The sequence below is a fragment of the Struthio camelus genome, chromosome 5, assembly GCF_040807025.1.
Source record: "Struthio camelus isolate bStrCam1 chromosome 5, bStrCam1.hap1, whole genome shotgun sequence".
In the NCBI taxonomy this organism is placed as follows: domain Eukaryota; kingdom Metazoa; phylum Chordata; class Aves; order Struthioniformes; family Struthionidae; genus Struthio; species Struthio camelus.
This window is the reverse complement of record NC_090946.1, coordinates 62,140,866-62,212,954: the sequence shown is the minus strand read 5'-3', so window position 1 is coordinate 62,212,954 and position 72,089 is coordinate 62,140,866. Positions and strand designations below refer to the sequence as shown.

The 72,089-nt window shown below is 36.5% G+C and overlaps 1 long non-coding RNA gene across 3 annotated transcripts; it reads left to right on the top strand.

Annotated features, from left to right (window-relative positions):
* Window positions 1-20,762: 20,762 nt before the first annotated feature.
* Window positions 20,763-41,437, top strand: LOC104141255 (uncharacterized). 3 transcript variants are annotated; one of them, XR_693496.2, is made up of 5 exons: window positions 20,874-20,974; window positions 23,872-23,986; window positions 25,668-25,809; window positions 33,463-33,634; window positions 36,238-41,437. It is a non-coding gene; the product is annotated as an uncharacterized lncRNA (long non-coding RNA). The 3 variants fall into 3 exon arrangements; XR_011141599.1 differs by lacking the exon at window positions 25,668-25,809; XR_693497.2 differs by lacking the exons at window positions 23,872-23,986; window positions 25,668-25,809 and having other exon boundaries at window positions 20,763-20,974.
* Window positions 41,438-72,089: the final 30,652 nt, after the last annotated feature.

The window sequence follows — 72,089 nt, the reverse complement described above, 5'->3', positions numbered from 1 at the left end:
TGACTATGACGTCTTCTCCAGGGTTTATTTAACTAATTACATGTCGGTAAAAAAAAGATGAATGGTAGAGTAAACAACAATGATCTTTCCTGGCTTCACACTGCACTTTACACCTTTGTTTGCCTCTCATGTAGTTATGGACAGCATTGCCACCTATTTAAACCAATAACATTTTACCCTAATATGCATTCATTTTGTGGGGGTATAAATAGTAAATAAGGTGGAGAGCAGAAGAGCAAAGCTTAGATCTTAGGATCTAAGTTGCATTCTATATTAAGATCTTAGGATCTAAGTTGCATTCTATATTAAGAAAAAATAAAAATCACTGTTTGGATCAATGTTATATTTCATAGGGTATTCTGATACACACCATTTCTTCTATAATATAACATGGATGTCCATTCTGACTACTACATCATCCTGTTAGTAGGTACCATAGGTAACTTAGCAGAATCTTTGCAGAAAGTTTAACTCTGTAAAAAACACTTAGAGTCAGTTTCAGCAGCACGTCTCTGATTTTTTTTTTCCATGTAAGAGAATTCATAGTCCTGAGTTAAGCATCCCCTGCTCTCATACAATGAAGAAAAACTTGAGGACCTACAAAAAAAGATTCAGAGGCACTAGAAGATTTCTAAAGGGAAAGCTAACCTAGCGTGTTCTTAATGTAGTAAGAAATGGCTGTGGCAACTATCAATACGAAGTATACCAAGCCCTGAAGATAAACACAGATCTCTGAATCTTCAGGATATTCTGACAAGCTTTTGCATTTTTTTTAAGAGGAGCTTATTTACAGTGTGAAAGGAATTTGGAGATCAATATCTATTCTTATTTGATCTATAATGGTTGGCACAGTATGTGCTGTAAAACAATTTTACCAGCACTAAAAATAAACTATCAAAGAGAGAGCAAACATTTGCTCCCTAAAATGTTTGTTTGGTTATCCTGGTTATTGTTTTTGATAAGGATGATTGCATTTGCTGTTATTTGCTCATTTAAAAAGGTGAGATGACATAGTACAAGTTAGGGAAGAGTTTGTATTAGAATTGCCAAAAAAGTCTAATAATTTCTGAAAGAGCGGTTGTACTTATAATACATCTCCTAGATCTTGTATCATAAGCAATTAAAGAATTTAAAACAAAGATCCCTTTTAAGGATTAAGAAGCAGAGGAAAGAACATGCCAAGCATCCATTGACCTACCACATATCCACAAGCACGGCAAATTTATTCAGAGCTGAGAATAAGAAGTATGCTATTAAAAGTTGATAATGCTTTGGATCTGATTTCCTCTCTTCCCCCTATCTTTAATAGCATCCAGCCATTCAGGAGTAAAAGCTGCTCAGGGGTACCAAATTATATTTAAATGTCCCATTTTTGTGCATATTACAGGTACTTATCACATTATGCATAAAGAAAGATCTTAGCAACCATACAGTCAAAATGATTAGCGTGTGGTCAGATTGAATCTCTTAAATGTCAGACCTGGTGAGTCTTTTAAATAGCATGAATTGTTCTAGGGATTTCAAAATGCAGTCAGGTAATTTCTGTGCCCTGTTTGTGTTAATAATATCAGTTCAAATATGCACAGCTATTTTAAATATATATATAAAAATATATATCTACTTTGTATATGTAGAAAATATATACAATAGGTAGAAACAAATTAGGATGAATAATTTGAACGTGATTGGCTTCAGCTTTCCAACTGTTTGGAAATCAGAGCTTATGCTGGATTAAATAGCAGCAAATAATGTATTAGACAAAGTTACTCTTTTAAATTTGTGTTTTGAATTCTTACAGAGAATATTAATATGTTTCATAAATTGAGATACAGAACGTGTGGATATACTTAGTTTCACTTTCTTTCTAATTATTTTGTACTCATCATTGGTCTTGATTGGTAATGTAAGTCACATTATAGGGAGTGTTCTTCCTGCTGAAAACTATAATATGGACTACAAATAAGAGGCTATAAACAACAATAAAAATAATAAATTACAAGAAAAAACAAAGTATTGCAGCTTTGCAGAAGCTCTGTGAGTTTTACATTCCATAACAATACTTAAAATCTCCAAATACTCTTGAGAAAGGGAAAGTGCTTTAAAGCATGGTTGAAACTGAATCATGATGCTCATTTATCATCAGCTAGTGGAAATGAGTCAAAGGAAATTCAGCAAAAAGCAGTCTATATATACATATACAAGCTTGTTAAATATACAATATGGATAGAGTGCTTTCTGCTGCACTTCCTTTGCTCTGTCTATGCACTCCGCATAATAAGAAAATTTGGTATCCAAAATCTAAATTGCACAGCAGGATGTTTGAAAGCAAGATATAGATTTTAATTTGAAATGCATGACTTAAAGACACTCCTTTTGCAGATGTGAAAACTAAAATATAGAGAAATACATTTTCTTTGTATCTTACAGAGCAACAGTCTTAGGCACATAAAACACAGAACTCAAGCATTTCATCTTTCGATTACCAATTCTGACTATGAGTCAGAGTATATAACCTGCTTTGAATCATGACATGATCTCCATAACACAAAGCACAGTCAGTCATACTGAAGACAAATTAAGCAAGATTTTGAGGGAAAATAGTTAAAAATAAAATAGGATTACTTAGAGTTTTTAAACAGTGCAAAACTAACAATTTCTCTTTGGGTGTTCATGTGTGAAAAATGCAGTTCTATCTTTCAAGGCATTCTGTGTATCTGCATATATACTGGTTTGAGGTTGTCTGAAAAGGTTAGTTATTTTCACAGAAAATAAACTACTTACTGTCTTAAAAAGCAATGTTACTTGCCTGCTACTACAATTTTCATGAGCAAATGTGATGAGAATGAAAAAGCATTTAGTAGTGTTGTGAATGTAGAAGAAATAGGCTCTTGCAATTTGCAGGTCATATAATATGATCTACCTCTTTCAAAAGGAAAATAGACTTTCCTGCATTGCATGTCTTTCACTTTAAGATCACTAACCAGTGATGTAGGAGTCTGAGTGGCTGGATGTAAATGGGCAGGTGGACAAGAGGAAGGGAGGAAGAAAGATACACACACACACATGCATATATAATGAGACAGATACTTGCAAGAAATTCAAATCATTCAGGAGTGTGCTACAACTTTTACTGAGTAAAATCCTGAATGAATCAAATTCAAATGGAACTTAGCCATTATTACCAAAAAGGCTGACATTCTGACCGTCCAGTTTGTAGTTTTACTCTAAGGCAAAGACAGTCTAACTTTGTGTAAAGGTGTACACTTTTTCAGAAGAAACGTGCACCCCTGTTTCAAAAGCACTAATGGCAGACCATATTTTCAGGCTAAAATAAAAGAACATGTAGCACGGTTTAGGCAATTAATTTGATAACGTGTATTGATTACAATGGAGTTTTACTCTGAGGCTTAGAATTGGTTCAGTCAGTGCGTGAAATTCAGGACATATATATCAAACGGAGCAGGAAGAAAATCACAGCTGCCGAGATGAATATTTCACATCATTGCTTCAATCAGCAGTAATTTATGCACTTCTGAGTGGGAAGTATTTTCAAATATTGTTTTAAAGAAGAACAGGGGAGACTGGAGAGGAGATGCAGAGCGGGTAGAGTCCAACATTCTTCTTAATCTGGCAGCTAGCAGCAGCCAGATACGAATGCACTCTTGTTTGCAGTGCCTAACCATAGAGGTGCCAGGTCTCCAGCACGTCACAGTTTGATACCTTATCACCAAGGCAGCAAATAGCCCTGGGCACATAACTGTGGTATAAGCTGGAAGAATGATAACCTCTTCACATGAAAGACATGTAGTTTATTTCCAAATGGTGTATGCCATGGACATGCATCACTTGAGAGAGCGATTACAGGACAAACTCAAGTAAACTATACATGAAGAAGGCTGAAATGATCAAACTGCATAAAGAGAATAAGTTTCTAGTATCTTCCTGGTTTAGGATGCCGCTCTTCTATATGAAAGACAGAGATACATTACTTACTATATCAAATTAAACCGTAGTGTATCCAGGCACAAAGTAACAGGAAGACTGTGTCAGGTGGTGCTGAAATGGAAGGAGCATTATCCTCATACTAGGAGAGCATCAAAGAAATCTAAAGACATTCTGAAATAGTATTATTGCAGGCACAGTGAACTTGTGGCATCTGAAATGAGTAAGTTCACATCAAAGTTAGATTTCCCTTTATATTTCATAAACATATTTCAGAATCTATATTCAGTGATATATCAGCTTTGCACTCTCCCCTGTATATGATTTTTGGATCAGTTGGCCAATTTAACAGGCAAAAATATCTCCCAAAGACATCTTCTTACATGGTTTACCCAGTTTAACAGTCTAACTTTAGAAAGCACATCTCTCGTTCCATCAGTCTATTATAGCAAAGCTGAAGGGTGAGTTTCAGGCTGAGTCCCTTATTATACATGAAATCTGATGATCAGATAAAGTTGCTTTCTCTAAAACTGGCTTCCCTCCTTGATTAAGCAGGCTCAGGTTGATTACAACTTGATGTTCATTATTCAGACCACTTTTTTTCACAGGCTCTTAGGGAGAAAAAAAGATTCCTGTTCAAATGAAAGAAGGATTATTTAAAGATGTTTAATGTTGAGTGTTACAATGCAGTTAAATTCTATAATATTTGGAGAAACACTCTATTAGAAAATGTTTAGTTGGAAAGACAATGAATGAAAGTACAGATAAATACATGATTTTCTAGTTATCTGTTTCATATGTAGGGACACTTTGATGACTCCAAACGTAGAGGGGAAAAATAAAGCATAGGGAAAGTATATCATTTAATTTACAAAAGTTAGAACTTAAACATGAAAAAGTAAAGATAGTGGAGGAGAGCTTTATCTCTGCCATTATTCTGTGTTTGACAACTGTCAAAAGGGGGTGGTTAGGAAACAGAAAAAGACAAGGGCATCAAAATATATTTCCCATGAATGGTCTCCAAGTTTCCAAGCACCTTGGGCTCAAGATGTACTTCTCTCCCATTAACTTGTCCAGTCTTGAACCATGCAGCCTTTTACTGTCTACAATATCCTACAAGGATTTTCACAAATTAACTATTCTTTGTATGAAGAATCACTTTTTTTTTTTTTTTTTTGGCCTTTAGACCTGCTGGCTTCATCTGATGACTCACGTATCTAAACTGTTTGCCAGTGTTTACTGAGAAACAAAAATGAACTGATAGCTCTGTGAATTTGTTTAGCAAATACATCATCTTGTATCAAGATTTTCTCATGAAGTTTTAAGCATTTTCTACCTTTGCTTGGATAGGAAACATAATGAAAGCATTTAAGAGTATTCTAACAAGGTTTATGTGTCCTTGGGAGCAACATATGTTCACGTACAGTCACAGGTATATATAGTCATATATCTTAACACTATCCTCTGTGGAATAAAGTTAAAACTATTCCAAAATAACATGGCCTATGTGTCATAGTTGTATCAGTTCAATATTCAGCTCCAATCAAACTGTATACCCTGTGCTGCTGCACTATTCCCAATTCATTTTTGATTAGCCAAGTGTTCTAAATATGTGGTTTATGATGCATACATTATACAGAGCGTTTTTTTCTTCTCTGACCAGAGGGGGGTGACTCCATAAATGGCCCATTTGAGTAAGAAAAGGGAGAAGAGAAAGATCATTGGTTCTTGATTTTATATTTTTAAATTAATTCTATTTATCCGGAAAACAAATCTAGTTAAAATTTTTGATAAGCTACTTTCCTGTTAAAAACTAGATATCTCATTATGTATATGTAAAATACATAGCTCATATGAAAGATATGGTTATAAACTGTATAGTAATACAGAACATTGCAAGGTTTAAATGTTAACCAAATTCATCCTTAGTGTATTTCCCACAATATTTCCCATGACCACGCCATGACTCAAGTTAGTGGGTCATATTTATTTTGAATTAGCAGTTTAAATGATATTTCCTCAGAAAGCAAAATTCACCACTTCAATACGTGAATTTTATGTCAGCATAGCATCATTTACGCTAATATCAAACTAGTGTAATGGAGTGAAGAATTAGACTTAGATTATATATTTCCAGTCAGATCCAGAATGTAATTTCAAACTTTTTTTACTCAGTCTTAGGATTTCAGTTTTTCATTTGGATGCTGCAGTAGAAAAAGGAAAGCCATAGTTGCTGCAACTGTACTGAAGTCAAAATTGCTGGCACAATCATTATTAAAAAAAAAAAAAATTAAAATCAATGAGATCTAAATGAAACTGAAGATTACGTTGTCTTGTAAAGTTTTAATTCTTTGCCCATCTGTCTTGTACATAGTTCCTTCTCTGTGGTTGTAACACAATTCAAAAAAATGAAGCTTCCTTCTCCTATTAATCATATATCCTCTGCACTTTATGTTGTCCTAATACTTCAGCCTTTTTTTTTTTTTTTTGAGGTTGGCATACATCACTCATCACAAGTCCAGAACAGCTTAGTCACTCTTAGTCATTTAGAAAACTATTTTATTACTTATGATGTTCAAATATGAATTAGTTTGAAAATGCTTGGAGAATTAATTTGAATATTATCACTGGAAACAGGTTTGACTTCCAGTCTTAGTAACAGTGAATTCAGGAGTATGATGAACACATTTAAGTTACTAATGGATGATTACTCCTACACCTTATAAGCCTTCCTTCTCCAGCCACATAGCTAATCCTTATTCCAAGAGATCCAAGGAGTCCCAAACCCAAAGATGTTTTGATCCTGCTTCCAGTTATTGCTATTTTACAATAAAAGCATAAAATACATAATTAATCTTGAGAGTAGAAATGCTCAAAAGCAAACAAGCACTCTCGCCACTACGTTACAGTTATGCTTACTGCAGTATTATTGTAGCCTGATTAATCTTGATTTCTGATGTTTTGTTTGTTGGCATAGCTTCAACAGCAGGAAGGGAGACAAACTAGGCTACAGTAACCAATTTCTTAATAAGCACCCTTCTACCTGGCATGAGTTTGAAAAATTTTGCATGAGGAAGGAAGGAAACAATCTTCAGAATCATAATCCGAGCGCTACTATCATGAGGTGCCTCATTGTCCCTCACTGAGGCGCTACTTCTTGCCTGTATCAAAAAGTGCTTTAGAAAAAATATTAGCTTTTCTCAGTTCTTTGAGAGAGGATTTGAGGCTGTGGCTCCCAAGGAGTGGCAGGAGACTCCTGAAGCCTGTCAACTTACATCTCAAGGTATTTTGGCTGCTGGGAGAATACATTGACTCTAGGTGACTCCACACTATGTTGAATTCTATTCCAGTGTGCTCTGTACAGACAGCTAAGGTGCCTACCATATATAGTCAGATTTCTAAATGGTAACAGAGCAGCCAGATTTGGTACATATTAGTTATTAAATCCAGCCTTGTTTCCAAGAGAAACAAGAATGACATAGAGTGGAGCAGGTGCCTAGGAAATGAGCAAGAAATACACAGGTCATTGTAGGAGAGTGTTGGTGAAGGTCAGCAGCAGGTGCCAATTAAAGTGCCAAGCAAGTATCTTCTGAGCCAAGACGGAAATAGGGACAAATTACAACAGATAGGAGTCAGTGTATTTACCCAAGCTGTGCCAGTTTGCTATACATCTTTTCAGATTTGAGTCTCTTAAACACACACACACACATGTGAATATCTATCTATGTATAGGTATGTATATAATTAGATGTTAAAGTGTATAAATACACACATATCTTGAATGCATGTATTAAACATCAGACACATCTAAAAGCAAAGAGAAACACTTTTAATTAGGCAGGCCTAAACCAAATCTCCCAATGATGCTGCCCTTCTGTCTTGGGATGTAAACTTATATTTGAACTTCACAGGTCACTCATTAATTATAACAAAATTCAGAACACTATAGAGTTCTGCATATGGCAGCATTTCTGTTCTATTTTTAAAATTGGAAAATTCTCCCACATCTTCAGTATCTACTTGTACAAATATATCGAATAGGTGCCATGTCCTCTGCTAGCATGAAATTACCAGGCCAGTCTCCTAATCAGAGTGGGTTCAGATAAATGTGTGCTCTGAAACAAGGACTCCTTAAAAGTCTAAAGTCACTGAGAAAAAACATTTTCTGGGTGTCAAACTGTCAAACTGTATGTTGTTACAAGAATAATTATGTTAAAAAGCCTTGTTTTCAAACAACCATCTTCTGTTTGTTCTATACTTAAAATAGAGGGCTAGATTCTGCTGCCTTGACTACTAGCAAGGCTACCAGAGTAGATCTCTCTGAAGCTGATGGAATTACCATTATTAACAAAAATGGGAGCAGGTCCATCTTCTTTATTTAAATCTTCATTTAAAGAATGTTTTCTAGATTGATTAATAGACCTGTCAAAGAAATAACTTGCTTTAAATTGGATAAGAAACATTTTGCGTCTCTCCAGATTGTTCAGTCCTGAAAAAGAAATACAACATCCCTCCATGAACACCTGACAGTGTGCTGAGCCTCCACTGTCCAGCAGAACAGCACATGAAAGGGATCTTTGCTCTTTCCTCTTGCATTGCTGCCTGCTCTTGTCTCCAGTATGTTTTGATATTTTTCTTCTGCAAGTCAGATACTAAATCTTCAAAAAGGCTTGCATTGTTCTTGCTTTCTGGAATGCGCTGAAGGAAGCAATGTGAGCGGTGCACTCTCAACCCCCTCAATTTCCTGCTGCTCCCAGCTGCCCTGCACATTGACTGGATATGTAAATAAAGCAGGCAAACCAAGCATTACAAGGCTGTCTCTCCCCCGCTGCCTGAGGGATAATTTTGGAAATGGTACCATTGGCATTGCTGAACAATCTGTCATTTACGTGTCTTCCTTTTAAACCCCAAATTATACAGATGAAAGAACAAATAAGAATGTGTAGTAGATCATACCAGGATGCTGCAAGTCCTCAGAATGCAGTATGAGGTTATATTTATGTATGACGAAGTAAACGGAGCTCACTTCCCTTACGTCCAGGAAAAAGAAAAAACGATGGACAGATATTGATTTTTTTTTCCTGGCCCATGATCATTATTACCATTCCATAAGGGTAAACTACTTTGGAGTTGTATACTGGGGCTCATGTTTCTCCTGTCCACTTACATAATCCTAATCCAGCTGTCATGACTGTCAATAGAAGAAGAAGAAAATCTTTTCCTGGTAACATAACTAACTCAGTGAAGAAGTGGCTATTTTTTAAACAAGACCACAGATTTCTAGGATGCCAGATCTATATTTGAAAAGTCAGCCCAGATTCTATGGATTTATAATGGTCCTTTGAAGGATCTAACCTACATTTTCATGAACTCTTTACTTCTAATTTAGCTAACAAAGATTTTAGTACAGGAAAAGCTAGGTGGAATGCAATTCAACTAAACTAAGGGGCTTACCATTCCCTTCTCAGCCCATCACAAAGCTGTGACAGCACTTCACAATGTGAATTGGCTGTCTATTCTAAAATGTTATCCTGCTTTTTATAAGAGCTACCAAACCAGATTTACAAACCAAGATTTAACCAGATTTATACACTGAGGTTTAAACCACATTTTCAGGTTCCTCAAGAGTTGCTCAAGCACTGTATAGAAGAGAACATTTGATTGAAGTCAGGTGAGGGACTTGAGAACACTTTACAGTTTTGGCCTGACATGGAGGATACAGAAGATTCACATGCTTAACACCTCAGAAAGCAAATTATTACAGGCAGGAGCCACAGTGCCCTCCAACAGACTCCCAATCTAGACAGTTCAGGCTCTCAGCATGCAGTTTCCCTCCTACCCCAGCAGATAAGTCTAAATATAACTTCTGCTAATCTTTTGTTTGCAGGAGGACCAGAAAGTGCATCTCCACCCTCTTACACCACTCACTTTCTAGTGCAAACAGGAAGCATCTTCACAGGATTTACAATTTCTATTTATTTATTTCCACAAATGAAATTGTTTTGATTACAGAAACAAGGATTCATCATCTTGATGTTGCATATCGTATAACCAAAGGGATAGGTCTACAAATGTGATCTGAAAATTATACAGTAGTATCATTGATCAGATACTATTCTGTTTCTTCATTCTTTAAGTATTTTCACCTCAAAAGGAATCCAAGATGGGCAGACATGTCTGAATATCAAGCTTTCTGTTAGAACAGTTATAGCATTGTTTCTTGGATTTATGCCACTTGGTAAAAGAATAAACATGTTTGTTTTGTGGTAGTTTGTTACTTGGCAGGAGAAAGGATGCACTTCAGAGCAGGTTCCTGGTCCTGTCCTGGACATAACAAATGCGGCCACACCAAATGTCCATCTAACTTGGTATTCTGTGGCTGCTGGTGTACGTTTAGAGGATGGTTTATACAAGAAAGAATATATCTATGCTGTAAATATTTATTCCTCAGTATGCTGTTCTAGTGTCCAGTAATTTGCTGTATGGATTTTCTAAGCCAAAAGTCATAACACTGTATTTAATAATGCTTCATATTTTTCTCTTCTTTGAATTTGTTGGTCATTTTTAATTGTTGTTATATTTTAGCTTAACTTCACATTTGTAAGTGAATTTACTCCATTTTCTTTGTTTTAAACTTGATTTTTGACACTTCTCACTTCATATGTTAGAAGGCAGCAAACATTCTTTCTCTTTTCACCTTTCCTTTACCTTTAGGCTATATAAACTAAACATCTAAAGATGAAACCACACACTGTGTAACACAGAGCCTTGAAAATTCATCCATAAAATATTGTTCATGGTAATATTGATGCAATCCAAATGAATAAATTGATTTAACTTGGTTCTACAACATATTTTAACACAGTTTGGTCCTTCATTCAGAAAGCTTCATGGCAACTTCATATCTTTTTGTCTCTTGCCAAGGATCATATTTTCCTGTCCATACTGGCTCAGAGAAGCCTGGCAGAAAAAGAACGTAGGAAGTAGTGAGCTATTACAATTTTCAGGAAATTTAGCAGGATTTGAACACTTTCTACTGTGTTAAGTTTCATCATTAAAATAGCAAAAATAAACTCAACCTGCAAAAAAGAGGTGTGTTCAAGGTAAATCCTTAAAGCTGAAAGTAACTTGAAAAGCACTACATCTCTCTCTCTCTGTCTCTGCCTCTGCCTCTGCCTCTGCCTCTGTCTCTCTCTTTCTCTCTCTCTCTCACACACACACACAAACACAAGGTTACCTACTTAAATAACTCAGAATTACTAAACATAGTGAACATAGTGAACATCATTCATGTTTGGTGGGCTAATAACAACAACAACAACAATAATAATAAAAACAGTGAGGAAAAACGAAATGTCTATTCATTAAGCAAGTACAGATTCAACTTCAAGGGAAAGTAAATTAAAGTAAAATACAACAGGCTCTCCTGAACAAAGCCAGCTAGTGAAGCAAACATTTAACTAGAATTGACCTCAGACTACCAAATTATCTTTCAGGTTTAAGATCTCTTAATTATAAATTAAGTTTTCAAAAGAAAAAAAAAATAGTCAATATCATTTTAATAATTTGATAAGGCAAATCTGGTTAAACCTGAAGAATGGATCTACACTAGAGGGCTTTATATGGCCTGAAATAGCTGAAGTTAACTTTTTCTTCTTTGATTCATTCACATGACTACTCTAAAATTACTTCCAGCTCTCTGCACCATTGCCTGTAAAAACTTGTGAAATAATCTTTTCATGCTGATCCTTATCATTCTCACTTTCCTTTATGCAAAAAGGATGAATCATAATGTTGAGATTCAATCTAAAAGCACTCTTAGAGTCTCACCTTAACAAAAGAGAACTTGTTCCCTTATCAGTTGCTACGTTTACCTACTGGATGCCTTTTCAGAAGTTGCATCCATTTTCAAAGAAAATATATTCATGTAAAATTTAATATATAGGGTCAAGTACCCCTCTCCATTGACAGAAAACTCTTTTTGGAAGCAGCAGGTAACAAGATCAAAGTGTACATTAAATTGAGCTGCAGGGCTACGATGGGTTAGTTAACAGTCATCTACAACAACTGTGTGACAAGGGTAGATTGCTGAAGACCTCTGACATAGCTCCTAAAAAGCAACATGACATGAGAGGTTGTTAAATCACTGTGTTAAACCACCGTGGCTTTCTGTAGCCCATGATCCTATAGCTGTGCAGTGCCCTAAATGACTGTGATGTTACTTTCTGGATGCAATACTTAGTGCCAAGCTTCAGGTTTAATTCAGATAGTAAAAAAAGATGTGCTATCTCTGCCAATCTCAACTATGAGGATATTTCAATTTAAAGGGTCTAGCAGCCTTTCGTGAAGGTATAACCCCTCTCAGACTAATCAGATAAACCATCTGCCAGTATTTCTGCAATCAATATGCAGATTGCCTAAAACGGTCCATGTAGTTAAGAAGTAAGCAGACCTAGAAGCATATCATTGCTCAGATGCTCCTGTGGCTGCTCTGTTAAGAAGGGCATAACAACAGCTACGAAGTCTGTTGTGCCAGGTATGATAAAATGAACAATCTGTTTAGCAGATGTTATTAGGACAATATGCATTTAGGATATTGATATGATTTTCTAATGGGATGACTTTATGATTCACTGGAAAAATCCAGTTAGCTCTATTCAGAGAGCTCTAGGAAGTAGGAAGAGTTATTTTTAGTGTGACTATATTAAAGTACCAGTGTCGGATTAAGACTGATAAAGCTGTTGTCACTAATTCATACCTCAAATGATATTCTGCTCAGGAGTGCCATAACCCAACTTTCAAACAAGCTTCCTTTGATTTGGTTGGGGGGAGGAGGAAAGAAAGCAAGAGAAGAATTGAAAAGCTAAAGTACTTGAGCCTTTTTTCACTGAGTATAAAGCATAAGTGACTGTGTTTGCTTTCTTTTGTCCCAGACAATCTCATTAAATCTGGGGAGCTGAGTTCTGAAAAGTTGGAAAGATTTCATCGAAAAGGTTAAGAGCAATTGGAGATGATGGGATTTACACCTCTTTAGAAATGCTTTTTGAAAACCCATTAAATTTGTGTAAGGCTGTCTGCCCAAGCTGAACTGGGCACTTCTTTTATTGTTGTACTTAATCTTTCAAATGCCAGCTGAGTGGCTATGATTTAAAGAGACATAACACTACTTTGAACCCTTCATTTCTCACTTGGCTACGGGAAACATAAATTGACTATAGTGTCTAAACTAGAAAACTATTTCTTTATTTTTTGAAATTTTCAAATAATTATTATTCTGTGGGAGAGCTTTCTTCTTGTTTCTCTTCTATTACTTTCCTTTCTGGTAACTTGGTGCGGGCTGAGAGATACTGTTAATCTATCAATCTGAATTTGTATCTCCTTTAAACAGAAATATACTTTCACATTCAAAAACTGATGTGGGAGGTTACATAAAGCCACACTTAATCTGGCAGGCCTAACGACTGCCCTTTACTCCAAAATCAGGTAGGTGGAGCAGTAGGAGTCATCATCAAAAGCATAGGCACAAGGCAAGCCTTAAGCAGAAGGTGAGCAACTAGGCTTAAGGCAATTTCCCTGGTGGCTGAAATTGCAAATGCAGGGGCAAAGCATTGACTCATGGTGCTGTGTGTCTGCACACAAAGCAGAAAAATGCAGAAGGACAAGGAAAAAGAACTAAACAATCTAAATACAGAGGAAGAAGTCTAAGCAATAAGACCTCAGAAAGGAAAAGAAAAGAGGTTTAGATGTTTGAATAAAAACTGTTTTTGTTTTTGTTTTTTTTTTTATGATTTTGCTCATTTTTATTCATAGGTTTTAATTCTATGCAAATGGACAGAATTTTAAACAAAACCTCAGAAAGCATCAGTTTCTTCCTCCAACATAAACAGTCTTTTAAGTCCTTTGTTATGTAGTTCACATTTTACACAACAGTTCCATTTCAGGAATTTTTAAAGGTTTGTTAATATATTAATGGAAATTTTGATACAGAATTCACAACCTATCTGACTGTCACATATTCAAGCAAATAAATGAAGGGATTCTGTCATAATTCTGCCATACTTCTGTCATTTATCAATATACTTTAAAAAAATCTAAATTAAAGTATAAAGTTTTACTCGTATTATGCGAGTGCCAGATTCAGGGCTCAGAACTCTCTACTATATAAAAGATACAGCCTATCTCAATAAAGTGGAAGCAAGCCACTAGGGAAGGAAAAGCATGACCTGCACAACCAGTGCATTTACAATAATAGAGGAGCTCACAGGACAAGCATCTACGCATCACCACTGCTGCAGCTCCTATCAACAGATATGAGCAGGGTATCAAAATTCCTTTTTTTTTTTTTTTGATATCAAAATTCCTTTTTTGTGCCTTGTTTTAAAAGCCAATTATTTTCTTAGTTGTTTCACATCTGCTCAGCGAAGAACAGTGATGGTCTGAAACGTGATATTCATAATTTGTCAGGGTTAAGCGGTGGCTGCACATGGCCAGTCCCCATCCTCCTCACCCCGAGGGCACCGGGACAGCCACCGCCATGGGGCCGGGCCGTGGCTGCAGTCAGCACCGCTGCAGTGTTGCAGGGCAGCGACGGACAGCCCTGGCCCGGGCTGAAACGTGGCAAGGCTTTTGACACTGTCTCCCATCACATCCTCGTAGGTAAGCTCAGGAAGTGTGGGCTAGATGAGTGGACGGTGAGGTGGATTGAGAACTGGCTGGATGGCCGAGCTCCGAAGGTTGTGGTGAATGACGCAGAGTCAAGTTGGAGGCCTGTGGCTAGTGGTGTCCCCCAGGGGTCAGTCCTGGCTCCAGTCTTGTTCAATGTATTCATCAATGACCTGAAGGAAGGGACAGAGTGCACCCTCAGCAAGTTTGCTGATGATACTAAACTGGGGGGAGAGGCTAACACACCAGAAGGCTGTGCTGCCATTCCGAGGGACCTGGACAGGCTGGAGAGGTGGGCGGAGAGGAACCTCCTGAAGTTCAGTAAAGGCAAGTGCAGGGTCCTGCACCTGGGGAGGAATAACCCCATGCAGCAGGACAGGCTGGGGGTTGACCTGCTGGAAAGCAGCTCTGCAGAGAAGGACCTGGGAGTGCTGGTGGACAACAAGCTGAGCATGATGTGCCCAGCAGTGTGCCCTGGTGGCCAAGAAGGCCAGTGGTCTCCTGGGGTGCACTAGGCAGAGTGTTGCCAGCAGGTGGAGGGAGGTGATCCTGCCCCTCTCCTCAGCCCTGGGGAGGCCTCACCTGGAGTCCTGTGTCCAGTTCTGGGCTCCCCTGTCCAAGAGAGACATGGCACTCCTGGAGAGAGTCCAGCGGAGGACTACCAAGATGATTAGAGGGCTGGAGCACCTCTCCTCTGAAGAAAGGCTGCGAGAGCTGGGCCTGTTCAGCCTGGAGAAGAGAAGATTGAGAGGCGATCTCATCAACGTGTACAAGTATCTGAAGGGGGGGTGTCAGGAGGATGAGGCCAGCCTCTTCTCCGTGGTGCCCAGCAACAGGACAAGAGGCAACGGGCAGAAACTGAACCACAGGAAGTTCCACCTAAACTTGAGGAAAAACTTCTTTCCTGTGAGGGTGACAGAGCATTGGACCAGGTTGCCCAGAGGGGTAGTGGAGTCTCCTTCCCTGGAGATATTCAAAACCTGTCTGGATGTGATCCTGGGCAATATGCTCTAGAGGACCCTGCTTGAGCAGGGAGGTTGGACTAGATGATCTCCAGAGGTCCCTTCCAACCTCAACCATTCTGTGATTCTGTGATTCTCTGGCCTGGGGTAGGGGAGGCTGGCAGTGCCCGCAGGGCTGGACACCATCAAAGCTAAAACTTGTACAAAGTTTTCAAATATAACATCATCTAGTGTTTATCTGTTTCTGTATAGTTCTTATATAAACACTCACACTACAAATAAACCTGACCAGGTGCTACTGTTCCTTTGCCCAGGAGGCCCTGGGTTGGGCTCCTCATGGCTGCAGGCGACCGGGTTCGCAGGTCTGCGGCAGTCAGGACAGTCCCACACCTCTTGGGGGTGAGGAAAGATGTCCTTTGCCAAATATTCCGCAAGTGGTGAAAGTAATTCCGCTCGAGTTTCAAACGGTTCAAGTACCAGTAGCAGCTTCAAGGTGCTCAGCACGGGTTAAACTGCTTCAACATAGCTGATAAAAGAGCTGCTCCGTGGACTGTCTCATATGTGTTTCTTGTAACCTTTTCAAACAAGTGTCAGGAATAAATTAAGAAAAACAAGGTCTTGTGGCTAAGAAACAATTAACAGTGACCAGCATTAACACTGTCGACTCTCAAAGATTTAGCAGAGTAAAAAAAAAAAAAAAAAAAAAGAGTAAAGTGAGCGAGTAAAATGTAAAATTGCTCACTTACAAAAATGAGTATCTCCAGTCTGCTTGCTAAAGTACGTTTATGCCACATAACACAATATAGGCGCAGCATTATCCTAATGTAGCTATATGGTTCAAGCAGTGTACTAATATTTCTGGATGGCATTATTGAGTGTCTACCTCTCAGAGGTACCACAAGGATACCCGCACTGCCCAGTGACTCGGTCATCCTAACTACATGTAAATCATTAATAGTTCAGCATATTATAACATAAGGCCATCTTTCCGTTAAGTATGCAACATGTATTGTGAAATCTGCACTACAGATGGTTCTGTTCACCCTTGTTTCATGTCACCGGATATATACTGATCTCATCTATCATGTCACTGTTACCCCTCATCAGATCACAGTAACATTACACTGACTCAAGCTTATGTCAGAAAAACTCTTGAAAGCTGCATGAAGTATCATGGCGGAAAATTAAAATAAAGGTTAATGTCCTTTTTTATTGTTGACTAGTTCTCTGAAAAGACCAAAGGGAAGGTAGCCTCTGAAGCCTGATATATTTATTAATCTGAGGACCATCAAAGAGTACCAAATGCAGCAGTCAAGCCTGGCTTATCGTCATGTGAGGAGCAATTACAAGTGGCTGTAGCAGCAGTAGTTGCAGCAAAATTAGCAATTCTGCTCTCAAGTTAGCACTGATGAAATTAAGATGGTAACACACAGGGGCAAGTAAGACATGTTAAATTGAGCAATAGCATAATTGCCAAGCTCAGGACAACCTTCAGATTATTATTTTTTTCTCTAAAAATGCATTACAGAATAAGTAAAACATGCATTCAGTATACTTTATGGGGGTGTGTGTACATTGGTAGAGCAAAAACAATTCTGTGGTTTGTATCACATATATCATAGAAGTTCTTTAGAGATCAATGAAGAGTGAATTTACGCCAGTGAAAAATTTGGATGGATGGCTATACAAATTTAGCAATATCTAACCAGGAAGAAGGTAGAAAAGGAAGAAAATACTTGCTTAATATTAGCCAGAAATTTCCATCCTCCAAGTGGAAGAGTTACTTTTGTTGGTGTGGGGTTAATTCGTTTTCCATCACCTGTTTGATCTTTAGCTTCTTTACCACAAGTCAAATGAAGTGACAGTTAGACATCATAGAATTGCTCGGGTTGTTGAGGTTTTCTTTTTAGATGTGGGGGAGGCACACTCTAATTTTACTATATAACTAGACTGGCTAGCAAATTTAGTCAATAATTACACTGTGATGTCAGCGTACCATTTCTTTATGCCCCAAACACTATATTAAAGACACCTTCTGGCCTGCACAGCCTGCAGTGTCAAACAAGCAGAGAGTGGGAGATGAAAGGATTACCAATGAAAAAATGAGAACAGATAATTCAATAACTCACCAAAGGTCAATGAGCCAGAGCAACAAAGTGCATCCAAATCTCCTGGGTAGTATGTCCACAACCAGCTAGCGTCTCACAAAAATCAATACATATTGTGACCACTGTTGTATGATGACATGGCCTAGGTTTGAACCAGCAGTCCAGGAGTGTGAAGGGTGTCCTGTTCTATTATCTACTAAGGTGTTCTGCAACCTGCATTGATAAAAGAACAAAAGTAATTAACATAAATCCTGCCAATATTAGATTGCTGCACATGTAAAAAAAAGAAAAAAGGAGTCTTGTTCAATAATTTTACTGATTTGTGTGTTTATATATACATTCTATTGGTTGATGCATAAAGTTTATTGATTTGTTTGTGCTTTGGATATTCGCCTCTGTAATAAATTGGTATTTTATGAATTGAGCTGATGTATGCAAAATATATTGGTTGGTGTAGGGATCAATACTCAGAAAAATATATTCTCTGTGGACACATGGGCCATACTATTTTGATGTTTAATAAATTAGATTAGAGCATACGCACACTTGGTCATAAAATAATTTCATTTGCTAGCTGCATTTCTAAACATAGGTATAACTGTTATTAAACTTGTGATGATCTGTAAAATTCTTTGATGTATATAGCGTTATCAGTTATGTTTATCTGAAACTATAAAAATAACTAGAGTAACTACGTAGGTGGATTGACTCCATTTATCTGACAGACTACTTCTACAGAAGCACAAATCAAATTTTTTTATTGGAAATGTACTCAATCCCCAGTTCTAAAAATACAATTTAGAACTGAATATTTGGAAAAATTTTCCAGCCCAATTTTCCAGGTTTTTTCAATGTATGTACTTATTTTCAGGACCTTGAGTACATCAACAGGATCTAATTGTTGCAAACAGCCTCCTCTGGGACCCACACCTGTACATCTTCTGTCCATTGGCCCAAGCGCTGCATTTAAGTTCAGGGTCTTAGCCTCGCCCCTTTCCCTTATCTGAACTATGTTGTAAGGATGTCGTGCCTTGCCTTGCATCTTGCTGCTTTAAGGCCACATAAGTGTCTGGTGGTCAGGGGCCTGTTGGCTGAACCTGGCTGCTGTCACTGGACCTGCTCTGCTCCTCTCATTCAGGTATCGTGGGACTGCCTCCCTTGCGCATGAATCTCTGCCTCTGCCTGCTGTGCTGCCGTCACTGCCTCCCGGTTTGCCTTCCCTTGCAGAGCAGCGCACCCTTGCTGTTCCTGATACCTGTCCTTTTCCGTACCAGAAGTAAACCAAGATCTTTCCAGCAATAGAAACAAAACCCTAGAGATAAGGTGTATATACACAAAGTCTTTTCATGTGCAAGTACAATTTTGTTCTGACTCTCTCTCTCTTAATATATGTAAGCTTTGTAGGAAAAAGTCTTTTTCCGCATAGCTCTAAACTATGCTTTAAAAACGGGTCTTTTGCACAGTGACTATTAAATCAAAATGTACTGAAATAACCTGAGTAGTGTTTGATGTACTTTTTAACGTAGCTACGTGGGAGTATTTCTGGTTTGGACTGCGTTAAAAAGAACAGCAATATTTGTTCTTTCTTGGCAGGATTACTCCCCCTTTAAGAGAAAATGGAAGACGGTAAGGAAACCTATACTTAAGCCTAATCCTAATGTAAAAACTGCACTACTGAGGGAACAGGGAATATGTTGTACCATTGCATGGTAGAGAGAAAAAACACGGCTGTGAATCCTTTAGTTTTATTATTATTAAATTATGCTTTCCAAATGAATATCAAAGCGCAGCAAACTCACTCTAAAGCATATTTAGTGACAGAAACATGAACTGTGAAGCTGATCAGCAGCTGAGTGCTTCAGATGAGAAACAGGCCAAGGGTTTTTTTGGAAAGCAAAAACAGTACCAGATCTGTCAGTGGACTGGGTGTGCCTGTCATTCTTGGTTTCTTCTTGAATGATGAATAGAGGTGCAATGACACTAGTGCAGTACCCCAGACCAAAGTTATCTTGCTAATGGGTCAGTGGCAGAAAGATGAGGTGTGAAGCTGGGTTTAGAGTAAAAACGATGGAGCTTAAGAACAAGATAGAGATAACAGGTTTTTAGCCAGCTTAACACTTGAAAGTCGTAGGGGTCAGTTTTTCATCTATGGGAACTAGCAAAGTATGGTCACATCTTGTTTGTGCTTCTTTCTTTTGCTAAACTTTGTCTAGTCTGCCTGTTTTGTTTAGTTTGTAAATCATCTAGGGCAAAGACCTAGGGCAAATGAGGATAATCTAGCCAGATGTCATCTTGCCAGCTTGTTCAGTGTCCATCACACCGCATATGCAAGATATGGAAAGTAATTATAACTTTAAAACCCTAGTTCTTATTTGACTTCCCACATGGCTGCTACCAATCTGATTTTACTTATAGGGTTCAACAAGGCTTCATATCTGAAGTTATATGGCTAACAAGGGACTCACCCGTTTTCAAAAAAATGTTAATAAGGCTAGATGTGCAGGCAGGTCAGCTTATGCGGCTCTTAAAAGAAGTAGAAAAAGGGTAACAACAAAAAATATTGTTCTTGTAGGTCCTCATTTAGCAATGTGATCCAATGCACTTCAGCTATTTGCACCATTGTTCTTTAGGTGAATTTATTTGGTTAAGCACCCTGTTGAATGAACACCACAGACAAAAGTATGAACAGTGGTCTTCTATTTCACTGCGAAGCTATGATGAACAATAATAAGACTCAATCCAGCTAAAGATGTACTCTACTTAGAGCTCTCTCGAGGAACGTAGAATGTGGCTATTATAGTCTCATTAAAACAAACAAACAAAAAAAAAAAACAGAAACCCTCAAAACAGTGCTATGTATTCAAGACAATTCCATAGTTGCTTTGTTATCTAGTCAAAAAACAAACTCTACATCCCTAGTAAATTTTCAGAAGTTCAGACTAGGTCATTTTTTCTACAGATTTATCAGAAGTATCTTCTGTTTTAGGCGCGTGAGTCCTTCATCTTATGAACCATGATGCAACCTCCTAAATAAATAGCTTTCCTACTGGCAACATGGCAAAAACAAATTCTCCATCTGATTAGAAACAGGATGGGAAGTGACTCATGAAATAACTAATTACTCATGCAGAGATTTTCCTGAGATGAAAAAAATAAACTTCCTTAGCTCAAGAAAATAAGTATGAGCTTTCATTTTTGTGACACTATAACTATGTAGCTCATTTTAGAGGTATTTGTGCAAGAATAGATTCAAGCTAAACTCCGGGATGTGAAAGTGGTCAGACCGTAAGGGGGGAAGGGGTAAGTATGGATTATTCTGCTGTAGTTGTCTTTTCTAATGTATGCAAGTACATAAAAATGTTGATTATTTTTCTGTGTACTACACCTTTAATTTCAGAAGATGTAGCCACCTGCAGAAGAAGCTAGAATTTTATAAGGAAAAGCTAATTCAGCTTGTAGCTTATGTGACTGTGGTGTTTTGCTTTTTAAGATGAAAACACATAGTTGATCGCTGCCAATATAGCTATGTTTATCCAAGTAACAAGTTAATCTGCAATCCTAGATGTGAATATCCTGAAACGCAAAGCTCAGATTGATTTCTAGTGAGATTCATATTCTTCTTCTCAGATCTACTTTGAGTTTAAGCAAACATTGTCTATGGGTTAGCCTCCCTGTCAGGGAGTTAACAACCTCAAATTATGAATGAGCACTGTGCATGGTGGGATATTGACTAGTGTTCTGCAGTGATATTCTCATGTGGAAATGCCCCTGCCTACATCTGTTACTTAAGAACAGCTTCAGACCCACATCCGAGACATTTTATATTTTACAAACCATAATGCCATGAGGTCAGCATCTCGTCTGTTGTTAGGAAGTTGTCATATTTCATCTTAACAAATATGCTTCAATTTGTTCATTAGGACTTGTCTTCCTTGAACAGATTTATTCTTAGATAATATATCTAGTTTCTGTTAGCTTAAAAGTTAGCATCCAGGTTGAGGGAGGCTTCCAGCAGTTTAATCAATCACTGATATTTCAGCCTGCACCAAGACTTTGGCCTGCCCTATATCGCTAGTTAAATCTTTTCAATGTGCACATGTGAAAGTGCATAGCCGATTCATCAGAGAACAAAAATCCATATAAGTACTTGACTTATTTCAATAAGTTCTTGGACTTAGAGGGACTAGGTGTGATCAATAAGGAAAGTAACTGTTATGCTTGCCAAAGTGCAAATAAACCATATCAGACTGAGCTGCACTGGGTAGATTTTGCTTGTTCCTGTACCACAGACATCAGTGGCCCTGTAATTTTTTTCCTTAACTTGAAGCCTGTTTACCTTGGAAAGGGTGATCTAAGGCACTAAATTCCTGCTAAGGAAGAGTTAAATATTGTATAAAAAGTCAGGAATTCCAGCCACTGAAACATGTCCTTCAGATTTCCTCTGAGCTCGTTCAGGATCTTCTGTTTCCCCTGCACATGCTCCACAGTAGCAACATCATGTGGCCAGAAACAGGCTGCCAGCATTGTACCTGCCCAAGGCCAGTGGGACACTTATTTCCACCAGCAATTTAAAGTTGTAAACTGAGAAACCATACATCTGCTACTGCTTTATAACTTTTGCCCAAGCACACTGTGATGTAGGTCAAGCCAGATTTCCAAGAACTGCAGCACTACAGATAGTCACTAATGTAGTATCCTTGCATGAGAATAAGTCACTTTTTCCATACAGTACACTTATTCTGTTAGTAGATATATAACCATGAAGGTTGTGTTTAAAAAAAAAGAAAAAAAAAAAGACAACAGGACTTCCTAAGTTCTATGTAACGCTCATGCTTAACTCTTTGATTATGACCAAAAATAACAATTGTAAAATGCAATATTTTTACTAGATGAATACTTCACTCCTAACATAGATGGTTAGGAGCTAAACAAGCATTGTTGGATTTCTGTTCTTTTTCCTAAAGGGAAAGATCCATTTTAGTGGAAGGAGATCACTACAGGAAAAATAGTTATCTGCTTAAATGACTTTAGATATCAAATTGCTTTTTTCAAACTAACTCTGTTTAAGACCATAATATGTAGAGTTACTGTTTAAGAAATGATCATGCAAAAGAAACCCTCATTCCAATGCCCCGCTACTAAGCAGTCCTGGCCTCACTACCATGAGTGTACACTAGCACATGCAGATTATCCATGTATCACTATCAGATAGACACAAAGAACATTCTTTTTCATTTGCATACATTCAGGGAGTATAGAAATTCTATTAGCTGTAGCACATTGAGAACAACATTAAGCAAGGACAATCATTTCAATACCATCAAAAGATGGTCAGTCATTGCTGAGAAGTATTAGATACTGAAAAAAAATCTATCATTGCTGTCCTAGAGGTCAGTGAGAGGCAACAGACATTCTTCATGACACTAACACAGATTGTGCTCATGCAGCATGTTCATGTTTTACACTGTAATCATTACTGTAAAACATTTGACTGGGTCGTGAAACCGGACAATGTCAATTAGTGTTCTATATGCAATTCAGATGGATTATGCCCCCAAGGTAGACTGCTGGGGAGATTTAAGGGATGCATTATTGCATTACTGGACCGTAATGTATATAAACCAAATATGAGTTGCAACTCATGACATGTCTCATGGAACAGTTATTTCAATTTCCTATACAGTCTTATAGTCCTATATATAAATGTGTGCATGTTAAAAATGGCAAACAAGTGTAAGTAACAAAAAATACAAGTATATGTATATAGGCATGTCTGTATACAATTACGTTTATACACCACAGTTTCAAGTAGCAGAAAATACTAGCATGTCTTCATTTTTAATGTAGGCAGCTGCCAATATTTTTCACTTATTCTGACAAGAGTTAAAGAACAGAATACCCAGGCACTTCCAAGATAAGCCAGTATCGAAACATTAAACACAAGCATCCAAGGTTCTGCAGATGTTGTCACCTCTTCTCATAGGTAAAGCTTTTTGCTTGACCCAGCATATTTGGCTGCTACTAGCACCTGAGACTCTTCTCTGCCTTCCTGGAAAAGTCAAGTGAAACTCCTTCCCTCCTCAGGAAAGTGATCTAATGAAGGTGTCAGATGAGTATTTCCTAGCGACATCTAAAGTTTTTCTTTGCTCTTCCTTTCTTTGATTTCTTAAATGCTTTTGACGGAACTACTTCTTAAGCACTGCTGCAGGAATGGTCTGGTTCATTCATCTGTAGATGAATTCTTACGATGAAGCTTCTAAGAAGATCCATTGAGCTGTATGGAAATACAAGTAAACATGCTCACAGGAAAAGGTACAACATATTATGAAGCATGAATACTTTTGGAAATGCCATGGTTTCCTTAAAATCCCCCTTCCTTTCCAATAGTTCCTTTCTGTTTAGCCAAACAACTTTCTTAACTGGTCTTCTCAAACCCAAAATATAAGACTTCTATATCTACTGATGATGTGACACCATTATTTGTTCTCAGCTCTCTATGCAGTGACAGCAGAACAGTACTTTTTCTCTGATAAGGTTTTATATAGGCTAGAGCTAGGACTTCAGCTCCCCAAATGATGGAACTCATCTCGTGACAATGGAATTTTGCAGTATCACGTTGCATTGCACTACCATCCTGTATTTTGAAAGTCATGGGGAACCAAGATATTTATTGTAAAAATAATACTCTGAAAATAATTCAGACAAGTTAGAAGTATTTGCAGCTTGTTTCCTGTGCACTTCTCAAAGTGGATCAATGGCTCACTAATTTAAAAGTACAGTAACCTAAGATGTGGAACATAGTCACATTTTACTGTACTGAATTATTAAGAATGCAGATATATGAAAGCTTAACCAAGGACAACACTTATAAAACTCTTTTTCTAGTTTAGAAGACTTTAATGCATCCTCAGATTCTTTATGAATTCAAGCCATAGGGTTAGAATTTAATACATGCTGGACTTTGCCACTTGACTTCAAGATGTTTTCCCCTATAGAAGAATTTGAGGCCCTATATGTAATTAAGTATCTGTTGTTGCTGTAAGGAGGAAAATATGGCTGAAGTAAGAGTTTACGGTGAGAGAACTTCCCCGTAGACAGAAAACTAAGCTATATAATATCGTTTTGCTTTGCACCTATGCAGGCAATGTGGGGAACAGGTTCGAGTAATAGGTTAGGAGTACACGTTTTCTCAGGTTGTCACATCATATGGAGTTTCTACAGTGTGAATCTTCTGTAAGGAAACCCAGCAGCTGAAGCTTAATTTGGGAGTTTTCTCACAAATCTGAATTTCAAGTGTAATCGCCACAGGTATTTTGGCAAACTTGGCGTTTAACCATGGTCCAAGGTATAGAAAGCAAGCACAGACTTCTCTGAGAGCTATAAAAATTGTCTGGCAGTGAGAGACTTAATGCTGTTAATCTATTTAGCTCATCTAAAAGAAGATTGAGAGGTGATTATGTTATAGTGTGCAAGTATCTTCATGGGTACTTATTTATTGAAAACTAAAGGAATCTTTAGCCTGGGAAAGAAAAATGTAGAAAGAACCAATGGCTGGGAAATTAAAGTTAGATGGATGTAAGGTCCTGCATAACTGAAAAGGGAAGTAAATGAGGTATTTTAGAGAGCTTGTTTTATCTGTGGGTAAATCTGCTTTTAATTTGACTGCTGTTTTATGTCTTTTAAAAAGGGCAAGTAAACAAAATCAGGAACGACACATGCAGCTTGTAGAGAATTAGGTTCTCATGTCAGTAGTGTTGAAAGGGATTGAAAAGCTGCATAAGCAGTGATGCACAAAGTAAGAAAGTAAATTATGGAAGCTGGCACTGAGTAGTTAGAAAATAAATCCAGTGGGAATAGTTTGGGGGACGTTGGATTAGGTTTACAATTGAAAAACTATTTAAATGACCAGGAAGTCATCAGAAAAAATGGATTGCATAGCTAAGAATAAGCATTTTATGTGAGAAATTGGATAATAATCCTCTGAATTTACAAGGGTGAAGAGAATTGGACAGGCTCCCAGGACAAAAAGGGCCTCTTCCGAATTGTTCCAGAACAACTTCTTTTAATCCATGTGTGAATTCGTATACTTTCTCACCTCAGGAAACTGAACAAAAATCAGTTTTTTTTTTTGACACGTAAGTTTTTTTTTTTATTTATTTTTTGATAACTTGAAGCCATGTAGTTCAGTTGGAGTATCTAAATATGGAATTAAGATTTCATATCATTATTCACAGATATTTGTGTCTTGGGTAGAGACTTTGTCATTGCTTTGATTTGATCTTTTTAAATACTTTTTTGGAAGGCACAATTCAATTAATCTCTAATAATGTCTGAACCTCTATATTCCAGTAGTGCAGATGAGGTCATCAAGATTGTTTAAGATAGAATTAGGATGACAGTAAAAACTTAAGAAAATAAAAAGATGAGTGATTGAGGCTCTTCATTTGTGTGGTTTAGAAATGCAGAGTTTAAGTTTTATCACATTATATGAAAAGTTTTCTTAATTTTTCCAAATATTCCTTTATTTTGGGTGATTTTTTTTCTGTGTGTAGCTCTTCTGTATGTAGTTATGCATACTGAAATGTCTATACATCCAATTACTTAATGTAATTGGATTGAATTACTTAATTCAAATTTCAAATAAAATAAGTTTCCTTTTTTGTTACAAGAAGATGTAGCACACCTGCATGACATGCAAACTTTGCATTAGCTCGCATTGGGTTCACAATGCAACACTCAAACCTGTATGTTTTAGAGGTATTTGAAATGTAAGTATTAGCTAATCTAACGAAATCTAAACTAATGATTTTTTGGCCTCACTCTCCACAGTTTATGCACCTTTTCCCTTTCTGGTCGTGGCTCTTGATTGTGAATACTCTTAATTTCCAATTTTCAGTCACTAGTTATAAAGCAAACTACCTTTTCATTTAGCAAGCCAACTGAATCCAAACTGAGGTTTTTAAAGTTCATGTAACCTATGGTAAACACCAGCTCCAAGGTTCACGTTCATACTTCATCCAGGTTCTGCGTACACTTGAGAGTACCTGTTGTTCTATTTATTCAGATTGCTCTTGGAAAAAAGTCCTTAATGTACCAGGATGAGAGATGGATGATGCTCCTGTGGTGTGGATAGCTAAGGAATAAGAGGTGCAAGGGCACCTTAGGGTACATCTGTCCCACCGTGTGGATTCATCTGATTTCTATCAGTATATATCTCACTTTTTGTTAGTTTATAATTACATTTATGTCCATAAGCTGGAGAGAAAATAAACATTCACATCAGGTATAATTTTAGAACATGCCCAATTAATTTAAATGCTGAGCCTCGTATGTATAACTGACTTAGGTGCCTAATGGTAAGTGCCGTGAAGAAGCTTGATGTCCTCAAATACCACAGTGTTTATCCTGAATATGATACGGTAGAGTAAAATTCAAATGTAAACAGACTTTAAGTTTGCAAGTATTTGGTACGGGACGGAGCAAAGGACTGAGTCTCTGGTTCTGATCCGTGGTCCCAGAACTGGTAACACATTTTGCATTAAAATTGATAGATACAACTGGATCTAGACTTTGGACCAGCATACTGAAATACCAAACCTCCTGTAAAATGAACAAAACACTAAGCTAAGGAGTCACTACTCCTCCTGTGGTCTCTAAATCATGCAATCCTGTCTGCACAGTGGCCACGAGCCCCGGAAAAGACAACTGAAAAATCCAATGCAAGTTCCATGTCTCTTTCCCAGCTGAAAATAAAGCTGTAACTGAAGTCTTTGGGTGATTTCAGCTCGTTCTCATATAGATAAGGGGTTTTGCACCTTTTATGACCTTAATTGTCTCATAGCAAAACAGATATTATGGCAAGTTTCTGCTCATTTGAAACAATTCTGTACAGATGTTTCACAGGATAAGAAAGCTGATCAGAACACATTTGAAATTCAGGAAAAGATAAATATAAAGAATGAAACAAACAAGTGCAACTGACACTGCCTGGACCTTTAATTGATGTATTGTGCTGACAGCAATGCTGAGCATTTACATTTTTTGTTCAAAACTGTGGAAACTTTAACCCCTGGGAAGCTTAGTCATGGGAATTACTGCATAGATTTTCTCATAATACTTTTTGTTTCAAAACAATATTGAAAATGAGTGGAGTAATGCAAAACAAATAGCATCCAGCCAAGAGCTTTGCCTAGATCTTGATCTGAACCTTTCCTTGGGCTCAAACAAGCCGAGACAGTGTTTATAAAACCTTTTGTCATTTCTGTTCTGATCGCCAAAGGAAATGTGATCACGCTGTGTCTCTTTCTCCTCCTCTGTGTCTGTCAGCTCCTACCTCTCTCCAACAAAGTTTAAATCTGTTGGCCAAATTCAGACTACTTTGACAGAGGTAAAGAGGCCTCAAACATTTCACATAAGTTCATGCATAAATAGAAAACACAGTAGACAGATTTGACTTGCTTTGTCATTAGATTTTTTTTAGTAAATTTATACTAGTGAATATTCTAACTATGGAATAAACTTCAGCTGGAGCTTGCACCATAGCAGATGCCAGAGCAATCTAAGAAGATACCAGACATCAGCAGTTCTGCTGCTTACAGTGCTAGCAATTAGATTTCTGGTTCCTACACAGGTAGGAAATCTCTTCCTACGATTTTATCTTTTTTATTCCAATTCCATCACCATACCACTGGGAAAATGATGTGAAATAATTCTTTTCATCTACTGCATAGTTCTAATACTCTATGAAGTCCTTTCTTCAGCACCATATCCTAGTCCTCAAAGTTTGTTTCACAACTTTGTTCAGCCATCTCTCATCCTTTTTCTTTTTCTGTCCATGAGCACGAATTAAATATGCTTTCCCTAAACAAATTCTATTCACTTGCTTCAATTTCTATTGTATCCTTAATTACACTGTAGTCTCAACAACTGGGACTAAAGCTTTTTGAAACAGTTGATCCTCCCTTGGGTATTCAGGTTTCTTCAATCCTGATTTAAAATTGAAAACACTCCAGGATATGACCACTTTTTACACATTCCCAAGCCCACAAGGCTCTAAGCAAATAATAATTAATATTAAACACAAATGTACAAGAAGGGCTATAAATTTAGTGCATGAAAGATTTGTTAGATCTTAATGATATAAATTTAGTTCTTTACAAGGCTATTTGTCTTGAAGCTATAGTAAATACAACCAGGCACATTATGGCTTCAAGATAAATAATATTTTGTGCCTGTATATATAATATATAAAAATATGTTTTCTAGGAATATATTCCTGTGCACAGAAATCCCTTGTGTCAAGTAAGTGCCAAAATTAACAGTACAAACAAATAACTGTATAGATAGATATCTGTTTATTGAAGGAAAAGGAAAAAAAAATCAAATCTTGCTCCAATGGCCAAATTATGTGACTGGAAAGGCATTTTTCCTTTTTGTCTAATTTGGCTGGAGGTCTCAGCTCTTCATTGTAGCTCCTTCTTGCTATCTATTTCTTACATTTCTGTGGATTTTATGATACTGTCGATGGCAGGGTGTGAGGGAGAAAGATTAGATAAAGAACTGTACCCCATGCCTTTTTTTTTCCTCACTGCAAGGTTTAATACCAGGAACATCATAACTACTTGTAATGGTAACATCACTTTTTTTTCTTTTCTTTGAGGGAGGGTGAAGGGTTTTTATACATGCTGATTTCTGCAATTTCTCCCTCCATCGGATCTCCCAGAATTCCAGCTGAGAGCCATCAGTCAGCCAGCGGCACCATGCTCAGGCTCACCGGCTGAGCGCAATGGTACACAAGCAAAAACCCAACTTTGTCTGCTTAAAAAAATAATTCATCTCTAACCCCTGTTGTGCAGACAATGCAGCTGTCCAGAAGATAATGCCATTTCACGTTTGTACAGAATCCTTCATCAAAAACACTTCAAAGTCCTTTTCAAACATAACAAAATTAAGGCCTGCCACATCTTATCTTACAAAGATGGGGAAACTGAGGCAATTGAGCCTAACCAGTCACTCAACATTTTCAGTCTTTTTGTTCTGTGCAAGGGAACTGAAGCTGCTTTCTTCCTTTGTTTCTTTACTATTTTATGAGAAGGATGCTTTACTAACAGTTCTCAGTAATAATTTATACTTTCAAGCCCTGTGAGACCCAGACCCCAACTTTTACCAGCTCTGTGGAAAAAGTCTTTCCTATGCCTTCAGTTTTCGTAGAGAAACTCCACTGAATGTCACTTTTCAGATCTATTCCTGTTGCCATTTTAGTCAGCAGAATATTTTCACTGTTTTATGTAAGGGTTGGATAACTTGTATCCATTTTTGAAGCCTGTCTACTTTCTTCTCTGTATGTCAATGTACACAGCTCAAGTTAAAAATACACAGCACAGCACACAATCAAGAAAGATACAAATGATGTAAAATCATATTAAAAGCAAATCAATTTTACCAGATCATGGCACGTATATATAAAATCTTCAGTTTTTTTAGCTTTTCTCCAAGTCCAATTTTCTCACTTCAGTTGGGAATGGGAGCAGCTAACAGGGCATCTGAGGCATAAGAGGGGGACTGTGGACGTGGGGTGAGATTCTGGCCCTAGTGTAGTCAAAACTCCACAATTACAAGGTTGCAGTGTGGTAAATGTTTTATGGTATAGTGTACTTCAGTCAAAAACTGGAAGTTTCAGTGTAAGACATGCAACTTCTATCTACAATTAAATTTCCCAGTAGAATTACTGATGACTATGAGATTAACTTTAGACTGTCTCCAAAGAAATAGAGATAAATGGCCAGATTCTACTCTCAGTTGGAAAAATAAATATAAATATAGATATAGATCACCATTACCAACATCAGAGGAGACCTTTCAGTTAAAAAAGGTTCTACTTCAGACTTTCAATTGCTCACCCATCACTAGTTACAGGTATTTTACTCAAGAACTGAAACGTATTATTATATCATATATCTATTGTTTTAGGCTGCTCAGCTTTAAGGAAAAGCTATAAAAATTAGACCTTCCTGGTCACGAGGCTTATTTCCTAATCTATTGTTTATAGCTAGCCAGGAAATCACTTGGTACTAGTCACTGTAAACGCCATAGGCAATTGTGTCAGCTTTATCACTTCCTGAGCTAATGCTTGTAGGAAGTAGACATGAAAACAATAAAATTTTCAGTTAAGGTTCATTTACCATTAAAAAAAAAAGCTAATGAAAGTTTAACACTTAATGGCCGCCTCAGTCTAATTAGCAGACTGGAAATCAGCAATAAGGGACATTTGGCAGTCAGAGGTACTGACCTATACCTTATAGTATTTTGTAGTGCATTACTGGAAAGATGTACAAAAATAATCACCCCAAGTTCCAACTTTGAAAGCTTATCTCTTATTCCCAATGACATATTTTAATATGATAGCCAGATTTTCATTCTTAAGCTTTGAAACAAAGGAACTATAGACCATCAAAATACAGCTTCAAATATCATCCAAAAATAAAGATACATATTCATAAATTATGCTTTTCCACTTTATGAAAAATAAATCCAAATCCTACCCTGATCTCCACATTTCAAGGTAGATGAACTACAAAATCTGACAAAAAATTGTTAGCAGCAAATTTGAATGTGAATGTAAATGACAAAGATGTATGAGTGAATCTAGAATTTAAAATAGCAAAAATATCATAGAAGCAGAACGGTTACTACTTCCGCACTTTCCAGATGATAATTCTAGGCAGCTATCTAAACAAACCGTGATTAGAGCAAAGACTAAGCTCCTGAAAGAAGGACAGATTCAATACGGAATCACCCTCTGAAAACTCATATTCTTTGTGTTATCCATGTTTTATTTTAACCTCAAAAAGCACATATGTATGTGCTTGTACTTTGAGAGATTTATGCTTGATACTAACAGGAAACTAGAAATTATTCCTTGAAGCAGTTCCTTGACAGATTTGGAAGAAAGAACCAATCTACTTTGGAACGAAATATCTACATCATCAGGAAGTACGTATGACTCAGTTTATAAAGCAGAGTGCAAAGTGTATTGTATTTGTTATTTTTATAAGTATAAATATACACCTAAGTGTATGCCCACATAGTTTTTGAAAGAAAATTAAAGTGCAAAGTTAAGCATTCAAAATTTAAGTACTAGAATTAAGCCTTTTGATTATTTGTTTTCTTTTTGTGGTCTAATTTAACTTCATTCAAAAACTTCTAGCCACTAGGATGTCCATTTAGAAAAGGGATTTTTTTATTTATCATTGTGAAGAATTTGCTAGTATTTATGTTTCAGCAGTTTTGTTTCTGTGTACATTTTTTCTCTGTTGTACATTGTTCACTTAAAGCTTTACAGATGCAAATAACAGAATATTCCTTCATTCCTGAGACTTAGACCTAGCTCTGATATTTCCAAATTAAAGCTGTATCACTTCTAGATGTCAGCAACAGGAATTTACAACACTGGCAATGAATACCCAGATATATTTAATGCTAGTATGTTCCATGTATCAGTTATCTCTTTAGCTTTTGTGCAAGAATCTAACATGTCTGACATCCATAGGTCATTGATTAAAGAAGAATGGATTTACATAAACCTATTTTTTTCCTGAAAGAAAAACTGCCACAGATAGGGCCTATTTGCTCCTGTCTGTGCCTGACTGAATTAACATAGGCTGCCCAATCACACTAAAGACCTACTAATACTGAAGATACCTTCAGACTTTGAAATCACTCTGGAATCATAGAAAAAATGAACCTTCAACTTGATAACTACTTTTAATTTCCTGCTTGCTCATAAAGTTATACAATATCTTCCTTTGTGGTGCAGATTTACAGCTGCACATCACTGGAACACAAGAGGACACAAGAAGCAAAATAGCTCATTTGATATCGAGGTTTTACTTTTATGCCTCCAATAAGACTTTTCATTTTTTCAGAATTCCATTTTAGAGGAATTTTGCAATAAAGAAATCTCAGGTCTTTTAAGTCAGTTACAGGCCAAAGGATTATAGTGAACCTAGGCTCATCTATGGATTTTTTCACTAAAAACCCCCAAAAGTCATGGTTACACTTGTAGCTAAGACAGATTGTTCATCTGACGCGTTGTGGCTGCTCCTACACAATTTTGCAAATACGATGGAGTTTTGCTATGAGGCACTATCCCTCTTCACACCTGTGACTCACAAGTTTGGGGAATGTTCAGCACATCTAGATTGAAATTAGATCACATCTGTTGCCAGCTCGTATGAAGGGTACATCTGAGTTTTGCATAGCTTTAATTGCAACTTACTATGGAGTGTATATACACAAGATCTAAATGAGTGGCTAATATTCCTTGTAGTCTTGTTTTCCATTTTGTGTTTTTGATAGATGTAAAATCAATGAGGAAGTAAAGACATGGTATTGCAATGGTTTGCTTCTGTTGCCAGGGCAGTCTTAGGCTCTAGATAGAGGGGCTTTATGGATTTATAAACAGTAAATGTCTGTATTAGTCACTTTTGCCCGTCCTCTCATGTAGCTAACAACACTGGAGAAAATGTCGTTTCCTTTTTTAAATCACTTAGAAGCAGAAAATAGGATTAAGGAAGAACAAGGATAATGTAGTCACAGGGTGCTGATGAAGGAGCTGCTGATACTCAAAGAATCACAGAAATGATCATTCTTCTAGTATGCTGGGGGAGAAGAGGGGTGCTGGGCGGAGGTGGGGGGGAGGGGAGGAAGGAGATGAGAAGGGATATCATGTCTTTCAGTTCCTTCTATCACCTTCTTGACCTAAAACTCCTTCTGTTCTCCTATTTCAGGTCAAGGCCCCTAACTAGCTGTTAAGCATACTATGTTGACCTTCCAAAATTGGACGGATGGATAAGAGTAGAAGGCTGGGAAATAAACAAACTACTTCTATATGGTCCAAGAAAGTGAGCCAAAGGCAGTAACGCTTTATGCTACAAGGTTCTTCACAGACTCCACACCAAAGCAAGTGATTATTTATTGAATATCAATATATCTTTCTTCTCTAAATTAAAATATAAATGTATGCTAGTACTTTATAGATAATATATATTGAGAGACACAAATCTGATCCCTTACTCTCAGTGAGAAGCAGCTTAGTCCATGATAATTCCACAAAATCCTGCACAGGAAACCCTGCACAGTAAAGCGCTTTATGGAGTGAGTAAAGGAAGAGGAGAGTATGGTTTGTGATAATTATCACCATTCTCAGAATGCTTTTAAATGTAAAGTTAAACACTTATACCTGAACATAAGTTTAGAAAATGCTGCAGTATTAAATAGTCTTTCAGATGCATTAAAGAAAATGATAAAGGAAAACAACTGTTCCTTGATAAGCCGACAGAAAAAATTTCAGTTTAACATCAGAGAACAAAAGCTGAAAGCAAAGTTGCAGCCATAGGGGTCCTGCCAAAGTAAAGCTGCCACAGATATTAGAAACAAGCTTCAATGCAAGGAAAAGTAATTTTTTCATAAATTATGGTTGAGTCTGCTATTGCTAAGCATTACTGAGTTGAAGGTGCAGCGAAACATCTTTCAGGTTACTGTTGCAGTCTGTCTGCTGGTGCTCAGAGCATATTTTGCTGACCGCATTTGTTTAACATGACTCAATCAAAATGAGAGACAACATATGGCTGAACCTTAAAATGATGTAACAAAGAAAAGGTATCACTTTTTATGTCCATATAAAATCATTATTGCAACACTTGAAAGTACTGATATGCTTTGAAAGGGGAGAAGGGCAAAAAAAAAGCATTTCTGTAAAATAAACTAAGGCTGATGAAAGTTTAGTGAAGTGGAATACAGTGGTCAGCAAGTTTTGGGCACGGCCAGCTCATGGACCTACGTGTTTTCTTTGCATTAATCTCTTCTCCTGTGAAACTATGTGAGTGTGAAACTATGAGCAATTATACTACTATTGTGAAATGTAGCCACCAGAATCTTGCAGCTGTAATGTGCTTCCTTTATCTTAAGACTTCCTTACTCCTGTACCCTTCAATGATAGCTGAAAGCACTCAACACCTCTGTCCTCCAAAGTAAGAAGACTTCCAAGCTCTCTAGTAATTCACTATATCAGTTACCTTCCCTTCTGAACAGATAGTATCTTTGTTTTCTCATCTAATCAACCATTGGCAGACATATTTCCAAGCAACAGAAACTGGGCAAGTATGGGTACGCTTTACACTGGCCAGAGATTTGAAAGTAATCTTAATTTATGCAGAAATTAGTTCCATTTATAGATGGCCTTTTTCATAAATCCCAAACTCTTCAAGTAGTTCATTAAGCCACCTAATAATCATAGAATTGTTTTTTTTAAATACCCATTTTTGTAATACATAAAATGAATGATAAAAAAGCCACTTATAAAATTATTTAAAATAAGTGTTTATAAAAATTCACTGATAATTTTGCAGTCCCAGGGGCGGGACCCAGATGTATTTGCTGTTCTGTTAAACTCTCTGCTTAAGTCATGACATTTGGATGAAACAAAAAGCAGGGACACCTTGGGTTCAGACATTTGACATGTTCCAACTAATGCTGTCTCTAGTGCTACTTCGCTTCTCACAGGGGTTTATTGAGAACTAAAACCCTTCCCTTCTCTTCCCTACCTCACTTCTCAGTTTTATCAGATGCTAATTAGGATGATCATGACCGGAAATTCATTCCCTTTCCTATATGACCTTTGACATTTTTCTTTTATAAGGGGGCTCACGTTTCTATCAGATCAATTAGTTAATTGGGCATCACTCCTCTAACACATCTCACATTAAAAAGCCCTCACATTAAATAAACAATCACACTCCTTCCTTTTAGATTGGAGGCTGGAAGCTCATTTTAGCAGGGGTCTGCTGCTGTTTCTTGAGCACTGGAAGCACTTGAGCACTCAGTTTGGTGATGGAGCTGTGTGTAATGCAATCTTCTTCCAAATGAACAGGAATGTTATCAAAATAAACCTGTTCTGCTGCCCCTCTCCTTCCCTGATTTCTCTGCCATTATACTAAGTGAAACAGTAGACTTTTTTTTTTTCTTTTTTAATAAAGATAGAAAGGGGAAAAGCCCTCAATTAGACTGAACAAGATTGAGATGGAATTTTATATTCATATGGTATTTTAAGTCCAATATTGTTATTGAATCCTGCGTTCAATTACATTGCAGTTGTACTGTTAATGATTCCCTATATAAATACACAATGTCATACTAGAAACCAAGTATAATGTGGTTATCAAGAGGTCACGCTGTTTAAAAAATATAGATAAGATGTAGTGGAGGGCCTCTTAAAACTTCTCTCCCATCTACTTTAACATGCTTTTTTCAGATATATTTTGACTTAACCCTTGCTTCTTGCTTCTTGCTAATTTCTTAGTTAGTCAAGATCCCTAGCGACAAAGTTATCTAAAAGAAAATATGGGCTGAGAAGCTAAATACCCTGTGGTTTTACTTTGGAGTATTAGTGCAGCTGTGATGAATAGATTTCATATACATGTAAAGTATACACATATATATATTCCCTACACACAGTTATATATACTTTTTTTTTCTATGTGCATGCTCTTGTGTCTGTTACGCAGGACTACTCTGCAAGATTTGAAAATGGCATTTGTCTGAATGTGAACAAGGAGAATCCAAAGATGACATTATCATGAAGCACAAGCATCACACAAGGGCTCTATTCCTCTCCACAGTAATGCATCAGTCTCTTGCTTAATGCCAGATGCCCCATCGTTCTGGAGTTGACCTTTGAGACTGAAAGATAATAGACACCTTAAGAACAGCTGCTCTGACGAAAAATGGCTCCTGCAAAAAGTGTCTTAATAATATGACAAGTGTTATAAATGAATTCTGTTTGTTTATTGTAGAGGTCTGCTTGAAAATTACTATCAGGTTTAACATCTCAGAGCAAGAGGTATGTAACAGAAAAAATGAGAGGGTTACAATGTTTATGCAGTCATTCCCAAGCTCTTTGTTAATAGTAACGATTGAAAATCTACGTCTAAGGAATCTTTTCACTCATCACTGAAGCAAAGCTGTGTCCAAAATCAAATGTGGCAGCTGTTTAGCAGTACATGACAACACTAAACAAATGTTTAGACAAGGGAATGAAAAATATCCTACAAAAATGATACTTCAGTAGGATTTATTTACAGATAGTAATACAGGAAGAATTGTTTCTAAATGTTTAATACGTTTTCCAGACATAGGCTTTGGCTCCTGAAATATGCCAGCATTCCAATAATTATTAATATGACAGACTTTAATGTTCTGGAATATTAATGTTGACGAACCTATATCCTTCACTTACCAATCCCATGCAGAGACATTTTTCTGAATCAAATATATCCCAAGTGTAAGGATTATACCCGAAAGTTGTACATCAATGATAAGTGTTATCCACTGCATTCAGTATATCAAAAGTTTATGTTCCTGATGTCTGTTGCTGTTTCGCCATTCATTTCAGTATGGAGGAGGAGTAGAAGTCGTAGTGGTCTGCAGCTATATTAGCAATTACATTTCTGGGCATCGCAGACTATACTTTTTGGAATTCTTTGCAGGAACATGCCAAAAAAGCATGGATTTAAGAGGAATTGTAACAAAATGTTGTTCATCATAGTATTTATGGCTGTAGCCCCCAAGCAATAAAGAAAAAGGAAAGGGAGCAACTGAATCTCACGCGTCAGGGCATAAAAAGATCTTTACTAGGGACCAGGAAGGAACATTGCTGATGTTTTTGAACTGACAAGGTACTTTAGAAGTAGGTGGTTGTACGGGAAGGGTGTCAATTGTGGGCTAAAGATGTCTTTAACAGGCAAGCTCTAGGCTTCTTCAATAATTCAAGATGTTTACTTAATTGCCAATGTAGTATACGGAATGTTAAGACATCAATACTACGATGAATAGAGACTGCAAGAGAATGAAAATATATTTAAATAAAGTCTAAAGTGCAGGATGAAGGTTTTAATATAATCAAAACGTGAAAAGTAGAAACCCTAGAGATGGAATTTGTGTGAGTAATCCTCAACACTGCACTGCTGTCGCTTCACGTTTAGTCATGTATCTCTGTTCAGTGCTTTGACAAAGTGAGAAGGTAAGAAAAAAAGACAAAGCACAGATGACAACATTCATTTTTGACATAAGCAAACACAAGCAAATGGTAACTGAATACTTATGCAGTGGAATCAGTGAATAAACAAATGATTTTAATTACAATTTTCAGCAGTTCAATTGTGAGATGAGATATGAGATGACGTCCAAACAGCCAGGGAAAAGTATTGGGGAAGAGGGAAAACTGAAAGCAAGCAAATGGGTCTAGCTGTATGACTTTACCAGTCAGTATCAGGTAACCTTTACCCTAAAACTCAAAGGCCACCTTTGGTGGATGTAAATGGCTATCATTTACTGATGTTCCTGAGAGTGGCTTGTTAAAAATAACAGAACATTTCTTAATCTCTTTTGAAAAGAGACTGAGTAAGATTCAGATTTTGCAAGCCTTACTGCTGTTGATGAGAACCTTTTAACACATATAAATTCTACTACCGCATTGGCCTAAACAGGTTTTCTTGCACAGGTTCTGCCTAGGCTGTTATACTGTGCACTAACTGAAGCTTTTCCAAGTACCAAAGAATGATCTCTTAGGTATAAGAATAGCTATAGACAAGAAGAAAGACAGAAAATTGCAGATTCATTTAAAATCCAGGAAAATCTAAGTTTCTGCACTGACCTGACTAAAATTTTTCACTAAGTCTTACTAGAAAAAATATCTACTGTATTTGAAATAAGTGGGTTTTTTTATTATTTTTTTTTTTTTGGTATGATGCTGAGCCGAATGTTAGGATTGTGGATTTTGAATTTAAACTGCTTCACAGCATTTGAGTATTTGGGGATGTGTAAATTTGGCAGAAGTCCAAATTTCCCCTACAAAGATTATTATTTTACCCTGTCGAACACCAGCGTTGTTTCGCTTTCACTGTTGCCAAATTTGGGGTAGAAGCCAAGGAATGTGTGGTAGGGATGTAGGGATGTAAAGCACGGAGGGACTGGCCTCCCTTTGTGCATCATTTTCTGACAAGCTGAGCAGGTGGAACCATCTGCAGCCTACAGCAAACGTGGCATTGCTTTCAGAGAGGATGAGGAAGTGTTGGGAAAAGCATTTTCACAGGGGTAAAAACAATTTTGAAAACAGTTCCTACCACATGTTCAAGAACTAGCTGTGATCTCAACTGCTGTTCAGCTAAATCAAACTGTCTCAAGCCTTGACAAATATCTTGCAAACATTAACAGCTGAGTAATGTTCTCCATGGGTCTCCATTTCGAATATTCACTTTTCAACAAGCAAAAGATTATTTTGTGAAGTGCCTATGCTCCAAATACATTTGTTTAGCTAGCCCATCACCCTTCCTGTTGAGGTGCTGGATGACTGCACTGTGCCAGATGCAGAGATGTACTCTCCTTTGCAAAAGCAGTCAATAACAACCTCAGTAGCAGGCCCTTCAAAAATCAAACATGGCAGAAAACATTGTCCCCTGTGTAGAGTAAAAAACAGAAATATATTTTTTATTTTATTACTTGAGGAGGCAAACTGCTGCAAATAGCTCCTCTAGGAACTTTAAAGACTTGGTCTACCACTTCCTATTCCCTGTAGTCCTGCCTAAATAAATAATTGTTATGGAACAGTTATCATTGCAGAAAAAGACAATGGAATATCATTGCAGTTGTAAGCAAGACACTTCATTTTTATACTTCTAGAGTGAGAATTCTTAGCAGAAAGAAGTGTGTTGTAGTGGATTTAGTCATTCATTACCCAGTGGATGAGAAAACCCCATCACCTTACCACCTTCGGAAAATGCCTTGGTACGAGAAATGTACAGAAATCCCACTGTCTTAAGGAGAACAAATTTTAGGCTTATCCTTTGCTATTTACTGGGGTTGATTGAGCCTCACTGGTCTGATATAAAGGGGGAGGGTTGAATTTTTCTTGCTTCTAACTGTAAAACTTGTGAATAACTTTCTGTGAGACTGTCAGCAATTTTTTAGGAAATCAAGAATGCATTTAAATGTTTGAGACTGAACAGCTGATCTTGCTTGCAAGAATGACAATTTCTGGTCTTTAACAGCAAGCAACACAAGCAGCACTCAAAGTGAAAATTTTCAAGGCTCTTCAAAAATAATAAAAGTGCAGTCCTTTTTCACTGTTTGCCTGAGCTATTGTAAATGAGCAAATTGACCATGTTTTAGCTAAAAGTTTGACTAAATTTGGTTCTCAGTTCTGTGCCTAAGTATAAGACCATTTCTGCCCGTAATAGAGCAGCAATATCTAGTACTGAAAATGGAGGGAAGGATGTGGGAGAACTAAAATTTTATAAGTCATCAAGATAAGTGTCTTGAGTTATCATGATGAAGAGAAATATAAGTTTCACTATGTCATTTTTTTTTATTGTCTAAAAGCCTTAGTAGAAAAAAGAAAAAAAAAGAAATACAAGTCTTTACTGTTGTTTATGGTGTTCATACTGAATGGAGGGATGCTCTTGGACAAATTTTGTTTCTAGAGAGGAATAACATTCCAAGAAAGCTATTTATGATCTCAGGTTCTTGCATTAAATCCGACTCCTAAACCTACTCATTGGTATAGCCCAACTATATACCAGAGGGGAAGAAATTAGAGCATTTCTTCAGTCCTGGTAAAAATCATTTTGACTTATGGTGGCATTATTAAAATATTACAAATTTAGTCACTGACTTGCAGCTCCTGTTATGGGTCCTCAGAGTTGCCTTGCTGCTCATCCTGTCACGCATGAATGCCTGCCTTTGAACCTTGCTTCCTGTGTGTTTGAGCCCCCTCCTGGAGTCTCTTTGGTTTTGGCCTCTCAGGAAAGCGAAAAGGGCTGACATTCTCAGTTGAGCCTAATATGAAGATTTAAGGTGAAAGTAAGTTGGTTTCACTTAGACTTTTTTCCCCAATGGGATGGCAAACCTATCGCAGCTTCTATTCCATTTTCTATAGCATTGGTGCACATGTACTGACATGTACAAATTTTAAAAGCGTGGCTGTTTATTGGTTCCAATTGATTTTCCATCTCAACAGACTATACCCCATTGCCATTTAACCAGCGAGGAGAGAGTGAGGAGGTGAAAAGAGTGAGGAGGTGAACTATGGAAACAAGAACAGCATTGATCAACTAGACAAAAGCGCAATGAATATTTTAAAAGAAAATAATAAAAAACCCATAAACAGCCTTTCCATCAATGACTACATAATTTACGGAGAGTATCCCGTCAGATTAGGCACTCTTTTCATCTGTTTTCTGTCATATTCTCCTATAATCTTTCTAATACTATGTTTGCTTGTGAAAGCAGTAGCGCAGACTAAGACTTGCCACAGGAACAGGCATGTTTGTGCAGGCTTGCACACGGACATAAAGTGTTGTCACTAGACAGGCACAAAATTCAGAAGCAGCTGTGCCTGACTGGTTTTCCTGAATCTCCTCCCCATAAAATTTCTCATTTTTTTAAGTTGCTTTAGGCCTTGTAAATGTTACTTTAGCAAATTAAGGCATCACATCAGATGATTTCTGGCACACTTACTGTATCTTAATGCTATCTTCACCTGTATAACAGGAGAGTTCAATAAAAAAATCCCCTGAGTTTCTAAAAGCCTGATTTCCAAAACCTTTTATTTGCAATTAAGTTATAAAGAGCAGACATGAGTATTTATGTTGTTCTAGGGACTGATGTAAATCAAGGTAGTCCCATCCAGCTATGTATATTTGCAAAATGAATTCCACAAATCAATAAAATAGGCCACACTGGAAAATACATGCGTGCCCTGTACTTACCTAGAAGATGGATTCAGCAAAAACCAAACTGATAATATATTCTCTCTACTGAAGCTTCATTAAGCTCAGTTCCGACCAGCCAAGTATGGAATGAAAATTTGGTCCAGGATCCATGCTCTTTTTAGTTCTTAGCTTTTCTGAGTAGACTTGGTAGATTACATAATGTGGACTACTGTTTTTTTGAGAACTGGGACAGCGAAAGAGAGCTGGATTGTCAGCTACTGCAGAAACCTCAGAAGACGTGCCCAGATGATGGTACTATTTTTGACTATTGTTCAGTTGGAGGCTCTCCTTGAATATCACAAAAGCTGTTGAATTAAAATGGGACAAAACGTACGTTAGCGTGTTCCTGCCCTAGAATATAAAGGCTTAAAGTATAGTGGTTTTATCATTTTTCTGGAACCTTTAATTATCATCTTGCTGGATATTTTGCACTCTGGTCACAGACTCAGGGTAGATTTACCTCCATCTGTTCCTTAAGCAAGCATGCCAAAAAGATCAAGAGAACTTTAAATCTCTGTATTTTATTGGAATATAAAGTTGATCAGGAATTTTTAAAGAGAATGTACAGAAATATTGTGTCCAACAGAGATTTTTATTAAGAAGATTGAAAACCAAGAACATACTGTGCCCTTTTCTCCAGGGCCATGCTCAATCTAGGACATATCACTGGTTTTCTTGACTGCAATATGATCTACAAAGTGTCTAGGATATTTTTCCATTATCTCAGATTCCAGACCATGGGCCTGTTCTGTCTGCTCTCATTATTCCCTTCCTGTCCCCTTCCACGCTCCATAAGGCTCCTCATAGCTGAACATTGTCCCTAAATTGCATTTTTTCTCCTACACTGCAGACAGAATAAAGCAAACAATTCACTATCTTCTCTAATGCTCTGCCATGCCTCTGGAATAGACTGTAACATAACAAACAAGAAACACATACCATCTGTCACACTTTTTGTTCATAGCCCAAGAAGAAGACATTTTCAATGTTCTCGTGTCCACATTGAGACCTCCCTGAAAAAAAAAAAAAAAAAAGATAAAAAGATCCACTTAACTGAACTGAAAAGCTTTCAGGGCAGGTATCACTTCATTAGCACTATTGGGAAAACAATGAATAATTCAAAGTTGAGATGGTGTTTCTATTTTGATTCTTCTTTGCTTTATTCTGTTTATTGTGTTCTGCTGTTGCAACTCTCTTGTTACCACCCAGGTTAGAACCTTTAGCAAGTGAACTCCAGACCAACCAGTTCTTTCATAGATCAAATCTGTTTTTTTTATCTGAACTAAAACCTGAAATGAAATTCTGATCTTCTGTATTTTCTGATGCAAAAGTACTGTTCTAGCTAAAGAAATGCAAAGAGCATGGAAGTTTTTTCTTTTTTTCTTTTTTTTTTTTTTTTTTTAACTAGCACATGACTCTTAGATTTCTGTGTTTGGAGATATTTATTGATGTTAAGGTAATGCTAAAAAAAAGAGAAGCCAAAAATCTTCCCTGCCAGCGTCACTCTGGAGATCTGATTTACACTGTAAGTACCTAATACCTTGAGGCAAAAATGTCTGTCTTTAGCAAAATCAAGGCATGCACCCTATTATTGTTCCCTGATGATTTCTCACTTCTGACTTCTTGAGAAGGTGCTTGATTAGTGTACAAGTTTACTAGCAACAATAACCTGTAGCTGGCCAGTTCTTTATTCAGCCTTGTGAAAGACCTGTAACTTGTGTCTGGTCTGATGTCATAAATGTTCAGACTGAGAAAAGTGTTGCATTTTTTTACTGCCTTTGGCTCCAAGTGGAGGAGGGCTCTGCCTCAAAAGGTGCATTGCTAGAGAAGGCTCCAAGGTACAGGGGAGACCTTTACCTTTTCTAACATTAAGTCTTTTTGCTTTATCTTGCCTTTGCTAAAAGTTGATTCACTGCACTCCATTCAGCAAGGACTTTTTGCATGTTAGAAGTATTTTATATGGAACTATAATTGTGATTTGTGATTAATTCTACCTACGCTGCAAACCTGCGTGAGGTAGGTGTGCTTTAAGTACTTATAATGTAATTTGACAAGTGTTAAGACTGAGGGTGGAAAAGGGATAGGAAGAAGAAACGTAGGCAAGAGCTCTCTGCTATTAGATGGGTGGCTGAAGAGACTGTATGGGAGTAATGAGACCAATGTGTCTTCTGAGGAACCCTGAGAAACACTGAATACTTGCAAATCCAAACACTTGCAAATCTTGGTCTGGGCCAGGATAACGGTTATCCTAGTAAAAGCAGTAACATAGTTGCATTCAAAATGAGAGAGGGCTCCAAACAGGCTCGGAGAAAGGATGACAGAAAATTTAGAAAATGTATCTCCATATTCCTTATAAGAGATGGAAACAGCAATTTTCTAATTTGGAATGGGTATAAGAGTCTGAAAAAATTAAACTGCTCTGGCTGGGACACTCATTAAGGTATACTGATTTGCTGAATTTGACCTCTACAGACTCCAAAACATTGCTTAAATCTTTACAGAGAATATTTAATCAATTTTAGAATTTTTCTACGTCTTCCAAAAGCTGCAACATATCCTCATTCTCTGTTGTTTTTGTTCTTGTTTTCTGGAAGGACAGTACTTCTGTGAATCCAGATGCTCTGGTATTCAAATGCTTAAAGCAAACTGGATGTATCTGGTAAATTCATTATGAACTGTACTGTGGCCTGCTTCTGAATAGTGCAAAGCACTTGCACTATGGAAGACAATTCAGCTGTAATGCCAGCTTGCTGACATAAAAAAAGGAAGTAGGAAATACTCACATTTTGTAAATATTCATTTATGGAAATGATCTTTAAATATATTTTCAATAGAAGCACTATGATTAATTATTCTATATCACAGTGGACTACTCCTTAAGTCTTTCATAAAGTCATTATCGATTTAATCAGTTTGCATTGCTAAAGGCTTCAACAGACATTAATTTATAGAATAATTTTGGGAGAATGAAAATTAGAGTATATGACCTACTCTGAAACAAAATAAATCTATGTAGATACAGTATTTTTTTTTTTTTATTTTTCCCTCTCAGTAGAAATTACAAATATAACCCATGCTATTAAAACATTTTAATAACAACATTATCATTTTGCCTAGACAGGAAAAAAAAAACAGATTTATATTAATGAAGACAATCATGAAATAAGCATATACTAACCATATGTAGTCCTGGTTTCACTGGGATATAGGTGAGGAAAGCAATGGGGTTAGTGTGAATTTACAGTGATGCACTCATCAGAAGCATTTCTTAAAGCTGTTCAGCATATGTGCTCATTATGCTAGTCGTCTTAAGAAAATTCCATCCATGACAAATTATGTTTAGGAATAATTCACTAGGCTGGACATATGGTTGATTCAGTCAAGTATTTAAGTATTATGGTTTCTATCCTGGTCAATGCATGAGGGACCTTCATAACAGTTGTAACTGGACCTAAGTCCCTAGACAGAGATAAGGCTTTTAAGTGGATCACCTTGTGGAATATACAGGTTGGATCCTCTCCACCAGTACAGTTCTTCCCACTATTGCCAGCTCCAAGTGGCATAGTAAGTCTGGAGCAAATCACAGGACAGATAAATCATCCCTGGCCTCTATTTTATTTTTTTCATCTTTAATTTTTCTGAAAACTTGAATTGTCTCTCCTATTATACAAACAGGTGTGTTATCACATGGCCGAAATACACATATCTACTCTAACATGTAGGTTCATTCTAGTCACTTAAAGAAGGCATGCTTGCTAGATCAAATGACTTTAGAATATTCACATATCCATATGATTGGATGTGTAATAAAAAGGGATTGATACTGTTGTAGACAAGCTCCTTTTGTAAGAGACAGCATGATATGTTCTGGTCACAAAGTTGGCCAACGCTGCTCACAGTTCAGGCATAGAAAGAAACAAGAACGTACATTTGCTCGTAGCTTACAAACACAATCATATGATGCATTTATTAGGCTAGTTAATGAGACAGTTGAGGCCAGTGGATATTTCAGGTACCCAGTAAGCCAGGCATGTCTGTTTTAATATTACAAGGACTATTTACTGGTGAAAGTACCTTGTTTTTCTGAGTAGAACACACAAGTCTTGCCAAAGGTCATAACAGTCATTTCCAAAAGTTGCTGCCCCACTTTCAAAGCATCTATATCACTACTGAAAATTAACCTTAAAATCACTCCTTAACTAACAAGTTCTATTTTATTAATTTGTTGCTTACATTGCAAAAAAATCCGTAAAATCTTTTTCCGTTCAACAGAGAATACAAGTCCCTTTTTCCCATCATCTCCTTGGTTTAGTTTTTAGTCATAGCTAAAATGGCTAGACTGTTGAAATTCTTCTATTAAGTATTTTAAAGCAGCAAAAAAGCCATCCCCCCCCCCCCCCCCAAATAAAGTGTACTGTTTCTTGAGAAGCTGTACTTGATTTAATTGTTTGGAGGATAAAATCTCCAAGTGAAGCATGAAAATAATAACGAAAACTTTCTCACATTGCTGCTATTCAGCGTTCCTTAGGCTTTCCTGTCTTTTAAACTATTGACATTTTTAAAGAGAGTACTTGAGAGATGGACAAATGTTTGCTGAGCATCTAAACTACTTTCCAGGGATGGGGGACAGTTTTGTGGGATCTATTTTGCTTTCTTGCTGGGAAAACCTTCTTATCTATTCATTATGTCTATCTTCCCTACTTGCATGCTTCTACCCTCATTCTACTAGGTGAATACCTTGCTGTCTTGAAGGTATGTACCTTCATTTCCAAGCTATACAACTAAAGTTTTTATCTATGTTTTACAAACGCAGAACTAAAGCAGAGGTACTAATTGGTTTTCCAAGCTCACACAGACTGTGGCAGAACGTCTCAAGTCTTAAGATTAATGGCATATTCACCAGAGGTGTTTGGACATTTATCAACGCATTCAGCCTAGGACAAAGAACTGCATAGCTTATAGCATGTAATCTGGAACAATGCTGCAGTAGGTGAAAGGGAAGAAGAAAAGAATGTCCAGGCTGGACAATGTGAAGCTGATAAATTCCACTTTACCAAAGTGTGAAACATTTAAAGTCAATAGTCTTACATTAACCTTCAGTCACACTATGAGTATGAAATCAATACAATGAGGAATCTATGCTTTGGTTCCCATGAGACCAGGATAAATTTATAAGACTCATGAAACTTTAGCTGCTAAAATCTGTGTAAGAAAGACCCAGGCTGTGCAGAATAATTTAGAGGTCTATAGTAATTCAACCTAGAAAGTACAGAAGAACTGATAAAGAAGATGAAGAGCTGTGACATACTGATCGGAGTTGCATTTCAACGATTGCTGCTTTCATAACACAGATTTCATGAGAGAAATATGAAAATTTGAAAGAAGGCGATGCTTTTAGAGTAGAGGCGACATTGTACTAAAAAAGAAATTATCTGATCAAAAACTATTGCTTTTCCTCTAAAAAAAAAGGAAAGAGCCCAGGTCAGCCACATGAAGATGCAGATACTACGATCATATAAGGAATGGCCTAAAGAATACACAAGCATAGCAATACTTTCATAGCAGATACTTTGATATTGCTCAGCCACATGGATAACAAAAGCTGCAATTGTAAAGCCTTAAAGATATTTCTTCCTTAAATATGCTTGTGATGCTGTATCCTAAGACAGATAGCTGCTATTTCTGTGACTTTGCTTCAAGTTATAGAAAGTACTTGCATTTTGGATAAAGAAAAACCTCAACTATTCTCCACTGAGAATGGTTGAATCATAGTCCTATACCTGGGCTTAGGTAATAATGTACGACATGACCACCAGGGGCTGGGTGGGGTGACAGGAAGATCGCAGGAGATCCTAAAAAGGCAAACCATCCAAGAGCCACCAAAGGTAAACCGTGAAGATATACGGACATCATCTTCTACCCCTTCAACTATCTACCCTTGTCCTTTTGCCACTGGCCATTGTGGGCTGTTGAACAAAGAGTTGTGTCTGAACTGGCTACTTCTTTACTCAAGGAATTTGTAAACTCTTTGTACAAACCTTTAGCATACTTCATTTTTCCTTCTCTTATAATCCACATCTTAACTGTGTACAGAAACATACAAGATTGAAAAGTATAGCTTGAAATTATTCATGAATGCAAAAGATAGCAAGACAAAAAAAGTCCTTGAGCAAGAATAAACCGGATTCTACTATAGTTTCTTCATCATTAATAAAATAATCATTTGCATTCTAACTGCAAGAACTTTGTTGTTCATGACCAATCAGAAATAATACTGGGCAATTTACTCAATTAAATTTCAAGGCTCACAATGTGAAGGGGGGCAGGAGGGAAAACCCTCTCGATTTGTCCCTAAAAGTCCTGAGCAAATCAGAGAGCAGAGACAGAAAGAGCCCCCACAGAGCTATTTTATGAAGCATTTTTCCTGATTCTTTTGTGCTGTCAGTCTCTGCATTAGAGAAAGAAATAAGCCTACTGCCCTCTACCAGAAATATACAGCAGATCAAAGGGGAATTAAAAGTTGACTTTTAAAGGCAACTTAAAGAAATATAACTGCCAACTGTATAGTCTTAGTAGGCATGACTACTTTTCAGAATATTCCTGATGGTCTGCAATTCAAATCACATGTAGATATAAATATATGTGTATATACACACATTTCTTTATCTATGAAGGGAGAGTTGTCTAATGCATTTTTTCTCTTGGATTTCCATTGACTGATGCGATACCTTTAGCAGCGGTAAAATTGGTCAACCTGAAAGATCCCTGCTGAACTCGGTCAACAGGCTGAACATGACCTTGGCAGCTGTTTCTGCTTTCAAGGTCACTAAAAACCTTATAAACTGTTTTCCTTTCCATCCCTCCTAGGATTAAACAGCAGTATGGTCAAAAATAACCAACTTAAATATAAGTCTCGAGAGAAAGTCAAAAAACAATAAATGCATCCAAAGGGGAGATGCAAGGTGCAGAAAAAGGTCCATTCAGGGTCATCTCCATGGGCTACGTCTCCTATTCTGCTACAGTTTGCCTATACCTCTCACTGAAAGCAAAGGATGTTGCTTTGCACATTTATAAATCCCCTTCTTTTTTTTTTTTTTTTTGGCAGAACATGCTTCTTTTAGGATTAAATGAATTAGACAGGAAGAAGGCATTATGTTTTTAATGTTTTGAACTAAAGATATTCAGCCTGCAGCCTAGATGCTATGAATTACAGTCCGCAAAAGTATGTTAAGAAAATTACTTGTTCTCAATTAAGAATCGCAAATTCATTCCTCTGATTTTTATGTGTGAATCTAGACTGTCCTTTTGAGGGAAGACAAATGGTGGTACACCCATATGTCCTTATATCTTTTCTTAATTATGTAAGGAGTGCTTTTAAAAGCTATTGTTCATGAAGCAGCTCCTCCCACTGCCTGTGGAACATAATGCAAGAGGCTCTGTTGCTTCCTTCCATTATAGGTTTGGAAATCCCAGCCCAAGCGTGACGGAAGTGTAATTAGCTAAGAAGAAAAGTGTTTTTTCGCTAGTCACTCAAAGGAGACTAGAAGCTGACAGCAAAAAGTAGAAGCTGTAACTAAAGTACATTTGTCTCTACCTAAAATTAAGCAGCTCAGGAATTATTGTGTTACATAATAGCGGATTCTTAAGGAATCATGCATTCTCTGGGAATAGCTGAAGCAAAATGTGCCATGCTTTTCCACACCTCACAGCCAAGTCATCTCCTTGAATCCTGCTGCGAAGTCCTCCTGTGAATAGGCTGCAACTTGGGACTACCACACTGCAGGGAATCCCTAGTAGGAATTCGTAAGTGGTTTCTGCTTACTTTCACTGTACCTATAGTTCAGGTGGTACAGTCAAGCTACTGAGGTACCTTTTCCAAGTACCTACTCTTACCCTTTGGATTCTGAAGTGACATATTTGTTTAAGGATGGACACCAGACATGCTGACTGTACAGTGTATAAAATGCTTTAGAAATATCCAAGCATTTATCTCCCATACCTTCCCTCATGCCTTCAACTAACATAATACAGAACATATTCCAAGATGTGTTGGTGCTTGGGTATGGTTTAGGTAGTTTGCTTTCTCCCATCCCACCTAGTTTCCTTATGGAGCCACAAACAGAGATGTCCTTACAAAAGATTTGGTCTCTTTAAATTTCCAGATCAGTTTTGAAGATTCCGATTTTCCTTCTTCCTAAGGGACTGGAAGTGTTGACTTCACAGTTGCTAAGAACTGCCAGAATGGCTCTAAGCAGTCATAGAAGACTATGAATCTGGACCAGAAAGTTAATGGAATGACTTCAGAAAATCATCCCAAATTTCCTATGTTATACCAGCTCATGTTGCCAAAGGAATAACATCCACTGCTTCGGTGCTGTGCAGTGCAGCTGTGTGACTATTCAAAAGTATATTTGAAAACCACAAAATTGATAAGTTTCATTTGCATGCAGTCCTGGATTCTCAAGTAGGTCTAATTTAGCAAATGCCACATAGGAATAGGAAACACTGTGAACATATTGAGATAATTGAGAAAATTCAGCCAAAAAAATACAGGGAGTTATTATGTTCGCTAATCATTATTTCTCTCACTTATTCTAATTTGTTTTGCTTGCTTTTGTTTAACTGTTCTTTTTTTTATTATACTTTTTCCATAACTCTATTAACCTGCGGAACAACTGTTTATGCGATACAACTAAAAAAAGAAAAAATCCCTGTCAAATTTATTTTAATAAAAGAAATACGCTTACTATGGTATTTTGATGGCATTTACAACTACACTTGTTAGGATAAAACCTATAAGAGTTATGAATCTTCCTATTTTAAAATGATTGTCATTTGCTGTTATGAACAAATCTTCCCCTCTATACAAGGTACTATATAGCACATTTATGAGTATAAAAAGGATTTCATGGCTCTCTCTGAAACATCGGTTAGGTATTTACTTATTCATTTATTCATTAATTCATTCTATTTCAGTAGTACTTCAGGACCTCAGTCAGGGGAACTATTGTGCCAGGCACTGAACAAATGAAATCCAGAAAGTCCTTGATCCAGAATATTTACGATGAATGATGCAAGGATGCAATTAAATACCCTGTTCCTATTCAGTGCAAGAGAGATATACCTACCAAAACAGACAAGAAACCTTTTCCCAGCTTCGTAATTCTTGAGACCTGCCTCTGGTCAGTGAAGTAGCGGTAAAGAAAAAGATGAAGTGCAATAATGTAGGCCAGGTTGTAATTAGATGGGATTCTTTTCACAGTTGGTTCTAAACTTTCCACTGTAACAACGTAAGAAATCTGGTCCTGCATAGTAATTTAGTGCTCAGCTGTATGTTCTGCTCAGCGTTTCATGTCAGGCGATACACTGAGAGTTCAAAATCTTCCGTTCTGGCACCTGACCCTGGTAAAGGAGACCCTCCATTCAGGAGTCATACAACACCATTGCACGTACACAAACAACTGTGGTAATGCCTCCTGCAAGGAGAAGGGGACTGTGCTGCACACGTGTGTGTAAACATGCCCTTTAGATTCCGTTCGCATCCTATTTATTTTCAGAACTGATCTGACTAGTTACGTCTTCTCAGTCCTTAGGGTGCATCCTATTTCCTTCTTCTGTTAGTTGGCATTGTGGCCCAAAGCAACCCTAAACCCTCCCTGACGGAGAAGCTAACGATTTATGATTGAAAGAGGTACTGTTGTATGTGAAAGTGCTGTTCTGATTTTCCTGCAGTAATTCACACTTAGAACCAGATCACATCAACAAATTTGCTTCTGGTATGAACCATAGAAGTGGTGTGGAGGCATATTTACCTTCTTAATCTTCCGTAGCTGTACCACTACATAGAAAAATGTGCCCACATGTCTTTTGTGTCTGTGTCCCCCAGTCTTTGCCTGCTATTTTTCTTCAGATAATACTGTCCTTCATTAGCCCTTCATTTCAAGTCTTTCGAAGATCTTAATCAAAACTGTTGACCTGTGCAGCAGGTTAACAATATGGAAATAATCAATTAAGGACTGCAGGGGAAGAAGAGACAGGATAGAAAGTATCCTGGTATCCAGGTATCTTCTGGCATGGTGACAATGACAACAGCAGAAAATCTTTAGGTTTCTCATGATCATGCTTTTAAAGCCTTACTCTCTAATAATTGTATATAAAACAGAAAGCAGCAAAAAGCAAATAAAAGAGACTCACGAACGCACAAAATGCAAATAAAGGAAAAAGCATTACTGAGTACATGAGTGTTTTTGATTTTTTTTTTTTTTTTCTGATTGAAAGCTGTTGCCTGGGTCCATTTCCAAAGAACTAAATATATAATTATATAACATGTAATTACTCAGCTTGCCAATTATATACAGTGGGGTCAGAAGTTTCCCACATTTGCATGAAAGGACTAATGAAATGGGTCTCAACACCTGGTCTTTGCCGGTGGAAAATAAATTTATTGAATGAAATCCAGGGATAAAAAAATAACATTAATGCTTTGTGTTCTGGTTTTCATATAATAAACGTTTTTGCCAACAATTTTGTTTGCTTTCTTACTAAAAATGAGAACAGTACAGTAGAATCAGACTCTTAAACTGGCAGCCTCAGTGATCCTAAGTCCCTTGATTCACCTAAGGACAAGTAATATACTCAAGGCAGCAAAGAAATACTTTCGTAATTCTCCCAAGCCACCAACACAGCTGCAGCCTGACATATCCCATTATAGAAGCCTATTAAAAGGTACTTCCAACATAGAAAACAATAGATGGTCTATTCCCCAAAGAAGGTTATTTCTATTCTAAACAAGCATTATTTGTTCTGTTAAAATCTACACCACTTTTCACCAAATACTAGGTAAGGGTCAGTCAGGAACTGTGGAACAAAAGCCAGATCTTTTAGACTTCTTTGTCAAAAGGTCTCAGTGTAAATTTCTGGGTCCGCTGGCATTAAGAGAATTTCAAAGTAGTCTCAGCGTGGTCACATTTTCACCTAAGATCTTTTCAAACCCTACACATCCACGTTGTGTGAATTTTTATGAGGTTTTAAAAAATTAAAATATCCTTTAATTGCTTAGAAAATATTGTGACATTTTCATGAGGAGCAACTAGTCACCTTTCTATTCATGTGGAATGCCATCCACAGCTATTTGATTCATTGCCAACTTGCATCAGAAAAAAATGCATCACCTAAAGGCAAAAAAGTTCTTTATCCTTTTGTTGATTAGTAATATGAGTCAGCAAACTGTTGAAACAATGGGCATTTGTCATATAACCCAGAAATTCAAAGCCAAGTGTTGAAGACATGTTAAAAAACAAACAAACAAACAAACAAACAGATTCTAAATGTTCAGAAGATTTTAATTACATTAACACTGAGTCTTTCGGGGTGTGAAGTTAAAGCCTGGCTATAGTGAAATATGCAATGCTTAGTAAGGTCTTTAAGGTCACATTATATATTCGAGATAGAAAGATAGCTGCTCAGAATAAAATTTAGAACACAAAGGAAGGGAACATCAGCCAGCCAAAAATGTATGCTAAAGACATAAGTAAGTCTAACAGAAATTACACCCCCTTGTTGCAATTTACTTATCTGTCTGCACCCTTGAGTTAGGTGATTCCATGTGAAACTCAAGTTTTTAGTAATCAATCTCTAGGCTTTCTCTTTCATGCTTTTATTTTAAAAATTTGAGGAAGGGAGAATTTTTGTAAATTGCCCTGTTAGGTACACAAATTCTGTCAAAAGCAACTTATTTGCCCAAATGCTTCTGTGAATCTGGGTCTTTGGCCTCACCAGCTCAGGAACAATTATCCTAATACAACCTCACCTGGGAAAAAGGAATCTTTTCATTGGAGAAAAGTTAAATAAATAAGCTTCAAATATAACACATCTAGGTAAATACAAGTTACAGTAAGAGACTACTCAGATGGCCAGTGGAACTATACAGATTTGTACCTGTTGAAGATCTGGTCCAGTACATTCGATCCAGTGACACCACAGGTCACTGCCCACGAGGGTTATTCCTTTGACCCTTAACACTTTAGACGTGTATGAAATCTTATTATTTATTAGTAACAACTGTTCCTGAGAGTGTGTTACTTTTGGACTAGCCCTAAGCCTTGTAACCGAGCCCCACAGGTTATTGAGCAGTTCAATCTTGAAGCCCTTGCTATTTCATTACAGTCTAGTCCTTGCTATTTCATTACAGTCTAGTCTTTTCCTGTCTTCATCAGCCTCCCTTGCTTTTCTAGTAAGCTTTTCTATACCTGTTCTGAATTATTTCAGTTCTGATCTTCCTTCCCTTTAAGTCCGTCTTATGTATTCTTCTTAGTGGTTGCCTTTTTCCCCATCATTCCCCACTTCACATCATTCTCATTTAGAACTGTTAAATAACTTTCTACTAAAATGCCTTTTCTCCATAAGAGATAGAGACTATGTCTTCAATTTCTCATTCCATCATGTCTTCCACATTACCTATGCAGGCATTACTTGAACTATGACTTTGGTTGAACTATGGATATGTTTGAATCTAGTTCATCTGGTTGAATATGTGTCGGAATGTTTCCTGCTGTTGTTGAACAGATGAAACAGCACAGTCGGCTCCTCCTTTCAATGTGCCCTGTCTTTGAGCTGCTTCTTCCTCTCAGTTACATAAGCACATTATTATTTTAACTTATTTAATATAATTAGATTTCAAACAAAAAAACTTACCTGTAGCAATATTCCAGGCTGATGTCCTTTTTCTTCCTTCCTTCCTGGTTATACTAGGAATGTTCTATTAGTTTAGGTTAACCTAGTTCTTTTCTCTACTGCAAAGTTTGAACGCGGGCCATACTAAAATTCACAGGATTTAAAATCAATCTTAGAATTTCTGTTTTCATCTCTTTTAAAGTTAAATAAAACTTATTTATATCCAGTAGAATGCTATAGCTCCTCAGTAACTCCTTACTCATTTGATTCGCTCCTCTGCTGTGCATTCTTCTTGTGCTTTCTTTTACATATTTCCCATATTTGAAAAGGAAGTTTACAGCACTACTGCTCACTCTAGACTGTAAGCAGGTTGGCTCATCTTTTGGAGATAGACTCATAAACAACTTCTAAGTTCCACAAATCTTCCACACAAGAAGTGGTCCAAGACCTTTGCATAGGGCACGTTATGTAATCACTGACACCTCAATCATACCTTGAAAAGAAAGGATAATAAAATAGTGATCAAAGATCAAAGAAGATGAATTTTTAATCCTTCACTCATAATAAGAGAATAAAATTTACGAAAATAGCACTGGTGGAGAAGTTGTAAATTGGATCAGGTTATACAAGCAGGTAAGAATTAAAAAACGCTCACCACACAAAATATTGAGTAGTCTATAAAATAAACGCAGGGAGGAAACACGGAATCATTTTACACTGCTACAGCAACTTCCTCAAGCCAATGTTTTCGTAATAATAGTCATGCAGAGCCTTGATGCTTTCAGAGCCCAAAAAAGGAAAAGAAATAACCTTAGATCAAATAAGGCTTTGAAAAGTTATAAACTCTTCATGCGTTGGATGTTATTGTAATCAGAACTGGGCATGTCTGAAAATCACCATGTTTATCTCAGGCTCTTGGAAAAATCTGCTAAACTCACTTGCTTCACTGATCTCCACTGGCTGGTATATACCTAGATATATCTGTCAGAAAGAAAACAGACTTTCCAAAATCATCAGGAGGCCCTGTGAGACATTTAAGTTATTTACTGCATTTATTCAAATTTCTTATTAAAAAGGTAGTCATACTATTTTTTTTTCTAACTCATCTTCCAATTAATAGCTTTGAGGGAAGAAATATAGAAGAGAAATACAAAATGTAAAAAATATATATATATATATATCTTTTTTATCCTGGTTTTATATAGCAGTGTAAAGTGCAATACAGTTTATATAGTAACTCCACTTTGTTTCTCAAAATGAGAAACAATTATTTTCACCAAAAAGAAATTAAAAATGAAAGAAAAAACTACCAGAGAACACATGATGGACCCTAGTGTCTTATAACATATTTAAAAATGCTCACATCTCAGGCCATGATAAATCTTGCAAGAAGATCTCTGCTGCTGTGAAGTGGCTGCTTTTATGTGAAGATGCAGAAAGAAATCTATAGAGACCAGATATCATTTTCAATTTTTTCACACTGAGTTATAGGGAACAAATTGGAGAGAAGCAGCGTCAAGTTTATAGTGGACTCAGGTTTCTGTTGAATACAGCACTAGACAAGTCATATAATTTTAACCACAAGATCCCATTTCTTTAATGTAAAGAATCTGATGCAGAATACTTCAGTGTGGATGCCCTTCTTTTTGACTTCAATAGTAGCTTCTGAATCTAGAGGTAGATATAGCTGCCTTTTCTTTTTCCTTTTATTTTTACATTAAGCTAAAATCAGAATAGTGGTTCAGGTCCCTGTAGATTAAATTAAAAAGGAAATATATCTGCCCTTTTTTTTTTTTTCCTAAGAACGTTCATATGATTTAATGGAGACTCATGCTCTTCTCCCCTCTTCAGGAAACAATGGTGTGATAATCACCTAATAGCTCTCTTTAGTCACAGAGTTGTAATTACAGAAATAGCCTAATAATACCATGTAGCTTGCTATTTTTTATCATCAGTATAAGTAAGGTATCTTTCCAAATGAATAAAGAATAGCTCTAGGTAGTTAGCTGTCTTTACATTTCAAAACTAGGTTGTGGAAAGAAAGTAACATAAAGATAAAAGTATGATTACATTTTATTTCTAGGTAATAAGGAAACATTTGAAAGAGCAGGAAAAGTTTTCCTTCTCTATTTTGCCTGCAAAAAGAAGCTGCTTTATGACTATTTCATTTTAAGGACAAGGCAGAGAGGAGGGAGGAAAATCAATTTCCATTTGGAAGATATTTAAATAGCTCCATCATGGTCCTTACATTGCTGCCATTTCAAAACATATCTGAAGTAACTTACAATCCATTTTTTCCCCAGCTAATATTCATCTACTTGCAAATTTGGTATGAAAATGATTACACGATTCCATGATCGAAAGACACTGGCTTGCATTAAGAAATTCCTAGTCAGTAGCCTCGCAGATCCAGATGTTTCAAGCACAGATTCCAGTCTCTATTTTCAAAACAATTCCAGTATAACTTTAGCCTTTTAGCACTGGCTATTTAAATTGTATCATAAGCCAATTTGGTTAGGGACTATGTTTAAGATATTTAAGGTCCTCCAAGGCCAAAGTTTCTAACTGCATTAGAAATTCCCAGCAAGTATTTTTTAAAGAGACAAAGAAATGGAATATCCACAGTCCCTCTCCTCCTTGTAAAATGATTCTGAAGTTGTTACACAGTTAGTGGGAACATCTGGATCCATGGATAAAAGAACACAACTGTCATATGATTTATGATTCCATTTTCCTGTCTATACCTGGGGCCAGTTTCAGTACTATTTTACCCTCACCCCCACCTTTCACTCATATAACTTTGTCATTTTTAAAGTATTTGAAGATGATTCTCACTTTCTGGCTGTCCCAGAACATCCACCTTGAATGCCTTATGCTTGTTACTGCAGTATCTGTTAAACTAACAGATATATTGGTTTTCGAACAGACATATTCCAAGCAGAGCTACTTTAACAAAGGTAACAAAAGAATCATGCTTGAAATTGAGGAGAATTTTCACTTTTTAATTTTATGACTTTGTATTTTAATATTTTTCGATTTTTTTGATAATTTGGCTAAGTAATGTCAAAAAGAAAATATAATGCTATTTTTATTAGATCAAAAAGTGGGTCTCCTAATGATTTATAATACTTAGGTAAATAATACGAAGTTACTTCTATGACAATTTTTTCCCTTTTTTTTTTTTGTAGAATTGGTTTCTACAAAAAAAAGGGAGAAGAGGGTTTATACATATATTTCTCCATTTTATAAAAACAAGCACTAATTGCATTAAGATTAGAAATGATTTATGCTGGGTCCTTCAGCATGTTACTAGCAGATGCAGAAAAAGAAGATCACAGTGTGATTTCTGACATTTTATTTCTCAGAGCTCAGCTGCATTAAAATTTGTATTATGTTAATATTATTTTAATTCTGCCTGTACAATTTAAAAAATGCAATATCCCTATTGTGTTAGAACATAGAGTGAAATACAGGCTCTTTATCTGAGGATATTACAAAGCACTTTTAAATCAATAGAATGCTGTTTACATAAGGAGCTATATCAGTATAACTATATTGTACCTATATATGGTATTGGAACAAAAAGATGGCTGATCTAAAGATCAAACGTTGGTAATAGAGTAAAGTAGCTTAAATAGCCCCAGGTCTTTGAGCACTGGGCCTAAATCTAGGCTGCTCATAAAAGGGCCTATAACAGCTGCCTTGGAGATATTCAGCATCAAGAGACCTGCCCAGAATCACCCCCTGTGAGGACAGCAGTCCTTTCAAATTCACAAAGCCTTTTGTGAAATGTGTTATGCCCAGAATTAATGTCAGCTCATGTTATTTTGCAGGAATAGAAGAATGATTTAAGTAAATGAGACAATTCCTGACCTGTGACTGGGGATAAAATGAATCCAAAAATTTTTCCTCCAAAATCTGGAAAACTTTGATTAGTTTTTAAAAGTGACTAGTTATGGCTATATCTATAAGCATTCTTTCATGTTTATTCTTTGTATTCATTTGTAAACCATTATGCCAGTACATCAAAGTACCTCAGATCCTGTGGGTTCACAAGCTTAAGAAAAAAAAAAAAAAAAAAAACTGAACAGAAGCCCCAGCCAACCCTAAAACACACCAGTAAAGGCTATTTTTATGATACCTACATTGTAAAGTCTTGTGCTAAGCTTTCGAATAACCTATTCATTTTTCATTAGTTTCTTTTAATAATGATTTATTAATATTTAAATGACCAAATATGACAATCAAGTAAATATCTAGCATTCAGATGAACTTAAGCTAAAACCTTAGATTTCAGAATTTCAGGCCTGGGCTAGATCACAACTGGATCTAAACTTCTCCTCTGGTAGGACTGACCAAACCTGAATAGGAAAAAAATATCTGGAAAAGTTTTAGAAATTTGCTTAACTCCTCCTCCCCATTTTCTTGAGAAAAAAAAACATGGTTTTGAAGAGCTCCATTAATCTTTAAGAAAACAGAACAAGCAGGTCTAATATTTTTATTGAGTGATTGAAAAGGTTTTCCAGCCAAAGTGGAGATAGTTAAAGGATGGCAGTAATATTAAGGTAGATTAGATTTTATTTCACTTTAGAAATGACAGAGTCACAAGAATGGTCCATGCCAGTGTAACATCTTAGAGGACAGAAACAGACTCTGATTTCCTTAGCTAGTTTGTACAAGAAAATGGTAAGCTTGATTGTAAACCATGGTTCAATTTTCTCTGCATCTGTAGGAAAGTTCTAAACTAAGTTTATTTCCACCACACAATTAATTGTGTTGATCTTGAAAAATCTAGAAACTGCATAGACATGTACATATATGCACACAAATGTCTATTATAACATTGACTATCACTAAAAAAAGAAATCCCTTTTTTTGTACCTTATTGGTAAAAATAGTAATGAATCCTGAATCTGACTTAAATGTAGTGTTTTTACAAATACAAATTGTATCGATGAATGTTCAGAGAGTTACTAACTGTAAACTGAAGTAAACTATCTTACTGGAGTAAGTCAATAACGCTGAACTGCTTCATACAAACTACGAATATGACCTATGGCTGCAATACCTAATTTTTGTCTTCTTAAAGAGATATATGCTACATTACAACATCTTCAAATTACAACTCTATGGTTTAAAATGCAATAAACAGGTTTCTAAGCAATTAGGGGTAAGAAAAGTACTAGCACTACTAGCAGTAATGAAACCTGATATGCTTTTAAAGGTGGTATTTGCCGTCACTTACCTTCTGCACAAATCAGCAGGAACAGCACTTCAAGGAACTGATTGTAGCTGAGAACATTACCCAAAGGAAATGGCACAAATATTCCAAAGTAGTTACTGGAAAAGCTGAAATAGCCTGTTACTCTACTCAGATTATATAAAAACATTTAGCCTGTAACATTATAGCAGTATTTTTCTGAGTCAATATCTATTCCCCTCTTCTTTTAAAGAAGGAGAAAGGCTCTACTTACTCTCTTTTTAAAGGATGCTTCAGACATGGTTTCAGTTGGATGCTTTACTGAGGTAAATAGCAACAGCCACACTATTAGAAAGAAATTGCCTATGTATATGACGTTTATTTAACTACACAAACAAAATGCAATACATCTAGACTATGCAGCTTTCAAAAATATTTGGTATAGTGTCACATATAAAATTATTAATATAACTGAACAAGATCTGCAAGATCTGTAAGAACCTGATAGTGCCGAAAAAGAAACTGGTCAAAAGGTTTGTCTACAGTAGCAGTTTATTCTGAATCAAGACTGGACTTCTGAATTTAATCTCCTAATTGTGCCCGATGTGCCACACTGTAGTTCGCATCTGAGAAGAGTTCTTTTGGACGAAAGATTCTCCAAGTGGGTACCTAGCACAGGCCAGCTGAATGAGCCTTCAGTTCAAATATCAGACTACAGTTAATTTGAAATAAAATTCTCCTGAATTCTATAGTGTGAATGCTGCATCTTTTGCACCACCTGTTTAGTTACTGTAACAAAACACTATCCCCACTACTATCCCCACTGCTTGATAATGTATTGTTCCTCACAGCTCACTTTAAATTAAGTATTTTCTCTGCTTTGCATTCCTGTGTTACTGAACTACATATGATAGAGATGACAAAATTTGGAGACATCCCAATGTGAAGAAGAACCACTGACATGGCTTGAATAGTGGAGTCAAAGTCAGAAGTTTATATAGAAAGTATAAAAACCCAGATAATACACTTAGAGTTACTACGAGCATGGCAATATTAATACCATGAAATAAAAACTGGCAAGAAATTACCTGAAAGCAGCACTCTGATCACTTCTATTTAAAAAAAAGTCAGACTGTAAAAGTGAAAAATGGGTTACTAGGTTGATCAGATGGAATTTCTGTCACAGAAGAGGAGACAGAAAATGCTTGTTTCTTACTCTAGCAAATTAAAGTTGAGAGAAGGCATAGTTACTCCTTAAACGCACTAGTAAACACTAGCAACTAGTTACTACAGTAGATGCTATAAAGGAAGAAGAGCTACGTAATTTTAAGATACTATTCTATTTAGTGCAAGAAGAAATAAGGATAAGTTGTGCGTGGATAAATTTTAGTTGGAATTTAATAAAGAAAGTTTCTACATATTGTAGAACTTTGGAACAACCTATCTAATGCAATAGTAAAGAAAAAAAATCATAAATTCAAGGAAGAACAGATTAACACTCAAAAGGGATTTTATGATATGAATACAAATAAGATATTTCAAGGAACGGGACTTCGTGGTCTCAGAGATCTGTTTCTATTCCATATTCCATTTACTTAAAGAATAAAAACAGTGAATCCAGAAATCAGGGCTCCCTCATCCATGTTCCAGTTACTGGGCTATACTCCTTTCTCATTAAATTTCAAATAATTGCTTTTATAGCCCAGATACATGCACCTTAGTTGTATGAAACAGGTTGAAGTCCCAGGGAGGCATTTTATTATACAGGGAGCAGAAAATATACATGCATATAAATAAGTTATAATACCATCCATCCTTGCAAATATAAAGTAAGTGGGCTGTCACTATATTCATCAACCATTAAAAAAAAAAAAAAGAGAGAGAGAGAGAGATCAACCTGACTATTATGGATAACTTTTTATAGGATTGATTTATCTGTAGCCCTACCATGGATTACTCTAACAATTAAATACAAACATTGTTAGCACAAATACACGTGATGAAACCATGAAAGAGAAGGTGGCATAAAGTGCACAAGCCAAATAATGTTGGTTTTGGTCTCTGAATCTATGTTTGGTTATTTTACTCATTTGCTGTCTGTTCCTATTTTTCCCCTTATTTTACAACTTTTGCCTCAGCTGCTTAACCACACCCGCAGGCATTATCCAAGTGCTGACTATCAAGAGGTCACCAATTTCTGAGCCTCTGTATTATTTTTCCTCACCAACAACGTTAAGCCAAATTCCCTTGTTCTCTCAGAAACTCAAACAGCTCCTTCTTCCCAGAGAGAAATTATGTATGTTATGTATGTTACTGGCAGATCAGGTCGAGTCAGCCTGAGGGGCTGTGAATTGTATGAGAGCTAAATTTTAATATAGAACATTTTAAATCCTGACAAATTTTACTGATTCAGATACAATAAGGTAACAACAGAGTTAAGTAATTAATAAAAGTAGTGAAAGAGAAAGATGAAAAAGCACAAAGAAGGGTGTGAAAAATTAATTTTAAAAGCATATAAAAGGGGATTGATAATTTTATAGCATTTAAAGCCACACATCAAATAAATAATCTCAGTTAATTTATTGCATTTAATATTATTTTCTGTTGAGTCCAATAATTAGTGTTTGACTTTTCCAGAATAGTATTCAATCAGAATTTGAAAATGCCAAGAGAAGGAGAAAATACCAAGATTTGTCAATCTTCATTCCAGTGGTTAATCACTTTCATTGTTAAATTAAAACCTGAGATTAAAAACAAACAAACAAAAAAAAAAAACAAAAAAAAAACAAAAAAAACCAAGGTAAGGTATTTTCTTCCCCTTCAAAATTTTTTTGTAGCTATTTCCTAAACTTTCTCCAGATTTTCAGCATCTTTTAAAGAAATATTTGCACCACCACTGGATACGCTATTAGAAAACTGATCTTATTACTTAGCATAGGATTAAACTTTCCTGCCTACCAGTATCCATCCTCCTGCTCCTAGTCAAGTGATAGAGGTAAAATTGCCTCTAAGTTCCTATTCACTACTCCTATGTCCAAATACTGCATCGGTCCCTTTTGCCAAAGCGTTACACTGATACTGTGTTTATTCCAGTAAATAAAACGGGCCAGGAGTCCGTCTGCGACTGGAAGCATACGTGGTACAGCATGGCTCAAGTCTATCCAGCTAAAACATCCTCCTTCCTCAAACATGTTGTTGTTGTTCATCCAGCCTATAGGGAACAATTCCCAGCTCGTGAAATCCCTTGGGCTATACCTAGGATGGCTCTAGCAACAGTGACCATGCTAGGCAACCTGCTCACAATTATGTGGTTTGTTCAAGTACAAACCTTAGTTCTGCTTAGGTCACTAGTGCAGATATAGCATAAGAAGAAGTTGGTTGTCTTTCGTCACTCTAAGTACTCTTTGGAGTTACTTAGTTTGAACAAACTATTCAACAATCAGTGGATATGCTGTGAATTTCTTGATTTAAATTTACACACTAGATGGCATTAAAATCCATTTTGTCTGAATAGTTCCAATTTATCAGACAATGGCTCCAGATGGTTCCATATAACTGCCATAAGTTCCATAATTATTTACTGCTTTCTCAATCTTTGTTTAATTTTATCAGCTATTATTTTAGCATTACTCACAGGTCATTGATAAAAATATTTAATAGTGACAATCCTATTATTACTGCTTCTATTACAGCCCTGTTACAAACACTCCCTATTCAATTCTGACTCTGTTGTGCCATCTATGCTCTAAGATACCTCAGCTGGACAGCACATAATCTATTGAATGTATGCCTTATCCTTGCAGATAAAGAAATTCATATGCTATTATGTCAAATGCCTGGTAAACACGTCTAAGTACATTATATCCATCCAAATACTTCTATAAAACAAATTTATAGTTTTATTAAAGAATGATTCAGGCTTATCTGGTAAGGTATATTTTCATAATATACATTGACAAATGTTAATTATTTTCTAATTTACTAATTCTTTATTGGTAGAAACTTACGTCAGCTCGATGTCAGTTTAATCAGTCTATAGTTGCTTAGCTCATCTTGACTGCCCATTTGGAAAATTATCGTTAATGAGCATACTTGTAGATTTCTAGAATGTCCTTGGTATTTCAAAACACATTGATAATTATCATCAGTGGGCCAGACATTTACTCAGCTATCTATTCATCAAGATCAACAGTCTCCTCAGCTGCTAATGGACTGTAGAGTAATTCAGCACTCTTGTATGATATAAGCATATCATCGTTATTCTTTCAAAATACAAATGGGAGATATTTGTTAAACACCTTAACTTCTTCATTTTTACTAACAGTATTTTATCTTTTCCATCTGCTACTGGCCAACACAGTTACTGGGTTATTTTTTCGCCTAATACACTTCAAAAATTACTTTTTCTTGGGCCTGTGAGCTGTATATTTCATCCTAATGGCCTTATTTTCTTTTATGAATTTTATGCACATCAGAGTACGTGACATGCTATTGATTATCTATTTTATCCATTTATAAAAACTATTGCTTTTTCAATATCTGCTTTCATTTTGCCTTTGAACCAGCATGCACATCCAGTCAAAACTGTTCTACTTCATGATGAAGAGCCTGCTAAGCAGAAAGATATCAGAAGACTATTTTTGGTTGCATAAAATTCGGAACAAAAACTCTCTGTATAAGGGAATCTTTTTTAGTGTTGAGTTTATGACAAAAGAAAAAGCTTCTAACTTTATAATCTTGCAAAACTCAAAACTTAAAGCCAGCATAAAACAGTTAAGAACAAGTAAAAAGTCATATATTTCATCAACATTATATGTCTTTAATAATCATGAAATTTTTCAAAAAATCATGACTACTTTTCATTAGTGCTAGTATAGGAAAGTGATTTTTTTTCTTACTAGAGGTGAAATTCTACTTCTAATAAGTCAATGATGAAAATTCTACGATTCCATCCAAATTATTATTCTATTTCTTGTGGGAATTTTCTAGTTCATAAGGACGGGAAAAAATAGCTTTCCTATTTTTATGGTAGGTGACATGAAACTGTCTTCAGCTGCTTTCACTTTCAAGGAATAAAGCTTATTTTTGTCTTTATTGTTGTTTCTGTTGCTTCCTTTTTTGAACTCTGCAAAATGTTAGGTATTCAATTCAGGAGAACATGGTTATCTGTTAATGCATTGCTTTCATTAATGATCTTCCTTTGTCTGACTGCTATGGTCTTCTATATCTCCATCTGAAAACTCGTAGCCTCTTAAAATTTAAAATGCAGCTAATTTAATGATCTCAAAGGTTACCCAACAGACTGTTCTGTATTTTTTTCTGACAAAGTGATTGGGTTGGCTGTATTTGCAAAGACCTAAAACTGTATCTCGCCACCTGGAACTTGCAAAAGAGCTCTTCTAGAGTCCAAATGAGAAAGTTAATTCTCAACAGCCTACATAATTTTTTACTATTCTGATGAGACTACCAATAAAAACTTAATGAACTCTTTCATTTGTACAACAAAAAGAGATTGCATGGTATCAGTTTCTAGTCATTCATAACTCATCTTGACCAGCAATGAAGTGTCTAATCTGGGGATATTAAGGTGTAGTATCACATTTCTATTTCATTGCATATCCTTTTTTCTTACTTCTAGCCATGTCAAATGAAATTGTGCCTTTGTTGGTGTTAAATGGTGACCAGAGTCAGCATGACAATTCCTAATTCACTGCCAAATCAAACTGCCTCTTGTAAAAAACAGTAACTCTGATTAACAAAACACTTGATACAATGTACATTTAACACGAGCTAAAAAAAAAAAAAAAATTGTTCCAGGCAACTTGTCAATTTACCAGCTTGTATTTTGAGTATATGCAGCCTGAAAGTGCAGTATAATTAATTACTACAACAGATCATAAGGGTTTAGGTTCCTGCACTGGTTAACATTATCAAGGGCCTGCTATTTTTTATAGTGTCAATCTATTTATTTTTTTCTGCTTAAACTGATTGGCAGGAAAACCCAACTGCTGTAAACAGTGTTGAATGTGATGCCTTTACCATTGCTTAGGGGGGAAAAGTCAAAAGACAGATGGAAAAATCAAATGGTGGAATGGTGTTTCTGTCATAATTAAGTTTTATGCAAACAAGATCAGGTGTCCATAATAATCGACAGTCTGTTTAGACATTTAGCAAATAGTCAAATATGCTCTATATGCTGTGTTTTTTTTTCTTACATCTCTTGTAGAAACTAGGTTTGAATTTATGCTCAGTCTATCAAGCAGAAGAGAATGTATGTTTTTCTCCCGCCCCAAAGCAAATATATTGTAGAAGACCTAGAAGTAGATACATTAAAGAGAGGAAACGCAAGCAATATGGTAACGAAAAGATTTCCTTTGCTTATAAAGGTACAGAGGAGTAATGTACAAATTGGTTTAGATATCTAAGTCTAGGATCTACTTCCCTCTCTATACTACCAACTCCTTCACTATTCACCGCTCAAAGAGCTTCACTGAAAGGTAAATCAACATTTCATGAGGTTACAGTGTGCTTATTAAATAATTAATTTCATTATTCTTAGTGCTTTATGCTCCACAACATGTGTGCTCAGCTGCAACAGGAATTGGAAGTAATAAAATGCAAGCAGAAACATAGCAAACATTGTGGGGCTCTCTTAGAGGGCCAGAAATCCCAATAACAAGGACAGATCAGCAGGATCCTGGCCATATTCTGAAACGCTCTGTTTACATGCAAGAGCTGTACTGTTATGACTATATCAAAAGACTTATGTAGTGCAAGCGCTTAAGTGTGGCTGTGATTGCTGGCATAATGGTATGAAATTGCTTTCACTACTAGAGTTTATTTATTCTTCTCCAGGAACTAAAACTGATAAAACTAAGCACACAATTACGCATATCTTAGTTTAAAGAAAAAACATTGTAGCCAACTGTGTTTTACCAGTTAAAAAAACATGTTTAGACCAGACTTTAACTTCCAACTGCAACAACTTTCGTCTGGAATTTCCTTTAAGAGAGCAGTGTTTCACTTCTGCTCCGACCAGGAGCTGTAGAACATAGTAGATCCTTTTTTTTTTTTTTTTTTAAAACCTGCTCTGACAGGCTGTTGTGTAGCTCAGCTGTGTGTGAGGGAGCACTGCTAATTCCCCAAAGCTACCAAGGATATAGTTCTTACTACCTTTTCTACTGCTTCTATAGCAGTGCAGTCCTTTAACAGGGAGCTTTGGGGAGGAACAAGAGTCCTTAAAAAACTACAGAAGAGTTATAAATTTGACCTAGCCCTATAGGGTCTGCCACACAGGACAAGCCCTCTGTTCAGATGGACAAATAAGAACCTGAAGTCTGTACCGAACTTATATGAATATAGTTTCATAAGGACATGATCTGAATATAGGTTAGTAACAAGGAAACGGCTTCCTTCAAAGCCTATTATTTATTCAAATAACGTAATCTGGCATGTTTCTTTTACACAATATTGACTCATGACACGTCAGGTTAAATACCCAGGAAACACTTAGGTGTATTTTGCTGCTCTTTGCAACAGGATTTTGACTGACCTCTACATTGCCATCGTATCCCAGCCTAAGGTCTTCTGGGTAATTCCTTAGGTGATTCCTACCACCAGTCAAAAAGGTGAGAAGAATGTGTCTGGCAAGAAAAAGAAAGTGAGCTGATAAATTGTGTTACAGGTGTGCTCTATATCTGTTATATGTATACGTACACAGTAGTGTAAATGACTGCCTTGTGCTCACAAATGAGTAGTTTAATGTATTTAAACTGAAACAGATATATGTTACTTCTATTGTGTGGGAAAGCTGTAAGGGTGTGTTGTGAAGCCTTTAGACATATCTCACAGGGACATTGAGATCATATATTTTCATTGAGCTATGCATTTTCAAAACTAGGATGTTTTACAGAAAATGTATTAATTTCAGTGACCTTTTATGTAGGTCTTACAGGTCCATGTTTCTCTGACCATTTTTGCTGGCAGAAAGAGATAGAAAAAGAAAAGTTGAAAAAGAAAAAGGCTTTCTTTTTCTCTCTTAAAACATCTGTTTTGACACTTTTTGAGTTCTAGGATTGGGATTTTGATATTTTAGCTTAATTCCAGTGAAGACTAAAAACAAATGTCATACCTCAACAGTTTCCATGCATTGAATCGTTATTCTCCACACAGTTATAGCTATGGTGTGAGTATGCATGTGTGTGTGTAAATAAGCAGAAAGGGAATGAGAAATTACTTTAAATGCCTTTGCCTATGAAAAGACTAAATAAAAACTGAACAAACACACATTGTAAAAATGAGAAACGGAGTGGGGACACCAGCGTTTGGCCTGAAAAGCAGAACGATACAAACAGCCCCAAGCGTCCAGGTGCAGGGAATCAAACCAATGTTCTCTGGCATTCCAGCTACATCTTTTATTGCATACCAAGTATAAAAGACACATCTCTCTAACACTTTGCAACAAGTGGCTGATCATTACTAATTCCTCTGGTATTCATTGTAGGGTGATAACAGTCATGATGACCTAACTTCGTTTTACATGTGGGATTATTTAACGTTCTGGAAAGGCCTGAACACTGGTTGAGGACTATGCAGTAGCATCAGCAGTATTATATTCTATGCTAAAGGCTTTTTAATATAAATTAAATTTTTGTTCAAGGCTTTATTTCAGTCTGTAAGACTATTTTAATAGTTAGCAGTTTTTTAAAAATGATTGTTCTACAGAGGAAAATATGTTTATTAATAAAAATTGTAATTCTTGTGAGATTTGTATGCCCTAAATAGACCAATATCTACTTTGCAGGAGGAGTTTGATGGTTCTTTTTCTTCAAAAAGTCGCAAACAGCTCTGCATCTACCTGAATTTTGTGGCAGTACCAGAACAATCTGGCACCTTTGTCACCACCACCACCCTCTCCTTATAACAGGGCACAGTGCTGGGACTGAATGAGCTCCCCAGGTTCAGCAACAAGCAAACTTTTATCTTCTGGCCTCCATACCAGATATTATCTGCGTTACCTCTGTCTCAGCCCCTATCATCTTGCCATTAGAAAGCAAATGTACTGGCTCTGCTCCGGCACCGCAATAACCCTCAGTGGGGGACACCAAACCAGGAACTGTGGTCACCGCAGATTCAAGCAACTGTCTCCCTCTTTTGCTTAAGAGAAAAGCATCCCTGGTTCTTTTGTAAAAAGACTAGAGCAACTATAGAGCAACTATAGAGACTAAGATTTAGTGGAGTTTGTGTCAAGAGTTACTTGAGATGTCCAAGGGTGACCCACTTGACCTCCGGCTGCCATTTATGCTGTGGGCCCTCCCTAAGCACACGTCTTTTGTCATATATACCAGCCCAATAAGGATGACTCAAGTATCCCAGCACCTCTGAAAAGCTAGCACTTGCTGATGTTCATGCAAATTGAACAGAGCTCTGTCATTCAGCAATAATTTTAAGGCTAAAGCTACTGATCATTACATGTTCTGGAAACACAGCTCTGTATTATTATTATGTGAATCAGCAGCTATCAGGGGATATCTACAAACTAAGAGGAAAAAGAGTCTCATTATAATAGTAATATTAAAAGTTGGAAAAGAGAATCAAAAGTTATGGCTTCTTTTGTTTTCTACTGCTGCTATCAAATTATCTCAAATTGTTGAGCTTTACACAAATTGCTCATTTGTAAAGGGAGGACAAGAATAATTTTTGTATCTGGAGTTACATGAGGTTTAGAGGGAACTCAGGGTGGGGGTGGAGGGTAGTACTTTAAGAATCTCAGATCAAAGGCCCTCATGCAAATATTCTTAAATTTTAGTGAGGCAAGTTTCTGCCTGAGGCTTTCTGGTAATAAAAGACACCAAATCACTCCTGTTCTTTCACTATTTTTTGCCTTTTTTCCCCCAGTAAGACTGAAAAAGGACAGAATGTCACAAAACAGCCATAAAGTGCTGTGAAGCAGCACAATATTGGCCTGGTCACATAAATTTCACCATTTTCTCTAGTTTAGACTCTCTGATATTCCTAGTTAGCCATGAATTACTATAACATGCACTTTTGCACACGTCATGACTGTTCAAACAAAAGAATGGAAAGCTGAAAGAGTACGAAAACTAAGAGATAAAGGTTTTGGTGGAGAGGAGGAACAAGTCCTATCTGTCTCTCAATGCATTGCTGTGGCAAAAGCAAACAAGCCTTAGCAGAGGCATAAATGCAGTTTACATCTTCTGTGATTTGGCGGTATGGTTTCTCAAGGGCTGATACAGATGCTCTAAAAAAATGAGGTCTGAGCTAGACCAACAGTACAGATTGCATAGTTGCAAGCCAATGTACTTGCCAGAATGATTATACGAGTAATAAGTTCTCCTGCAGTATTCCCAAGAGTATAATATCACACAATAATTTGCATGACTGAGATGAAAATGTTTTGGGGAAATATGTTTCTGACCATTGGAATCTCTACATCCTGTCGACTTCAACCAAGACACGGAAAAATCTATTTACTTATGAATTCCTTTTACAAAAGGCTTAAAACGTATCAAGGCTTTAGAAGGTAACCTATGCTAATTATTGATTATAGCTGGCACAGACCTAAAGAAGAAAACATTTTCAATACAAACTGGCACAAGCACTGTTAGTTTTAGCAGTATAACAAATGCAGTTCAGAAACCCTTGCAGGCTTGTGAAGAGTTGCTAGAGTGCAAGCATAGTGCCAGGAGTTCATTAATTCAAGCAAAAAATAAAATTTGCCTTCTGGTCTCACAGAGATGATGATCTGCCTTTGCACACCAGGAACTGATTCCCAGGCATACTTTTTCTCTCTGGTAACAGTAAGTGTACAGGGCAGTTAAAGGTTAATTTAGAAACCTAAAAGTGCTTACACTTCACTCTGCAAATCCTCAATCATAATTTGAGAAGCATCAACATATCAGTAAATAATATGTACATACATAGTTGTTAAGAGGTGCAATAAATCCATTCTAAACCACATATTTCTGTACTAAACATTGGCAGGGATTCATCTGAGAGGATTGTGTAAGGAAGAAGTGGAAATACTTATGGCAATTCTAGAGATCGTGTACAAAAAGATGTGAGAGAAGTTTCAAAAAGTACAAATTGAACATTAGGGATAAGATTTCTGAAAAGGACTTCTACAAAGCTTAGGAATTTTTCCTCTGGGGAAGTCAAAGAACCTTTATAACCTCTGAAAGTGGATTGAGGAAAACCCAAAAATTTCACCAAGGAATGCAGTTAAGCTGATGGTGGTCAATGGACTAAACTGTGCAGTAGCATTTGCTTTTAGTTCTAATTCCTACCACATCTGGGATAGGTGTTTCTCTAGTATCTGCTACACAGCAAAGTTTCAAGAACAAAAATTATAACAAAAGGTCAACTGGTTTCTGTAATGTAAAATGTGAACCAAACTGTAGATTTTAGCTAAATAGTTTATTTGTTAGCAAAACTAGAAACAATTCCTTCTTTATAAATCAAGTAGACTTTAAATTGTATATTAGCCATTGAATTTATATACCAGATGGACCTAGTTTTGTTACCTCGTCATCTGTTTCTCCTTCCACCCTATGTTTTGTCACACTGGCCTGCATTTTGCAAGCTTGTGATTAGGATCTGACCCATGCATCCATACATGGATATGTATTAAAGTGCTTGGGCATAGCAAATAATAGCCAAAAAGTTCAAGATTAATAATGCTAATCTGTTCAAGGCAAATGCCTAGTATTTATTTATTTATTTGTACTCCAGCCATCAGAACTCCCATAGATGTTTTTAGTGCTGAGTTGCAGGAGGACCAGGGAGGAGGGGAGTGCTTCCCTGGCTGGCAGGGAAGCACCCAAACAGATGGCTTGAGCATCCGGGTATCACTGTGTCATTGCCCATTCAATGCCTGACAGCATCAGCATCCACCTAACGCTTCCTAACAGTTTCCATTTGTAGAGGATGAACATATATTGGCAGTGAAATCTTTTTTCTAGAGTTCAGCAATAAAGAGAAAAGCTGAGCCAAGTATAATATAATAGTAAAATATAATTTTATATAACTATACATTTTATATATATAGTGATGTGTATATGTAAATTCCTAATTACCTCTACACTTTCTGGTTTCATCCGGAAACAGAAACTGTGCAAAAGAAACACTCCTAATATCAATGGAAATTAGCACATGCTGGAAATACCATAAGAACATTCTTTATTATCATTATTGAATGATCTTAATATCAGAAAGCTTTGACTAGTGATCTGCAATTCTGGAAACATCTATGAATTTTGTACTTTAATATATGTTGTATAAAACAATAGAATTAGTCTGAAGAATTTGTTTCCACATGATGAAACTGGGTCCAAAACATAGGATTCTGGAAAAAAAATGATCTATTTATACAATGAGAAAATACATAGACTTACATTATGAAGTATTTTCTTTTTAAAAAAATTAATGAAGAGTCTTATAACTGTCTAAATTAGGCATAAATCAACACCTTAATAAGATTAGTAAGAAACTTATCAATATTAATATTACTAATACACTATGAGAGTGTATTCCTAATTACCAACACAAATTTCTTATTGCTGGTTCTTATCTATTTATTATTAACCACTCTCACAGACATAAAACTAGACTAGATGAATTACTAACAACATACCTTTTGGGTTATCAAATGATTTAACTTCATGGATGTCAGCTGAGTTAGATCAATTTACCTCAATTA